The sequence below is a fragment of the Hemicordylus capensis genome, chromosome 5, assembly GCF_027244095.1.
Source record: "Hemicordylus capensis ecotype Gifberg chromosome 5, rHemCap1.1.pri, whole genome shotgun sequence".
Classification (NCBI taxonomy): domain Eukaryota; kingdom Metazoa; phylum Chordata; class Lepidosauria; order Squamata; family Cordylidae; genus Hemicordylus; species Hemicordylus capensis.
Genome location: NC_069661.1, coordinates 56,139,563 through 56,211,651, shown reverse-complemented (window position 1 = coordinate 56,211,651; position 72,089 = coordinate 56,139,563). Strand labels below are relative to the sequence as shown.

Here is a 72,089-nt window from a genome sequence, read left to right as displayed (position 1 = left end):
GAGACCCGGTTTAGGGCGCTGAGCGGGCAGGGAGCCCTGGGTGGCCAGATTGGCTGCCCACACGATGGCTGGCTCCAAGATGAAGCCGGAGGGGGCTGGGGAGCTCGGGGGTCGCGGGGCCCCCGGAAGCCCCAGTATGCCCAGCACAAGTAAGCAGGGCATACTGGGGAGACCCCCGAGCCGGGAGGCTGTTTTTAAGCCTCCCAGCCGGGGGTCTACTCACGAGTAGCAGTGCCGCAGAGCCGCGCTGCAGCTACTTACAAGCAGATAGCCCAGGTTTGCGGAGCACTCGCTCCACAAACCCGGGCTAAGGGGCGGGCTACAGGAGTGGGTTGGCCGCTCTAGAACCACCGGGCTTGGCTGCAAGCCCGGTGGTTCTTACGGTCACAAAAATCGGGCTAGGATTTTCCTAGCCCGATTTTTGTGATCGTAAGAATAGCCCCTTACTATTTCTAGTCAGTTACTAGTCCAAAATAACTAGAACCAAGCTTTAAAACATACGCAAAATATCCATGATATCAGCAATGTATGTCAGTTAATTAACTTTTGCATATTTTCAAAGTTTTATTCAACATATTTAGATTAAAAGCTGAATACTTGATTGTTGCTCCTATTCAGAATATTCTTGAAATATATCTTGCATCATTTGAGTCACAGTCCTCCATGTGGATTAAAACAAAAACAACCAGTTACTTCGTTTTGTCAGTGTACCAAGTACAAAGCAACTGTACATGCATAATTAATATTTCATATGCATGATGGCACTCACTCACCACTGGGGCAAAAAACAACAATTTAAACAAAATTGATTACATAAGAAGTTAACAGAGCAATGATCCCAAGACAGAAGATTATATTGCATCTAGGACTGTTTGATCAAACTTCAGAAATTATGGTGTTTTCTTTCAAGTTTGGATGACATTAAAGTTGGCCAGAAAATGCATTTCCTTTTCCTTAGTTCATTTGGAAAGAAGAATCATCATGGAAAGATGTAGCGGGGTGGGAAAGAAAAGAGTTTGGAATTTCCAGTCAAGGATACAACTGAAACTTTTAAACATTATTATTATTCTAGAGAGCAACTCTTGGAAATGTGAAATCATTTGATTGTAATAGATGCTGGAACAGTATTACATTTTATTCCAATTTCATCTGTATATCTTTGCATCTTTTAAGAACCTTTATATTTACCATTTATCTGCAATGATAAATATTGCAAAAAGGCAAAAGAGAACAAAGTTCTTCATGCTATTTTTAGATACATATTGTTCCTTACAGTTAAGTAAGAAAAAGTATCTAAGGTTGTCCTTCTTTGAAGGGCACCGTCTTCTAAGAGTCAGCGCTTCAAATATTAAATTTTATAGCATTCAATAGAACCTAATTGATGGAAATGCCTTAGCAATAGCAGACTTTATAAATAATAATCAAAATCATAATCTCAATACTGCAAATTAAAAAAAAACACGGAGATTAATCCATCCCTGTCATCCAGGTTTGCACAAATAATAGCCATGAATGTGAAATATTTCTATGTAAGAACTTAGGATCAGGCCGCAAAACAATTAGCTTTCTTTTAAAAGGACAGTCAGCCTTTTTGGAACATGTGGAGGAAGGAACAAGAATGGCAGGGAATGCAGCATTTGATTTGCTGCAGGCATCTCAAATCATTTCCTCTTTGAAGCTAGAGGGCTACTAGGCCTTCACCACAATTTGAAAATATCCCTGCCTTATGAAGGGACAGGGCTGTAGTTCACGGGCAGAGCATCTGCTTTGCATGCAGATGGCCCCAAGTTCAATTTCCAGAATCTCCAGGTAGGGCTGGGAGAGACTCTTTTATGAAACCTTGGAAAGCCATTGCCAGTCAGGGTAGACAATGCTATTAGTACTACTACTACTTCTATACCACTTTCCAACAAAAGTTTATTTATTTATTTATTTACATTAATATCTCGCTCTACCTCCGTGGAGTTCAGAGCTTATTTTTATCCTCACAACAACCTTGTGAGGTAGGTTAGGCTGAGAGATACATGACTGGCCCAAAGTCACCCAGTGAGTTTCATGGTTGAATGGGGATTCGAACTTGGGTCTTCCTGGTCCTAGTCCAACACTCTAACCACTATGCAATGGACATAGATAAATAAATAAATAATAAAGAAAGAAAGAAGATGGTTCCCTGTCTTAAAAGGGCTCACAATCTAAAGAGAAACATAAGGTAGACACCAGAAACAGCCACTGGAAGGCTATAATAGGACCCATTGTTCTTCCCCTGCTTAATAGAAGAGATTGACCACTTTAAAAGCTGCCTCTTTGCTTAGTTAGCAGGGGCATCTACTGGGCAAATGTACCTATGGTCTGACTCAGTGAAAGGCTGCTTCCTATGTTTCTAGGTCTTACGCAAGCTGGAATCACTGCACTTGCATACAATGTCCTTCAGAACATACTTGATAATCCCACCCCTGCCATGACATGTATAAAAAAACCCTATCCTTTGATGCAGAATGCTGGGGAACTCCCAACATTTCACATCACAGAGAGAATGTCTCCAAAAGTAAAGCATTTGCTTGCAAAGCAGGGATGGGGTTGTGTGTGTGTGTGTGTGTGTATGCATGTGTGCGCACATGTCATGACAAGGGTGAGGCTTGCAATCTTCAGTTTTGTCCAATTTTGTATGAGTGGAATAGGTAAGTTTATGGTCTACCATTTAATTCTATCTATTGCTAAAAATCTGACCACCAGATGCTCTAAGCCATGTGGAATATGTCTTTCCAGTGTTGATCTATTTATTACTCCCTTCAGTGTGTGGATTTTCCCCCGAACAGTGATATAATGCATTAGTAATTTCATCTAGTCAACTTTTCTAAATCTTTCATGTGAAATTAGATCAAAGGTATATTGCTGAATTCATAGAGATCAACTATATCCATTCCTTTGTAACCTAAGGATTTAACTACTGCAATATGCAGCTTGAGGCTGTACTTAAAAAAAATTTGGAAGCTTCACCTGATGTGAAAATCAATGACATCTCCCATCCCCCACTGTGTATGTTGAGAAAGATGCATGCTTATATCCCTTCATTGAATAAGCCACAACGCTAGTTACTTTAGCTTAGGTTGGTCTGGCATGATTTGCTTTTAAATGCTATTATAATTAGTAAATATGCTAATATATATATATATATATATATATATATATATATATAGTATATATGCTATATAAATGCTATAATATAATTAGTAAATAATTTTACTAAGGCAACAGAGGCATAATAATTAGTAAATAATTTTACTAATTATTATGCCTCTGTTTCCTTTTTTGTCTGCAAATTTCAGCTCTCACATGAACCTGAAGCTTGAACCTGCAAAACTGCTCATTATAGACAATGATAAGCAGTTACTTCACAATAGGAGACAGTTGATAAGTAATAAAACTATGAGATGTTAATCACTGAGATTAATCACAGTCAGGTGGGCAGGGTGGCAGCCAGGAGGGAAGGGGAAACCTGGTTAAACTCACCTTCCCCACCAATGAGTGCTGTGTTATTGTTGGGAGTCGGAGTACACTCCTAAATGATCCATGCTGCATGTTGCTATGTGGAGCTCCGAAGGCCGGAACAATGTATCCTGGCCTCCAGATATCCCACAATGCACTGCGTGACATGCATGATGAATTGGGGGATTCCTCCAGGAGACGGGTGCTCTAGGCATAAACATAGGCCCAGCAAACACACAATTCTGGAGCCCGGGTTAAGGGCTTGACACACTTGAGCCCTTAACCCTGGCTAAGAGCCGGGTTTGAAAGTGGGCCTAGGTGGTGCTGCCACACCAGGATCAGGCCCGATCCTGGTGGTTCTCATGTACAGCCTAATCCAGGCTGGATTAAGCTGTGCATAAGAATAGCCTCAGTATCTGGCTCTTTCACTCCCAATATTTTAGAGACAGCTGAAAACAATCCTTTTCACTCAGGCCTTTGGTGTGGGTAGTTGACTGAATTCCTTTTAGTTGGTTTTGTAGCTATCACTTGGTTTTTAGTTGTATTTTTAAATGATTGCTTTAATTAGTCTGTTTATTAATTTGTTGTTCACTGCCCTGAGTCCCAAAATGAAAGGCAGTATAAATGTAAATAATAAAATATCAATCAATCAATTAATTAATTAATTAATTACATTTATGTACCGCTCATCCTCTGAAGAGCTCAGAGAGGTGTACATGGTTATTTTTATCCTCACAACAACCCTGTGAGGTTAGTTAGTTTGAGAGATACATGACTGGCCCACAGTCACCCAGTGAGTTTCATGGTTGAATGGGGATTTGAACCTGGGTCTTCCTGATCCTAGTCCAACACTCTAACCCAGGGCTGCACAACTCAAATGCCCTGATGGGCCGGAACCATCCACAACTTGATGTGCAGGGGCCGAGGTCAAATTTTTAGCACATTATGACATTAAAATTAAATATTATTAGTTACTTGTTGATCTCTTCCCCTTGTCAATGGACCCATGGTTTCAACCAAAGACAGTGGCCAGAGAACAGGTCCTGTCCCTGCTCAATCAGTGGGGCCCCTGGAGTGCATGCCAGTCCCAAACAAATGCCAAGTCCTCTCCTCTCCCTAAATTGTTGTTGCTTTCTTGCTGTAATGCTTGGCATGCTTACATGGGAGTAAGCCTCACTGGGCACACCATGGAGCATATTTCTGAGAAAGCATGCACAGGATGGTGCTATAAGGTAGTTTCTTTGCTGGTCAAATGACCGTAACAATAAGGTAGTTTCCAGCTCCTGTGCTGCTGCAGGATACCTGGGGGCCAGTAAAATAGTCCCTGCGGGCCGAATCCGGCCCCCGGGCCTTATGTTGTGCAGGCCTGCTCTAACCACTATGCTATGCTGGCATAATATATCACTTAAACGTATTGGCCACAATCCATCACAGATTAAGGCATGCTGGTGCAGCACCCAGTCTGACATCTAGATTAATAGTCCATCGTGCAAGGGGGCAGGGGTGATTTTTCAGCTATCTCCCCTTCCCTCAACCACCTAATGGTGCAGTGGGGAAGTAACTTACTTAAAGAGCAAGAGGTTGCTGGTTTGAATCCCCGCTGGTATGTCTCTCAGACTATGGGAAACACCTATATCGGGCAGCAGTGATATAGGAAGATGCTGAAAGGCATCATCTCATACTGCACGGGAGTTGGCAATGGTAAACCCCTCCTGTATTCTACCAAAGACAACCACATGGCTCTGTGGTCACCAGGAGTCCACACCGGCACAACTTTACCTTTACTTTACCCCTTCCTTCTGAAGTCCATCTTGCTTCCCCAAAAGATGTTCCTGAGAGCTGCACAATCCTCAGGGACATAGTTTCATGATGGCACAGTGGGCTTCAGAGGGAAGGGGAGAATAAGCCAAAATAATCTCAACTCCTTTTTGCAACGGTGCAGCATTAGTCTGGATGTTAGGCACTACTTTAGCAGTGAAGAGCTAGTCCAGATGTCAGCCATTGTCTTTAGTGTATAAAAACTGTGGTGAGCCATGCTCACCCATGAAAAATACCCCAAAGCTACAATTCTAGTAATACTTTTATTAGGGCAAACCAAAATAACACACACAAGTTTGTTTAAGAGTTTGTGTCATTTTGGCTGGTCCTAATAAAGATATTACTAGAATTGTGCCTTTGGGGATTTAAGAGCATTCAGCTGTGATCTTTGCATGACTGCTGTTGCCTCAGTGAACATTTCAGGGCTGTTTAGCAAGTTATTCTTGACAATAACGACAAAACATGAGAACCTGATATACCATAACGCAGTTCACACAATAAATATGCAAACACTGAATCAACATCCTTCCCATTTCAACTTTTCCTTCTCTAGTTCCTCAGAGGGATTGTGGAGGGTAGAGAGGGGAAAGAGTTACATTTAGTAGAATCAAATTTCTGCCAAGAAGCACGGTAAAGAATTCATTTCCTGCCACATTATTTATGTGTCCTGTTCTCTGTCTGTCTTTCTCTCTCACTCTCTCTTCCTCTCACTTTCTCTCTCACCCAACCCCCACTTTTCTCATTCAAACAGACGTGTATCTACTGTGTTCACCCCAGCTTCCTGCCTTATGTTTACTTTCTATTTTCATATCCATGGGAATGGAATTTGTTCTACAGCAATCAGGCCTATATCCCTCCTGCTGCTGATACTTCTGGGGTTGCTACCACCTTTGACTCAAACTGTTGCTACAGCAATTTAATGAAAAGATGCATCAAAGAAGTTTGACTCTCACTTCTTATTTGTGTGTTTATGTCCGTACATAATTATAGACTCTAGCAGAAAAAAAGTATTTTAAATATCCTTTACTTATGGTTTACTGTCAAAACCAGAGGACTGTAACACTCTCGATAAAATGCTCTGCACATTGTGCAAAGTGGTGGAAAGAAATGAAAATGGCAATGGCTGATATGTGCAACAATTGACACCATTGTCATTTAAGTTTGTGCAACATTAGTTGCTGCCACTGCAGATAAAAATACCTTGGTGTAATCATTTTCTTTGTCTGGTAGTAAATGTTAATTTCTTTGGCACAGACCAAAACATAGGTCTACTTGGAATGATAACTTGTGGGGCACAATTCAGCTTGTTTACCTGGAAGTGCATCTCATTGTTTAAGATAGAAATTGAGTCTACATGGAATTGCTGCTTTAATCTTACTGAAATTGACTTAAATTAGGGTGGAGTCAGACTTAAGGATCTTGCACATGATTAGAAGGGGGTGGTTTGGGACTGGAAGAGTTCTTATCCCATGCTGAACAGACAAGCAGAGCCTCCGTTGGTCTCTGCAAACCCAGTGCACAGATGAGCACAGCAGTGGCGAATTTTGATCAGGGAAGTTTGCCAAAATTTGGGAGAACTTACCCACAATGCACTGTGCTAACAGGACAAGGGAAAGCCTCATTACATTACAACCGCCCTCTGATTAGCCACAAGGGAAAATGTTGTGGGGCAAGCCCCATTCAAGATATTTTTTAGCAAATGATTATACAGTGGGCTGTGCAGAGTATCACATTCATAGATCACAGTCCCTCCAGCCACAGCACTCTCTAACAAACATGGCAGTCGGCTGCTGGGACCTGCAAACACAGTGGAGAGTGGACGCATGGTCAACAACCCAGGGTACCGGGGGCCCTGCTCTGCACTAACCGGGGTTAAGGTTGAGGGTTAGAAGCAGGGTTACCCAGATTTGGACTACCAGGGCTTGGAGTTTTTGCCCTGGTTCACACAAAAGCAGATAACCCGGGTTTAGATGCTCATGTGGCTTTCTGTGTGGAGCCTCAGTTGAAGCTGAGTTCCTTGTATATAAATAGTGGTAGTAGTAGATCCTTGTGATTTTCCTCAGTTCTGGGAACATGTATGACCCCCTTCAGCCCCACATGTGTGCCTCCTTCCTTTCTAGGTTAGGATATCCAATCCTCACTTCAACCCTTGGGTTCAGATCTCAAGTTCTCTTAAGCAAACAGGTTAAGATAAGCCAAAAGATTGGTGAGTTCATATGACATGATATGCATTGAAATATCCTAGCCTAGAAAGGAAGTAGACATTCATGTCAGGATGATGGGAAGGTGAAGAACATGTTTCCAGAGATGAGGGAGGTCATGTGGACCTTGGCTTCACACAACGCATAATCAATTGTGGAATTCTCTGCCACGAGATGTGGTGACAGCCAACAACCTGGATGGCTTTAAGAGGGGTTTGGACAACTTCATGGAGGAGAGGTCTATCATCGGCTACTAATCGGAGGGCTACAGGCCACCTCCAGCCTCAAAGGCAGAATGCCTCTGAGTACCAGTTGTGGGGGAGTAACAGCAGGAGAGAGGGCATGCCCTCAACTCCTGCCTGTGGCTTCCAGCGGCATCTGGTTGGCCACTGTGCGAAAGAGGATGCCGGACTAGATGGGCCTTGGGCCTGATCCAGCAGGGCTGTTCTTATGTTCTTATGGCTTTAACTGAGGTTCCGTGCTAAGTCTGAACTTGCCCTTAATCATGATTAAGTTGCATTCCATTGCTTATAGTGGGTCGTAGTCAACAGGGTCCAATCTATTTCAGGCTCAAATTCAATACCAGAATATTATGTTGAACTCTATTCAGTAGACTTTAGACCTTTCTCTTTCCAGTTTGTTTATTTTCATATTGATTGTTATATATTATAAACATTAATACAATTTGTTGTATTAAAAATAGGTACCAATATGTCATTGTGGAAGTCTTCTGTGGTCCTTTCAGCCCCTCAGAGATATAGAACTTCAAGTCTCTTTTAAAATATAACTCTTTAGGTAACTGCGATATCTGTTTGATTAATCTGTGAAGCACAATGTGAGGAGGGGAGATAAGGAGGCACCCCTTTCTCTGCTCATTATGAGGTCTGCCTTTTCTACTGTCTTTGAAGCTTCTTTGGCTGCTTTATAACTTTGATCATTTCAGCTCATTACAACATCCACCTCAAGTTACACTTCAAAGAGACTGAGTCCTGCAAACTGCTCTGTTGTTGGATTGGAAGAACAGAAGAAATGTCAATTGCTACCGTAAGAACACCTATGTTGCTTCAGCAATCTAATAAATAACATCTGCTAAATGGAAAATACATCCCATAATTTATAACAGTAATACATTAAATAGAAAAATATTTGCAAGATTTTTTTAAAACAAAAGTTTGTGATCACAGGGATGAAAAGACCTCCACCATAACCTGTTGGATTGCTACCTATTTTTAAACAATAATTTATTTTAACACATTATTATGTTATAATAATGCTTTTATTTTTTGTCTTTGATTTCTATTCATAGTTAATGGCATTTTGCTGCATGTATCTAACTGTTGAATTATTATGTTAGGATCCTTCCTTCCTTCCTTCCTTTTTCTTGGCATACACTTTTGACTCCAAAATGACAGGAATATTCCTCCCCTCCCCTAGCATATTTTCCAGTTTTTAGACTGTTCTATGACTGACAAGTCATAGCTGTAGTCTACACATTCATAGATAGCCTGATTAAAAAGCTATGTGCAGACATTCAGTCTGTAGACCAATATACATGGTGGAGATAGTCAGGATGCTGTCCACTGGCCCATGGCTTCTTGCCATATCTGACACCTATATGTTCAGTATTAGCCCGATCTATATGCAGGATCTGCAAGAATCAGTTTGTGTCTGCAATTCCTATGGATGTTATATGTACATTGTGTTGGTGTGCAAACAGAATCTCAACAGCATGGAGGTCAGGCACAGCAAGAGGGTGGGACCAGACCATCCTGACTCCCATAACTACACATACAGGCTTCTACAGATGACATATCTGTACAGGACTTGAAGTTGCTAAGCTGAATTTCTCTTATAGTTCATTGTTTAGTTTCCATGTTTAAAGCTTTCTGAAATTCTTGTTAAAAAAAATAAGAACCTTTAGCAAGCCTTTAGTATTCCTGTTTCATCAATGAAGTGAGAGGTAATATTTGATTGATTGATTAAGTGCCATCACGTTGGAGTCAACTCTTAGCGATGACACAGATAGATTCTTTCCGGGATGATCTGTCTTCAACTTGGCCTTTAAGGTCTCTCAGTGGTGCATTCATTGCTGTCGTAATTGAGTCCATCCACCGTGCTGAGGGCCTTTCTCTTCTTCTCTTTCCTTCAACTCTCTCCAGCATTATGGACTTCTCAAGGGACCTTCTCAAGGCATAATGTGTCCAAAGTATGATAGTTTGAGCCTGGTCATTTGTGCCTTGAGTGAAAATTCTGGATTGATTTGTTTTATGATCCATTTGTTTGTTTTCCTGGCGGTATCCTCAAAATCTCTGGTATCTCCAGCACCAAAGTTCAAAAGTGCCTATACTTTTTCTATCTTGCTACTTCAAAGTTCAGCTTTCGCATCCATAGAGTGTCATGAGGAAAACCACTTCCGAACTATTCTAATCTTTGTAGGTGTAGACACATGACGGCATCTAAATATCCTTTCCAAGGCCTTCATTGCAACCCTACCAAGAGCAAGTCTGCAGCATATTTCTTGACTGCTGGATCCTTTACTGTTGATGGTAGATCCTATCAACAATAGTATCAATGGCAGAAGCTATCCACCACTGTTAATTCATAAAAGAGTCTTCTTTTTTCCCTTTTGCTGTGCAAAATCCAAGGGCAGTTTTCTGAAGATCAATTATAAAGATGAGAGATGCCACCAAAATCTGCCTGAATCTAGCTCAAAAATGAACTGCTAAAAGGAATGCAACCAAAACACCATTGACTCTGAGAAATCTGTTTTCTCACAGTGTCAAATGGGCCATAATGAGGTTCATGGCATGTGTGCTTGAGGCAGGTTTGAGGCAGTTTTGTGTACTCATGATCTCACACAGGCACAGTATGCATAATGCTCCAGACATCTGGAGTTGAATTTTCACATACTCATTCCAAATTCTGAACTGTCACTCTCTGAGGTCATTCACACAATCAAAATTTGTGTTCCACCTGGGTTTGGGAGCCGTGTGTGCTCCCAATATTCGACTGTGTGGAAGCAAGGTAAGAGGAAATGTTGGGTAGCTTACCTCCTACCTTGCTTCTACTCTATCACTTCTACCCAGCTTTTCCTCCTACCTTGCTTCCACACAACTGAATATTGGGAGCACACACAGCTCCCAAACCCAGGTAGAACACAGTTTTTGTTTGTGTGAATGTCGTCTGTGTCTGTCTGTTAATTTGTCATCTGTAGAGTGTGCTGATGACCTTACTCCATACCACACACACAAAATGACCATCTAAATTATGAACATACCCAAGGAACAACAAAAAGGTTACAAATTTTGGCTGTTGTCCAAAGAAGGCATGACACAGTCCCTTTCACAGGGGTAGTCAACCTTGGCTTTTCCAGCTGTTGTGACCTGAGATGTTGGGAATTGTAGTTCTGCAACATAAGAACAGCCCTGCTGGATCAGGCACAAGGCTCATCTAGCCCAGCATCCTGTTTCACACAGTGGCCCACCAAATGCCTCTGGGGAGCCCACAGGCAAGAGGTATGTGCATGCCCTCGCTCCTGCTGTTGCTCCCCTGCAACAGTTGGAGGGCCAAGGTTGCCTACCCCTGCACTATCATATAACCTATCACAAAAATAAAAGAACAGCCCTTCTGGATCAGCTCCAAGGCCTATCTAGTCCAGCATCCTGTTTCACACAGTGGCCCACCAGATATCTCTGAGAAGCCCACAGGCAAGAGGTGAGGACATGCTCTCCTGTGGTTGCTCCCTTGCAACTGGTATTTAGAGGCATCCTGCCTCTGAGACTGGAGGTGACTTATAGCTGCCAGACTAGCAGCCATCAACAGTCTTGTCCTCCATGAATTTGTCCAAGCTCCTTTTAAAGCTATCCAGGCTGATGACTATCACCACACCATGTGGCAGAAAACTCCATAAGTTAATTGTGTGCTGTGTGAAAAAATGCTTTCTTCTCTTAGTCCTAAACTTCCTGGCAATCAGTTTTATGGCATGACTCCTGGTTCTAGTGTTGTGAGAAAGGGAGAAAAATTCATCTCTACCCAAGGGGTGGATACTTCATATAAATGGGACTAGCATGCATCTTGGGTGTCTGCGTATGGTCCCTATATAGTACATTCAATTCATGTTGTCATTCTGTATATAACAAACACTGAAGGGGGATCAGGGTCATGCCTGCTGGCCCTGACCTCACCCTCCTTGCATTAAAGGTGTAATTTGCACAGGAGCCTTTGAATATACTCAAATGCACATAATTGCCCAGTGCAAGATCCCTGCATGCATTGTGTATGTAGGATCCTGATTGTTGTGAGCCTTCATAGAGTCAGGCTCCTGTGAAAAAATAGCTGGAATGTATGAAAATTGGGGACAGGTCCACAAATGACACCCATTTCCCCCGTCACATGTTCATGTCTACATTGAATGAATGTATTGCAGAGCTATACATTATGCTCTATACAAAAGATGGAAATCTTATGATGCCTAAAGCATAGATGCATTAACTAGCCCTAACTAAAACTTTAGAATTACATGTTTCTTCTCTAACGATGAGCACCCAGAAGTTATAAGAATACAGCCATAATTTCTGATTAGGAAAAGCAATCGCTGACTATAACGTGTCAGTATTTCTTCTGGATATTTCACCAAGATATTCTGTGAACTTGAAATCAATGTCTATAGTTAGAAAATATGGTGCCTAAGCTGTTAGAATTGTGTTGGATTACTCTACCATGCACATTGGTGGTACAACACCAGTGCATTAATCAGCAATACCCTGATATGATAGAGTCAAAGACATGAGGCTGGGACCTCTAAAATAACTCTCAGGGAGAAGTGAAATCTCAGGGCTGCAAAGTTACTTCATTAACTTCAACTCTGCTGAAACCCATCATGCATTTACAACATTCATATGCTTTCAGCTAGAATAAAGTATGGATCCCCAGGGTCATGTTGCTCAAAGAAAATAAATACGATGAACTATGTAAAGTCAATGTTATGGATCAAGCTTAATTACTATTGAAAGAAGCAGGGAAGTACATTTCTAACAGCATTTCATTTGGGACAGAAGAACCCTTGAAGTGGAGCAGCTCTTCCCTCATCCCCATATTAGAAGTGTGGTTACTTACTTCAGACCAGTGGAAAAACAAAGCGTTATCCTATATTTATGTATTTATAGCTAGATTTCTATACTGCCTTTCATAAATGTATCCCAAGTTGGTTTATAAAGTTAGAATACAACAGTAAAATCCACAAAATCACATTTAAACAACCAATGATACAAACTATAAAATATAGAGCCAGAACAGCAAAAGACCAGAAAAACCAGCACCCTCTAAGGGGCAAAGGCTTGAACAAACAGCAAGATCTTTACTTGCTTCTTAAAGGCAGTGTGGGGCAAAGGAAGCTCCCTTTAAGAAGCAAGTAAGCCATTTTTAGGAGGGCGGTATATCAATCAATCAATCAATCAATCAATCAGTCAAATAAATTAATAAGTCACTTTGCTCAAAGAAAATAAACACAACAGCATGTAAAGTCAATGTTAAGGACCTAACTTAATTACTGTCACAAGGAGCAGGGAAGTAGATGCCATTCTTGCTGCCATACTCGTATAGGTATTGCTCTTTTGAGCAAAATCATTTGCTTCTTAAAGTCAGGGAATGGACATCCAGCTGGAAAGCTGAGCAGAGCCTCTCCAATGACATTGTCAGAACTATTCAGCAGCATTCGATGAAGACTTGTATGGAGGAAAGTGAAGAAGTCTTTATGAAGGAGAACCCTTAATAGTGAGACTTCACCAGCAGCTGAAAAACCATCTAGGAGAATGCCATCAGCACAAGGTCAAAGGAAATGATCTTTTGCTGTCTGGAATGGAAGAAACCTGGAACAAATAAGACCCATTAGCAGCAGGAACAATGAACACCTCCACAAACTCTTTAAAAGCATATTTTGTGAATAAGGTTGCAGCAGACTTGATTGAAAGGATGACATGTATTTTACTGTGCTGAGGGACTGTCCTGTTTAACTGAGTTTTACTATCTGGTGTTGATGTATGCTGTTGAATGGCAGCCAGGCTGAAGACTATGACAGTGGCTATTGAATGCTGCTGAGAACAAGAAGAGACAGAAATCAGAGGTAGGAAAAGTGTCCTTGCTAAAGGAACAGACATGGACAAACTGATTCTAGCTGTTTGTGTGAGTGAAAACTGACAATCTAGCACGGCTGCCACTGCAGATACTGCTAATATATGTGTGTTTCTTTTGATATGGAGAGGAGAGCTGGTCTTGTGGTAGCAAGCATGACTTGTCCCCTTAGCTAAGCAGGGTCTGCCCTGGTTGCATATGAATGGGAGACTTGATGTGTGAGCACTGCAAGATATTCCCCTCAGGGGATGGAGTTGCTCTGGGAAGAGCAGAAGGTTTCAAGTTCCCTCCCTGGCTTCTCCAAGATAGGGCTGAGAGAGATTCCTGACTGCAACTTTGCAGAAGCCGCTGCCAGTCTGTGAAGACAATACTGAGCAAGATAGACCAATGGTCTAACACAGTATATGGCAGTTTCCTATGTTCCTATGATACTCTCCTTGTTCATCTCAAGATTTTGGTGGTTGTGTTTTTAAAGCTTTTAAAAATGATGCCAAAGTTACAGCGAAACTGCCCATATTACTGTTGTTTTCATCTATCTCTCTCCCCCACCCCACACAACACAACCCAGCCCTCGAATATCTGATATGATCAGACATGACAAGAGTGGTCATTTCCTGCTATAGTGATGTGTAATTCTCTATGTAGAATAATACCATGGCCCAGAACTCTGAATCAGAAGAGTCAGAGGAGGAGGAGGAGGACTTGGTTGGGAGAGCAGGCTCAGAAGTACAGAAGGAGGACTTGGCTGTGAGAACAGACTCTAGAGCTGAGGGGAGGCAGCAGCAGACAGGGGAATCTGAACAGCTGTCAGAGATGAGAGCTGAGGAGACTGATCAGGAGGGAGCTGGAATTTCACCTGTGCTAAGAAGACGTCTCAAGAGAAAGGCTCAGTGGGAGACACACAGGCGCAAGATCTCACAGGAGAGGAAATAGAAATGCTGAGTCAGGAAAGCCTGATTGGCTGCCAGTTATCTTGAGCCCTATATCAAGTGGACGCTGTTCCTGAGACGGTACTGTCAGCAAAGTTGCCTTCTACAGACAGTGTTGCTTGTACTTAGAATTGTTCACCCTTTCTTGTTTGTGCCTGTCCTTGTTCTGTTCAGTCCTTACTCCTTTGTTTCAGTTATTGCTCAGATATCATAGAGGGGGTTCCTAGTTTAGTTTCAAGGGACTTTATTTTGCTTATACTACTTAATCTTTGACAGTCATTCTTTGCTTTCATCTGTGCAGCTAAGCTGCTACTCTTATCTACAGAATTTCAATCTTGACTCACAGAAGTGGATCTGGAGGGATTGTAAATCCTGTCGGGTCAGCCGTGCCAACAGATTTACAACAAATAAGGGCATGTTCTCCCATTCATTCTGTATTTGTAGAGTTGACATGGCAGTGAATTTGCATATGTTGGTAATCAAGAGGCATAGACTGCCACTCCTACTAGGAGTCAACAACACTCAATTATGATGAAACCAAATATTTATATACTACTTTTCAACAAAAGTTCCAAAAGCGGTTTTGATTGATTGATTGATTAAGTGCTGCCAAGTTGATGTTGACTCTAAGTGACCACATAGATAGATTCTCTCCAGGATTATCTGTCTTTAATTTGGCCTTTCAGGTCTCTCAGTGGTGAATTCATTGCTGTCGTAATCGAGTCCATTCACCTTGCTGCTGGTCATCCTTCTTCTCTTGCCTTCAACTTTCCCCAGCATTATAGACTTCTCAGGGGAGCTGGGTCTTCGCATAATGTGTCCAAAGTATGATAGTTTGAGCCTGATCATTTGTGCCTTGAGTGAAAATTCTGGATTGATTTGTTCTATGATCCATTTGTTTGTTTTTCTGGCTGTCCACAGTATCCTCAAAAGTATTCTCCAGCACCAAAGTTCAAAAGCGTCAATGCTTTTTCTATTTTGCTTCTTCAAGGTCCAGCTTTCGCATCTATAGTGTCATGGAAAAAACCATTGTCTGAACGATTCTAATCTTTGTCGGTGTAGACACGTGACGCCATCTAAATATCCTTTCCAAGGCCTTCATTGCAACCCTACCAAGTGATAGTCTATGGCGTATTTCTTGACTGCTGGATCCTTTACTGTTGATAGTTGATCCTAAAATGCAGAAGCTATCTACCATTTCAATGTCTCCCTTGTCAATTCTGTGGCTGGTTGCTGTACCCATGATCATTATTTTAGTCTTCTTTTCATTTAATTGTAGTCCCATTTTTTCACTGTGCTCCTTGAACTTCATTACTAGAGCGTGCAGATCATCCACATTCTCAACTATCAGAGTGGTGTCATCAGCGTAGCACAGGATATTAATGTTTCTTCCTTCAACTTTAAAATCACGCTCATCTTCTTCCACTCCAGCTTCTTTCAGTATACAGGTGAAACTCAGAAAATTAGAATATCGTGCAAAAGTCCATTAATTTCAGTAATGCAAATTAAAAGGTGAAACTGATATATGAGACAGATGCATTACATGCAAAGTGAGATAAGTCAAGCCTTAATTTGTTATAATTGTGATGATCATGGCGTACAGCTCATGAAAACCCCAAATCCACAATCTCAGAAAATTAGAATATTACATGGAACCAAGAAGACAAGGATTGAAGAATAGAACAATATTGGACCTCTGAAAAGTATAAGCATGCATATGTATTCAGTACTTGGTTTGGGCCCCTTTTGCAGCAATTACTGCCTCAATGCAGCGTGGCATGGATGCTATCAGCCTGTGGCACTGATGAGGTATTATGGAAGACCAGGATGCTTCATTAGCGGCCTTCAGCAATTCTGCATTGTTTGGTCTCATGTCTCTCATCCTTTTCTTGGCAATGCCCCATAGATTCTCTATGGGGTCAGGTCAGGCGAGTTTGCTGGCCAATCAAGCACAGTACAGTGTATACTTTTCAGAGGTCCGATATTGTTCTATTCTTCAATCCTTGTCTTCTTGGTTCCATGTAATATTCTAATTTTCTGAGATTGTGGATTTGGGGTTTTCATGAGCTGTACGCCATGATCATCACAATTATAACAAATTAAGGCTTGACTTATCTCGCTTTGCATGTAATGCGTCTGTCTCATATCACTTTCACCTTTTAATTTGCATTACTGAAATTAATGGACTTTTGCACGATATTCTAATTTTCCGAGTTTCACCTGTATGTTCAGCATATACATTGAATAAAGAAGGAGAAAGTATACAGCCTTGTCTTTCTCCTTTGCCAATCTGGAACCAGTCTGTTTCACCATGTTCTATCTGGACTGTGGCTTCCTGCCCTGTGTATAGGTTTCTCATGAGAACAATGAGGTGTTCTAGGACACCGATTTTCCTAAGGATATTCCACAACTTGAAATGGTCCACACAACCAAACGCTTTTCTGTTGTCAATAAAGCACATATTGACTTCTTTTTGGTATTCTTTCTCAATTATCCAGCGTGCATCAGCGATGATGTCTCTTGTTCCTCGGCCTTTTCTGAAACCGGCTTGAACATCTGGCATTTCCCTTTCCACGTAGGGCTCTAATCTGAATTGGATTATCCTGAGCATTATTTTGCTAGTATGTGAAATTAAGGATATTGTGCGATGGTTTGCACAATCTGTTAAGTCTTCTTTCTTTGGTATGGGTATATAGGCTGGCCTCTTCCAATCTGTTGACCACTGTGTGTTTCTCCAAATTTGCTGGCATAGTTTGGTTAGAGCCTTGACTGATACTTCTTCTGTTGCCTGCCATATTTCTGTAGCTATTTCATCAATTCCTGTAGCCTTCCGACTTGGTAATGATCGGAGTGCTGATCTAACTTCATCTTCCCATACTAGAGGTTCTTGCAAGTAGGGAATATCTTCTAGAGTATCTTGGACGCTGACGTCCCTGCTGTACAGATTTTCAGTATACTCCTTCCATCTCTGTTTGATCTTCTCAGAATCAGTTACTATTTGTCCTTTGGCATCCCTTAACATACCAATTCAAGGTTGGAACCTCCCTCTGAGATCTTTTGGAAAACTTGCCTTGTTTTTCCATGTCTCTTTCCATCCTCAAGGTCTTTACAGATATCATTGTAGTACTGCTCCTTGTCTCTTCTAACAGCTTTCGGAATTTCCCTATTAAGTTCCTTTCTGAGGTCTTTATTATTATTTATTTGTTCAATTTTTATACCACCCTTCCAAAATGGCTCAGGGCGGTTTACAATCAAAAACAGAAACTTTATCTTTCTTGACATTGGCTTCTCTCCTTTTCTGGGCAATTTCCACTATCTGTTCTGACATACATTTTGCTTTCTTGGTCTTTGGTAGTCTCTTTTCACATTCATCTTTAACAACTTCTTTGATTTCATTCCACAGTTCCTCTGGTTCCCTATCAATGAGGTTCAGAACTTCAAAGCATTTCCTAATGTTCTCCTTGAAAATGGTGGGTACATTCTCAAGATCATATCATGGAAGCTGGATAGCTTTGATTTTCTGCTTTAGCTTGACTTGGAACTTGCACATGAGCAGTTCCTGATCAGTTCCACAATCTGCCCCCAACCAAGTCTTGGCTGTTATAACTGAGCTCTTCCACCTTCTTGCACCAATAATGTAATCAATTTGATTAATGTGTATTGCATCTGGTGATGTCCATGTGTATAGGCGCTGCTTTGGTTGTTAGAAGAATGTGTTAGCAATGAAGAGATTGGCTTGGCAGAAACTAATAAGTCATACTCCTGCTTCCTTTCTGTTTCCTAGGCCATATAGGCCGACTGTGTTTTCCTCCTTACCTTTTCCAACTTTGGCTTTCCAGTCTCCAACCACCAGCATCACAAAGTGGTTTACATAGATGTAAATAGATAAATAAAATGGCTCCCTGTCTTCAAAGGGCTCACAATTGACTGCAAGTCAACACTAGAAGTGCAGCCCTCAGAGAATATTTCCGGGGCACTTCTGGAGGCAGAACAGAACATCAGAATTCACTTCCCCTGCTGCTGTCCCTCCCTGGGGACACAGCAGTAGTGCGGAAGCTCTTCACAGCACATACACATGTTTCTGATGCATCCATGCTGCATTAGTCAGGATGTCAGTCAGAAGTACTAAGAATTCTTCAATTTTACAGAACTACCAAAATGTGAAATTGGGCCAAGCTGCAAAGTAGAGAACTCCTGGAAAATAGCAGGTAGAATAGGTGAGTAGAAACTTTTCAGATAGCACATGACAAGTACATTTTGGGATAACTTACCATAATATATTCTGGAAAGACCATGGAAGTTCTATATCTTAAATGAGCTGTCATAAGCAGAGTGCTGATAATGCTTATCTGACTTCATGTTGCTCACACAGAGTCAGATAACCTTCATGGCACTATTATATGGAAAGATAAACGGTAAACAAAATTAAAAGCTTTTGAGAAAGCCACACAAGTCTGAATTGTTTACATGCCAGAGTAGTCAACCATATACAATTAAAATAAAATTTTAAGTTTGTATTTCACACAGCCAAATTCCCCAAATTACATCACATGTTATAGTGTGAGAGCTTTTAACAGTTTGAAAATTTCAATTATTTCCATTCAGGTTAGCTACTCTAAGAGTAGCCATTTATCCAGACGTTATCCTAATCTTTTGAGATGTTATCTTAGCTTTATTCCTTCTTATTTAAAATAGTTTCCTTCTGCCATCAGCCACAGAGCTCTCTACTAAATATATATTTCTGAATCTATTTCATACATATTTTCCTTTAACAACTTGAACAAGTATTAGTTTGTGTGCAGTAATCTCAGTTATCACACATATTTAATTTTTGATGAACACCAAGCAATGAATAACTTCCTTGGATCCTCCCCCCCCCTTTTTTTAAAAGAAAAAAGAAATGAAAGGGATATTCATTTACAAGTTTAGTTCCTCCTTTGATGCTTATCCCCATGCCCAAGAAATCTATCAAAATGTCGTCATGCTATTCTCTTTACAATTTATTATAAAATGCTAGGAATTAAAATGGCTCATGAATTTTTCTAACTTTAATAGTCTATCTGCTGTAGCATGGCCATAAAATTAACATTTCACCTCTACACTGTCTTGGACCTTCAAATTTCATTATTAATAGCAAAGAAAATAATTAATTCAGGCCCACAACCACTTTTCACTTATCTATTCTCAACATTCTATACCAGCCTCATATGGAGCCCACTACCACTGTTGGCAGGAGATTGTTTCTTGGGTATTGATCTGCGTTGTTCAGATACCCTTGGATCAAATTAGAACTTCATGGATAAATGGGAGAAGGCTTTAAAAAGTGAAATCAATACGTTCGTATGGTTATAGCTGGGCATGAATTTTGTATAGAGCAGCAAATAAAATGGTGCCCTCATAGGATCTTTCCTTTAAAAAGAGATATTCATCTGCAAGCATAGCAAATGTAGAAGTCGTCTGAACAAGCATGTTCATTCATATATAATTCAATGCAAAACTGCAAATATATACCTATCTCAGGTGGTGGTGGTGGTGGTGGTGGTCTTGTACTAAATCAGACTATTTGGTCCATCTAGCCCAGTAATGTTAGACTTGCCAAGATTTCATGCAGACATCTTTCCAGCCATTCAACTTGAGATCTTTTCATTGGAGAAGCCAGGGACTGGAACTGGGATGTATGTGTGCCTGCAAAACACGTTTAAAGGTCTACTGCTGACCTACAGCCCCTAGGGGTGTGCACAGAACTGGTAATGGGCTGCATGAGGGATAACAAACTGAAAATGAATCAAAATAAGATGGAGGTATTGACTGTGGGGGTGGGGGTCAGAACTCGAGAGATGGTTTATTGTTGCCTGTTCTGGATGGGATTACACTCCCCTAGAAAGAACAAGTACGTAGCTTGGAAGTGCTCCCGGATGCAATACGCTCTCTAGTGTTTCAGGCTGAGGCAACGACTAGAGGTGCTTTTTGTCAGCTACACCCATTTCTTTAGGAAAATTATCTTAAAATAGTGGAACAGATGCTGGTAACTTCCAGGCTTGACTACTGTAATGCACTCTATGTGGGGCTGCCTTAATATGTAGTCTGGAAACTACCTTTGTTGCAGAATGTGGCAGTCAAACTCACCTCCAGAATAACCCAAAGAGACCATAACACCAATCTGAAAAGAACTGCATAGGCTGTTGATATATTTCCGAGTGAAACACAAAGTGCTGATTATTACCTATAAAGCCATTAACGGCTTGTATCTAGGATTTTAAAATAGTATTTCCTCTGTCATGAAGCCTCCCACCTATTAAGATTGTCTGGGGAGGTCCAGTTACACCAGCTCTTGGGTGGCTACTCAGGATGAGAACTACTCAGTGCTCTGGAATGCACTCCTTGCTAAAATCTGCATTCCTCCATCTCTGGCTGTTTTTTTAAAAGACTCTTAAGACACACCTGTTTTCTCTGGATTTTAATTAATTTTAATTAGTTTCATATTATAAAATTGTTTGAATCATTTTATCCTGTGTCTGTATTTGTTGTGTTTTGACTTATGTACACAGCACATGTTAGATGGTATAGAAATATGATTGATTGATAAAAAGTAAAAGGTAAAGTTGTGCTGTCAAGTTGGTGTCGACTCCTGGTGATCACAGAGCCATGTGGTTTTCTTTGGTAGAATAAACAAATACACACATAAATAAATAGTCTTTGCAACGATCAAAAGGTGGGATACAAAATTTAGCTGTGAGGAGTCCCGAGTAGGCTGCCACCATCCACTTTTTAAAATGAGCAGATTCACCCTTTAAAGGAATATACTGGGAGAGTAAAGTGGAAAACCCCTCCCTACAATCTCTTGAGCAGTCTTAGGCATTCAGGAGTGTGTGACTAGGGCAGGACCCAATAAGGAATGATACTCTTTTAAAAAATGGATAAGGAAAACTATAGAGACATCAACAATTGCTGCCTCCATTCAAGTAAAACCAGGAACTACAAAAACCATGCATTCACTTAAACAAAAAAATTCCCTGATGCATCTAGCTAAACTGGTCCCTATCCTTCCTACAATTACCCACGCCTTTGTCACGTCACAGCTGGATTACTGTAACACACTCTACATGTGGCTGCCCTTGAATATTTGAAAACTGCAGCTAGTGAAAAATGCGGCAGCTAGGGTTTTGTCCAGAGCTGCCTGCTGGGATCACATCACACCCATTTTGAAAGAGCTGCACTGGCTGTGAATTTGTTTCTGAGTCCAATTCAAGGTGCTGGTTTTGACCTTTAAAGCCCTTAACGGTTTGGGCCCTGAATACCTAAGGGACCGCCTGCTCCCAAGGGTTACTGTCCACTTGATGAGGTCATCTGTGGTGGGTGGGACTCTGCTCCAGGTGCCAACAATGCGGGAGGCTTGGTTGTTGTGCACGTGGGACAGGGCCTTCTCTCTTGTTGCCCCCAGACTCTGGAATCCTGTCCCGGTGGCCATCCGCTCCTCAGGCTACATCACTGTTTTTAGAAACAGTATAAAATCTTGGCTCTTTACCCAGGCTTTTATATGATTGTCTCTACTGCTGCTGCTTTGTAATTTTTATGGTCATATTGTGCTTTTTTAAAAAACAAAAAATTAAATCAGATCTGCATTTTTATATTCTAGCTTAATTTTTTAATTGTGTAATTTTTATTGTCTTGTTAACTTTTGTGTGAATCGCTTTGAGATTGTTTTAATGAAAGGTGCATAGAAATTCTACAATAAATAATTACTTACTTACTTACAGGTAAGGAACTCCCATTTGATTCCCAGCCCAAGGCTCTAAGACTCCCTTTCTCCCCACAGTAGCTGCTGATCAGAGGCGTTACTCGGAGGCCTCCAGGGAAGAACTGAACTCCAACAAATCCCTCTCCTACTTAACTATAGGCTGTTATCCAGGAAATCCTACCCCTCACCCTGGATTGGGCCACAGGGATTTGATTCTCCCAGGCTTTCTGTCTTATTTGCAGAGGCCCATGCTCCAAGCAGTTACTCTAATTGAGGCCTAGTCCTCCCTTAAGCCTCACTATCACTACAGTCTTATTCACCTAAAATGTTTGCAGTTAACATGAAAACTCCATGCTCTTTTCTCCCTAACATATTCATGGCATCAACAACTAAACTTTCTGAGACAAAGAACCTGAAAATTAGGAAAGTGGTTTAAATACTGCGAAGTGTTAAGATCATCTGTTTTACATGGTTTAAAATGTGATAAACTATGCATTTTGAATGGAATTGGTTTTTCATAAATGTACACTGTCTGCCCTATTCCATGAGTTCAGAGCAAGTAACAGTTACTTTTGTCTTGGGTGGCTCACAGTGAGATGTAATAGGGATGTGCAGAATGTTTCAAGTTTGGAAAGGCCTTCCTTGAAGCAGGTCATTTGGAATACATAAGAACAGCCCAGCTGGATCAGGCCCAAGGCCCATCTAGTCCAGCATCCTGTTTGACACAGTGGCCCACCAGATGCCTCTGGAAGCCTACAGGCATGAGTTGAGGGCATGCCCTCCCTCCTGCTGTCACTCCCCTGCAACTGGTACTCAGAGGCATCCTGTCTTTGAGGCTGGAGATGACCTATAGCCCTCTGACTAGTAGCTGTTGATAGATCTCTCCTCCACGACATTATCCAAACCCCTCTTAAAGCCATCCAGGTTGTTGGCTCTCACCACATCTTGTGGCAGAGAATTCCACAAGTTGATTATGCGTTGTGTGAAAAAGTACCTCGGTTTGTTGGTCCTAAATTTCCTGGCCATCCATTTCATGGAATGACCCCTGGTTCTAGTGTTATGTGAGAGGGAGAAGAATTTCTCAGTTAGCAATCCACACATGTACTTGTCCCCTTAGTCCATGATTTCAAAGTTTCCTTAGGAGTCTTTGTTGAGGAATTTTGTTGAAACTTTTGGAAAGTCCAGGTATACTACCATCCTTTTAGAAGCCTTTTGTGCACGCAACGTGCACACGCACAAAAGGCTTCTAAAAGCCTTTTGCAGCAAAGCGTCAGAAGGGGTGGCAGGAAGGTGTCCTCCTGCCGCCACCCCAATTACTGAAGAAAGTACGGGCGCGCGCATAACCTTTTGCACTAAGCAGGGGAAGGTAAGGAAGGAAGCGGGGGAAGGTGCATTCACTGCACCAATTACTAAAGAAATTGCATGCAGGCACAAAAGGCTTCTAAAAGCCTTTTGCACTGCAGTCAAGCGCTGGGAGAAGGGGCGGCTGGGAGGTATCCTACCGCCCCAATTACTAAAGAAAATATGGCGCCGGACAGGGGAAAGTGGCGGGAGGAGTAAGTAAAACCCCCCGCCTTTAAAGGAACCCCCCCACCCCAATCCACCCGAATCCGAACCGCCCATGTCCGGACCGGTCCAGAGGCCTTTAGAATGGCCTCCAGACTGGTCCGGGCACATCACTATTATCCACACACTTGTGGACACTCTCAAAGAACTCCAAAAGGTTGGTGAGGCAAGATTTTCCTTTGCAGAAGGCATGCTAGTTCTCTCCCAGCAGGGCCTTTTCCTTTATGTGCTTTAAAATTTCATCTTTGAGGATGCTTTCCATCAGTTTGCCTGGAACGGACATTAAGCTACCCGGTCTGTAATTTCCAGATCGCCTCTGGATCCCTTTTTGAAAACGTGTTACATTTGCTACTTTCCAGGCCTCCAGTACAGAGCCTGATTGAACAGATAAGTTACAGGTGAAACTTGGAAAATTAGAATATCGTGCAAAAGTCCATTAATTTCAGTAATGCAAATTAAAAGGTGAAACTGATATATGAGACAGACGCATTACATGCAAAGCGAGATAAGTCAAGCCTTAATTTGTTATAATTGTGATGATCATGGCGTACAGCTCATGAAAACCCCAAATCCACAATCTCAGAAAATTAGAATATTACATGGAACCAAGAAGACAAGGATTGAAGAATAGAACAATATCGGACCTCTGAAAAGTATAAGCATGCATATGTATTCAGTACTTGGTTTGGGCCCCTTTTGCAGCAATTACTGCCTCAATGCAGCGTGGCATGGATGCTATCAGCCTGTGGCACTGATGAGGTATTATGGAAGACCAGGATGCTTCATTAGCGGCCTTCAGCAATTCTGCATTGTTTGGTCTCATGTCTCTCATCCTTCTCTTGGCAATGCCCCATAGATTCTCTATGGGGTCAGGTCAGGCGAGTTTGCTGGCCAATCAAGCACAGTACAGTGTATACTTTTCAGAGGTCCGATATTGTTCTATTCTTCAATCCTTGTCTTCTTGGTTCCATGTAATATTCTAATTTTCTGAGATTGTGGATTTGGGGTTTTCATGAGCTGTACGCCATGATCATCACAATTATAACAAATTAAGGCTTGACTTATCTCGCTTTGCATGTAATGCATCTGTCTCATATATCAGTTTCACCTTTTAATTTGCATTACTGAACTTAATGGACTTTTGCACGATATTCTAATTTTCCGAGTTTCACCTGTATATATTTTAGCAAGCAGGTTGGCAATTTCACATTTGAGTTCTTTGAGGACTTTTGGATGGATGCCATCCGGCCCTGGCAAGTTGCTAGTTTTCAGTTTTTTCAGACAGTGTAGAACATCATCTCTTGTCACTTCGATCTGACTCAGTTCTTTAGCCTTCATCCCCGAAAAGCCTGGTTCAGGAAAAGGTATATGCTCAGTATCCTCTGTTGTGAAGGTGGACACAAAGAACTCATTCACATCATTCACTCATTCACATCACATCGTTGGCCTGTGGGGTCCCGCAGGGATCGGTCTTGTCCCCCATGCTGTTTAACATCTACATGAAGCCGCTGGGAGAGGTCATCCGGAGATTTGGACTGAGTTGTCAGCAATATGCGGATGACACTCAGCTCTATCTCTCCTTGTCATCTGATCCTAGGGAGGCGGTGGATGTCCTGAATCAGGGGTTGGAGGCCGTGATGGGTTGGATGTGGGCTAACAAACTGAAACTGAATCCGGATAAGACGGAGGTACTGTTGGTCAGTAGGAGAGCCAATCGGGATGAGGAGATTTTACCGGTTCTGGATGGGGTTGCACTCCCCTTGAAGGAGCAAGTACGCATCTTGGGGGTACTACTGGACCCGGCTCTGCTTTTGGAGGCTCAGGTGGAGGCGGTGGCCAGGGGTGCCTTTGCACGGCTTCGGCTGGCGGTGGCCAGGCGGTGGCCAGGGGTGCCTTTGCACGGCTTCGGCTTCGGCTGGTGCGCCAGCTGCGTCCCTTTCTCGAGAAGGCAGATCTGGCCACGGTTACCCACGCCTTAGTCACGTCGCGGCTGGATTACTGTAACGCGCTCTACGTGGGGCTGCCCTTGAAGAATATCCGGAAACTGCAGCTAGTGCAAAACGCGGCAGCGAGGGTTTTATCCAGAGCTGCCCGTTGGGAACATTTCACTCCCATTTTGAAAGAGCTGCACTGGCTGCCGGTTCGTTTCCGGGTCCAATTCAAGGTGCTGGTTTTGACCTTTAAAGCCCTAAACGGTTTGGGCCCAGGGTATTTGAGGGACCGCCTGCTCCCAAGGGTTGCTGCCCGCTGGACGAGGACATCTGAGGGGGCCCTGCTCCGGGTGCCGACAATGAGGGAGGCCCGGTTGTCGTGCACTCGGGACAGGGCCTTCTCTGTTGCTGCCCCCAAACTCTGGAATGCTCTCCCAGTGGCCATTCGTTCCTCGGACTCCATCACGGCTTTTAGAAAGCTTTTAAAGACTTGGCTTTTTACCCAGGCTTTTACATGATTGTTTTCTACTGCGGCTTCTCTGTGTTTCTATTTGTTGTATTTGTTGTGTTGTTTTTATGCCTGTTTTTATATGTTTTTGTACTTTTAATATGATGTTTTTATTGTGTTTTTATTGTATGTTTTTAACTTTTGTAAACCGCCTTGGGGTTATCTTTTTAATGAAAGGCGGTATATAAATGCAAAAATAAATAAATAAAATAAATAAATTCAGTGCTTTAGAAACAGGGGAGAAATGCCATTGCTGCTTCTGCTCACCCTGGAGGACCAATAAGTAAAGTATAGGTGGGGGAAGGAGTTGTTTAAGGATGTGGGAACTGGCATGGAGGTGTTATGCGAGGCTGGGGTTGTTTCCCTGCTACCAGAGCTTTAGAGGGAGAAAGACACTAGAGGCCTGATATAATTTTGACATTAATGTATATCACTTTTAGTAAGGTAAGGGCTGCACAAAGGTAACATATTCAACACTGGCAGCAGTGACAAATAATAATGGCAAAAATAATATGAGCAGCAACAAAGATAAAAATTCACATTTTAATAACAAAACATAATGATGTATCTCATTCACTCACAAACGTACTCTTATTTTAGAGTTCACCAGACTCTAAGAATCAGTTGGTACTTGGGCTTGGTTAGGAGAGAGAAGTGTGGTGCATGCATGTTCTGGTTCCAGATGGAGGTTTCTTTGCTTTGGCTGTCCCTAAGGGTCCCCTTTATAGTCCAAGGAGGCATCTTGCTGCCATAATCTTCTCCTGATTCACCCCACTTCTGGATGCTGGGATGAAAGGACCTGCTTGCTTGGCATGCTGGAAAGTCCCTAAGGTTTCATCTTGGTCTGGTTGGTCCCACAAAGTCAGGCTTTGGCTGCCCGCCATCTCAGTAGTCTCTTAGTGCACATATTTTTCCTTGAGACGAGTTCCCTTGCTTCTTTGGGATGCAGATCTGTGTTTTCTGCCTGTCTCTGTCTTCAATCAGTAACCTGCTATTTTTCTGACTATGTCATGCTTAATCTTTACACACACACACACACACACACACACACACACACACACACACACACTATTGATCAATAGCAAAAGTAAACATTAGACTAGTATGGCATCTATGTTGAATTGTGTCATGTTTGAGCAAATAGTTGATATGGCATCTGGATTTCAACAAAACTCTTACCGCTGATTTTTGAGTCCTAAAGCAAATCATTTCCATGACTATTATTGGGGTACAGGTTTTCTAACCCCCTCTTAACACACAAGAGAGGGCGTTTTCGAGGAAGGCAATTTTTTGAACTTTGGATTTCCTCAGGAGATTAGCTCCCTGGTTATCAGGGGGAAGAAATCAGATAATGTCTGAGCAATTCCAGTTCTAAAGGAGGCTGCTCCCCATCATTATTCATCTGGCCAGGTCTCTATGGTACCAAAACAAAAGCAAGGGTGATCACGGAAATACAACCAAGCAAAACAGAGGGGGGATAAAACCCAACTATGACTAAGGCAAATGTATATGAAAATAATATATAGCAAACCAACAATGGAGATATGTATTAATAAACAATAAACCACTAGTAAGGAAGTGTCTTTGATGATCATTGTACATGTTATAATTTATGTTCTATTTTGAATTGTTATATTTGGTTTAATTATCAATTGTTTATCAGTGTTAGAATTTTGAGATTTCCTTACTAGTGGTTTATTGTTTATTAATACATATCTCCACTGTTGGTTTGCTATATATTATTTTCATATACATTTGCCTTAGTCACGGTTGGGTTTTATCCCCCCTCTGTTTTGCCAGGTCTCAGTGGTAGCAACATGGTGGTATATGGGAAACAGAAACTACTGGAGTATTGAAAGATAGCCGACTGCACTGTAATTATCAGGGCTTCTGGTCTAGCTGCATAAAAATAACAAAACAATTTGTTGATTTTGTTACCAACTCAGTTCTTTTTCTAACCTGACCAAGACGTTTCTGAGGAAACCAGAGGACATCGCTAACAAACATTACAGCCCCCAAGACATGTTTATTTGCCACACTGAATCTGGAAGGAAATAATCTTTCCATGCTGCATCTAGTAATTTTGTAAGCTCTTATGGCTTAATGCACCATCACAACAAGGTCTAAGTTTACTTCACTTTGATACGCTATGCAAAATCACCTAAAGAATTTCTGTCTCCAGAAGACAGGGCCAAAATCAATCCACATTCATTCTGCATCAACTAGCTTCTGTTGTATATAGGTTCTCCCCCCCCACCCCCCGTAGCCTGCAAAATAACCTGTTATTAGTTCCAAAGGCATAACTGCCAAAGAAAGACCAAAATATTGGACAATTGTGTACTATACCTGCCAATTATGTATATATTTGTCTCAGTATTATCAGGCATAGCAACTAGAACAATAAACAGGATAATGGGTATCAAACATTTTTAAAAAGTTCAACTTTGAAAACATTGAAAAAAGATTCAATATCAAGACGAGGGGAATGTTTTTGTAATTTCTTTTTCACTTTTTTAAAAAATAAAAGCAAAACAAGTATTTCCAAATTGAGAAATTATGTGGTATTTTGTATTTCTGCAAATCTTGATGAGGACTACTTGAATTTGATGCATTGAATTGCAAATTAACAGAGCTTGTTTGAATTCCAGCTCTCTAAAGCTGCTCATCTTGCTTTGAAACCAAAACACTGAAGGGCTCCTACTTAGTGGTTAAATCTCATCTAGGCTAGACAGCTAAATACACACATAAGTTACTATCCTTAAGCAAGTTGTCCCTTTCCTGTTGACACTACAGGAAATCCAAACAGAACCTCCATGTTCCAAAGCAGTGGCAGCAAGCCACCAGCCTAAGCAACAGAGAAGCTCACTGCTTCTGAACCCTTTTAAACCCTCCCAGTGTGGTTTGCGAAGGCAGGTAGACTATGAAGGATTGTGTACTCCCACTGCTACTCCTCCCACTGAGAATAATGGGAGTAACCGTTCATAGCCACAGAACACCTTCACAGGCCTCATTGGCAGAGGTTCAAGGGGTTTGGATGTAGTGAGTTTGCCAGTCACTTAGACTGGCAGTTCACTCCACAGCATGTGAGCCAGTATATTTATGATTACAGATGATGAGGTTAAACAACAAGGGATGGTAAGATATCTTCAGAAGTGTCAGAAACAGATGTTCTTCTCAGATGGACTGTTAGGGTCAGACAAATGTGTCTGCCACCTCAATCTGCACAAAAATTTAAGAACATATGTAGAGAAGGACTGCAGCCTAGTAGAAGAGCATCTCCTTTTCATGGAGAAGGTCCCAGGTTCAGTCCCTAGTAACCAGGGTTCCCCCCCACCCCATGTGGAAATGTGTTATAAGAATATCTTTGCAGTGCAAATATCCATGTCATTGCAAAACTTGTATTATGTTAGATGATAAAAAGGATGCATGATGAGAAAAGTAAAGTGATTAATCCAGGGTCCTCTAGAATCTCGACTTTGATCAAGCATACTTATTTCTCCACTCTCTGGCAAAAAAAAATGTTTCCCACAGACTCCACTACTACTCCCCAGAGAGTCTTCACCAATGAACATAACTGAGGCTATCTTTGGATGGCTTTAGTGTAAAATCTTGGGTACATAGGAACATAGGAAGCTGCCATATACTGAGTCAGACCATTAGTCTATGTAGCTCAGTATTGTCTTCACAGACTGGCAGCGGCTTCTCCAAGGTTGCAGGCAGGAGTCTCTCTCAGCCCTATCTTGGAGAAGCCAGGGAGGGAACTTGGAATCTTCTGCTCTTCCCAGAGCAGCTCCATCCCTTGAGAGGAATATCTTACAGTGCTCACACTTCTAGTCTCCCAGTCATTTGTAACCAGGGTGGTCCCTGCTTAGCTAAGGGGACAAGTCATGCTTGCTACCACAAGACCAGCTGTGACAAACCTGTGGTTAATCTGTGAGCCCGGGAATCATCCTGCAGACAGTTGTTGAACCAGAGTCTGGCTTGTGGGCAGAGGGGTCCCTCCCTCTTCCTGGTATGCCAAGGCTGCATCCCAGCAAGCTCCGTAGTGCTTGTGTTGCCAGACTGCAGGCCAAGTGTCAGGTTGTCAGTAGAGCAGCCACCATTGGCCACGATCTTCAAGGGGGCATGCCCAGTGTGATCTATCGGTGGCCCTCAACAGGGAAAGGCTCCTCACACCACATGAACCACTGCCCTTGCAGCCATACAGTTTTGCACAACTACAGTTGGTTTGGGGGGTGCAGGGGCAATAGTTCCCTGTTACTCCTGGAAGGGGCCGTGATGACTTCACATGAGGAAACATGTATATGAAGGCAGGCAAAGGATCCTGGGGTTTGGTCCACTGTGACATAGGATGATCTTGAAATGGTAGACCCAGGCCAAGCAGTCCAGGAAGATCCACCACACTCCTGCCTCCATGTTGCCTTGCCAGCCAGGGGTTAGCCCTCTCATGAGAGGGCCAGTCCTCTGGGGAGGACCAGAGGCTCCATGGGATTCAAGTCTCTGTTTGACTGCACTCTCATGAGGTAGGCCATCCAACTCTAGGAGGTCCCACTGATGAGACCCCCTGGTATATCTGGTTGATAATAGAAGTCATACTCTGTACTTTCCCATCTCAATGCAACCCTTCCAGACTCCCAAGGAGTTTGGGACACTTCATGTGTCCAGGTGGTCTTGGATGGGCAGAGTAGGGGAACACCAGGGATACATCATACTCCACATTCAAATGGCCTGGGCTGGGACTGGCATTATGGCATATGTAAATCAGCCACTGCAGGACATCCTGGGGCATAGCACCCATAGATTAGAGCAGTGATTCTCAAACTTGGGTCCTCAGGTGTTATTGGACTTCAACTCCCATAATCCCCAACCAAAGGCCACTGAGGCTGGGGATTATGGGAGTTGAAGTCCAATAACACCTGAGGACCCAAGTTTGAGAATCACTGGATTAGAGCAAGCCCTGGCAAGTTAGGTGGCCATGTGGGACAAAAAACCAAACTCATAGGTATGTGTTGCAGGGAGAAAAGACTACCAGAGGGAGCGCTTAGACTCCTGCTTCATGGCAGTTACCAGGACCAGGAAAGGTGTTTCTGGGGTACCCTTCCCTAGGGGTTGCAGAGATCTAGCAACTGGGCTGGGTGACAACAGCCCTCTGGCCCACATATGTGTCTCTATGGCCTGTCATTCTCATGAGAGTGAGACTGTGCCTGTCTTGTCATCCCATCCTTTTTGTGCAGAATGACAAAGTGGCGACTATGAGATGCAGTGGAAAGCAGGAGTTCCCCAGTATGGTTCTCTCCCTTTAAATGCATTGAAGCTTGGGACACAGTGACCCGGAGTCCCTGTTTCCAGGCAACAGCAGGAGGAGTGCAGAGACTGTGTGGGGTGGGGCAACTGATTGGAGAGATGGCTAGAAAGAAGTGTGGCAGGCATAGAGCTGACACATTTCTGAGATAGTCTGAGCTGCCCTCTCTATGGTTTCTGGAACAGCCACAGGACAAAACCCAGGTTACATAGGTGGAAGAATTCAACAAAATGCCACCTTCAAATCTGAGGTTCCCACAGTGGAACTCACTACAAACCAAAGGTTCAGATTACTGGTTGGGGTCAAAAACCTCAGGCTGGTTGGGTGACAAAACCCCAGCTTCATGGATCTGGATGAACACAAAATCAAACCTCTGGCATGGTTGCCTCCGGTTTGGCGTTATGTTCGAAGGTGGCCTTACTCTTGACTTACACTTCTGCAGTAGTGTTTGTCAAAATCCTTCCACTCTATGTAGACTTTTAAATGTCATGGAATGTGACTCCATGTCTGTGCACATATACACATCAAAGTATGTGTGTACAGACAAGGAACATGCATTGGTGTGAGCTATAGTGGGGTATACTATGTGCGTAAATTACACTCACATGCCATTGTGAAGTTCTGAATTTTCCTTTTAAAAAGCTCTGCTGGTACTGTATCTCTAAGTCAGACTGGAAAATAATATTCTAAAATTCCCAAGGGCCGCTGCCGGTCAGTGTAGACAATATTGAGCTTGATGGACCAACAGTCTATAGGCAGCTTCCCATATAAACTATGTAAGACAGTCCCCACATATACAGCTTTATGTACACAGGCTGTCATTCTATTGATTGGTTAAAGGCCTGCTTCTATGATGCTGTTCTCTCTGCCATGAGTGTTAACACTAGTAGCATATCTGAAAGGGACCAGAGTGCTAGGAGAGATATTACTGGATTTAAAAACTTAGATGGGCATACTATTTCATCTAATCAGAATGCAATATTCAAAGCAGTAATTCATAGGAAGATGACACTATCTTTCTTTATAACATCGTGGTAGCATTACTCCAAAGACAGATTTTAACATTACTTTTTTCAGTTCTAGCCATTAATCCTACGTGAGAAAAAATGGTTTTGTAATGTCTGGAGGTAGCAAAAAATGTGTTTTCTGCTAAATGTGCATTGATCTGAAAGCCAATGATGTTGTTAAGTGGCACTGTTAGTCAATCTTAGAAACTGCAAGGAGGCATATTCTATTAAAGTACATTGGGCCTAGTCATTAAGAGTTCTAGAGGTCAAAATCATCACCTTTAAATGTGCGTGGAAAACAATAAGAAGCTAATGTGGTTGCCAGAGCATATGATAATATGTGCCTGGTAATAAGCCTGAATCAAGAGATGACCTGTGGAATTCTTCTGAAAGCAGCCCCACATAGAGGCCTAGACTCAGTGGCTGACATTCTGCGCAGTGGCCAGCCCTCATGGACATATTCCTGTACACAGAAAGGTCTTTTGTAGTGTGGGGAGAGAAGCAAAAATCACTTTCCTCCTCCCATTTTGCCCACACTGCACTGTGAACCAAGCACCATGCACAGCTAGTTTTGTGGCTCCTTGCAAGGACAGAGCTCTTGCTCTATCCTTGTAAGGCTATGCAGAATGTCAGCCAATGCTATGAAGGCATGCATAATTATTTGTTGCAATCTTTTCGGTGAAAAAACAATGTGAAACTTGAGTTGGCTGAAAACGAGCAACTGAGCTTGATGTCATAGGTGTACTGATGATATCACATCCTGCTCCACATAATCTCACCCAGAACATATATTATGGATAGAAATAAGCCCTGATGAAGACACGCATGGAAGATCAAAGGCGATAATAACAAATCATCGAATCTCTCCCGCTGGGATCTTCATGCCAAGGAAATTTGTAAGCACTTACAGTGGGGCCAGTGTCAGAACGATGAACCCTTCGACAGCTGTTGAGGAATCCAGTGCCCCATGGCAGCACACTGTATGTAGGTGCCTAATCAAGCCAGTAAATGGCAGCTTCCATCTGCCCTTCTCCACTTACCATGGCAGGAAACATGTGTTGGGCGTCCCTGCTGGCTCCTGAGGGGGTGATTCACTTACCAGGCTGTGGCAGAAGAGGTGAATGTGCTGCATTCCAGACCCCTTGGAAGCCAGCAGAGCCCACCTCCAGTTTGCAGTGAGGGTGAGGAAACCAGCAGCAGGCCAGCTGTTACAGGCTGGGCCAGCATGGCCTGAGTGGCCATCACCTGTATGTAATGAAAGGGCAGCCCTCCCCCTTTGCTACAGTGTTGCGTAATGGTGCCAGAAGTGGCGGCAGGGCCAAGTAAGACATCCATCTTAAAGGCTGTCTGGAGGACCATCGGGGAGGCAGAGAGACCCAGGGAGGAGGAGCCGGGGAAGATGCGGAGGAATGCCCTGAATGCAGAGCTTTATTTAAAAGGCAGCTGGACCAGGAATAAGAAGGTCAGGTGAGCTGTAAAGCCTTAAGGCTCCAGGGGAAGAGCAGGGACAAGTGGAGGAGGATGAAGGTGGCTTTTAAACCCCTCCCCACCCCTCTGAGGCCTGAATGCCCTAAACGGAGGGCAAGTACGTGAGGATGAAGAACCACCCTGCCACAACTTGAATTGTTTTTCATTCTCAGAAGCCTAGGGCAGCAACAATATTCTAGGGGATGATTTCATCCTGCCACATTTTTTGCCCACAATGCCTGGTAGCATTGTGATACTGGGTGAAGCACTGCAGGGAGAGCAAAAACCTTAGCAGTCAACTAGAACATTGCTGCTGCTGCTGCTGCTGCTGGACCATTGAGAATGAAACAACTCAACATTCACTTACCTAGGCAGCCAGCAACTTGCCTTATCTTAACCTGAATAAGATCTTCTCAAACCTGGAGCTGGCTTTGACTTACAAACAATTTTATGAATGCTCACCAGCTGTGCAGCCAACGCTTAATGATTAAGGGCTGCTCAAAGATTCAGTAGTATCTATAGGATGTTATTTCCCATATCAGCCTCTGGATGTGAAGGTTTCAAAAAGTCTTCAGGTGCAGATTACAGTAGAATTCCTCCCAATGAATGTTATTTAAACTTAGAATGTCTAACACGATGCCTAGACTGAGGCTGTTCAGCTTTGTTAAGTAGAAATTGTAGATCCCCTACTATCTAAAGAAAATAAAGGCTTACATTTAATAACAAACTCTAAATAACTCATGTCCAAATGGAACTGTGTCCATTACGCTATAATTACAGTGTATATCATGCAGTAAAAGCATATTATTAGAATGCTTTTACATCAAATGTCATTCCTTTTCCCATTAGGGGTTCGTGGTTATTCTTTATGATCTACACCTCTTTGTTTCTAATTGTTTTCCAATGTGCATTTTATTCTACATTTTTAAAGAGGGAGATTGTATTTTTGACAATATTAGGTAACATTCAGGCCACTGCTGAATGTGAAAGTGACAGGAAGCTGAGAAGACCTAGACTTCAGTTGTCCCAAGTCTCCTCACCAGATAGATGTCCTATTTGAGACTATCCTGAACTCTATCTGCTAAATACCACCTGCTAAGCCACTGCTCCCTCCAAGGCTCCCAAGCTCCGCCCTACAGCTTAGTAGCCAAAATTTCTTTATGCCAATCAGTTTTTCTCCAATAGCACAGTTAACTAAACTCAAACCACAATGAAAGTGAAGATCCTCCCATTTAAGGCTAATCAAAGTGGAAGTCAAAACCCCTCACAGCCCCCATAAAAGGCGAACCAGCTAAGCCTGAGATGAGAAGTAATTGGGAGGGAGGGAGGGTGGGTGCATCTGAGACCCCACTCTAATTTCAGCAGCCTAACAAAAAAGAAATGGCCACCATATGTAGACAGTATATGAATGAGGCATTCTCACCTCTCATAATGAGTTGCAAGTGGACTTGCTCACAACCCTGAAGCTAAACCCACAACTTCATCTCCAAGCTGTGCATCTCCTATTGTCCTCACCACAAGACATCCCATACCAATAAATTCTGAGGAGAAAGCCCCATTGTCTCCATGCCCTGCTTGTGAGCATCCTAGAAGTATCTGGTTGGCCACTGTGGGAAACAGGATGAAGGAGTTGACGGACCTTTGGCCTGAAATAGGAAGTCTCCTCTTGTTTTCTTAACTGTTTTTAGAGCTTGCCTCAGAACAGAAGAAATATTTATACCTCATAAAAATGCTGATTTATAAAGCAGCAAAACTGTCTCTGCCAGTCTTATAGCACTCAATTTATACACTCCATAAGTGCTTCTACCATGCTCATCGATTGACATGTGTTGAGATTGTGCATGCCAATGCTCCATAGCCCTTAGGAATGCTGATGCAGGCATTCAAATGATTCACATGTTTTGATGGATGCACATGGTAGAGACATTAAAAGTTAGTCTGCCCCCACAAGGACTGCTGACATGGGGAACCGCATTTCAGCAACAACCACAGTCAGGAAGTAACATTCAAATTGGCCCTCACTTGAGGAAACACTCAAGGAATCCAAGTTGAATTAATTGCATTCAAACTACTGAAGAGAGCCTTTCAGGTTTCATACTTTAGTTTTAACCTTTTCATAGGAGTCCTATGGTGGTTTGTGTGCCTCCTTTGAGTAAAGAATAATGTGCACTGGAAAAGCAACTCAGTATATGAGATTCCACTCGTGAGGGTTATTCATGCTAAGCTTGTTTATTGCACATGAAATTGCTTTCTGTTCTGCTCTATTCCCAACTGCAAATAAATCTTTCAAATCTCAGAACAATTGAATGCTTTTAAACAACTACACTAACAACAGTGATGTAGTCTCAGAGCACTTTCAGTCTTACTGTCTCCCAGTTTGTTAACAAATGCCAGAAATAGATAGGGAGTTTTTACGATGGTGAGCTATCCCACTAAGAGTGTTGCTATAAGCTGCCTTTCTTCAAAATGACATTCACTTGTTCCCTATGGTCTAAATGCTGTGTGTGTGTGTGTGTGTGTGTGTGTGTGTGTGTGTGTGTGTGTGTGCAAGGAAATAACTATATATGCTCCCAAGCCAAAGACCATCTATTACTTTCCATTGCAGAATTCGGTCCAACTTCACAGCTTAATTTTGTGGCTTGAACACATTGCTAATAAGAGCTTTCCCACACATTAAAGGAAGGAAAGATTGTGCCATCGAGTCTGTCTCAACTCCTGGTGATCACAGAGCTAGGGATGTGCACGGAATCAGCTGGCCCAGTTCGGTTCGAGACTGGACCAGCCTCGAACCCAACTGGGGCAATTCTGTCTGGCACCCCCTTCGACCCCCCCCCCGGTTCGGTTTGGTCTGGGGTGAGGGCTTGAGACTTGAGAGCTTAAATTTGTAAATAAAATAAAAAAAATTTTAAACCTTTATTTATTCCCCTCGGTGGAGTTCCTGGAGGCAGCGGGGTGTGTGTGTGTCTGCGGAGGTTCCCTCTCCCCCTGCCGGCCTTCCTCGTGGTCCTGCGTGCCCGGTTTGGCCGGTTTTCCGCCTTCACCCAGAGGCCATTATGGAGGCCATGTACGCAGGTGCGTAGCCCCCATAATGGCCACCGGGCCACCAGGTGAAGGCAGAAAACTAGCCAAAGAGCACCCAAATTGGTGAGCAGGGCCATGAGGAAGGCCAGCGGGGGGAGGGGGAACCTCCTCAGACCCCCCCACCCTGCCACCTCCAGGAACTCCCCTGTGGGGAGTAAAAGGGGTGTTCAGTCCGGGGTCGGACCAAACAGGGGGTGGTTCAGTTCGACCTCAAATGGTCAAACTGAACCGGTTCGATGCTGAACACATTCAACATCGAACCTGTTTGCACACCCCTACACAGAGTAATGTGGTTTTCTTGGTCGAATACAGGAGGGGTTTGTTTTTTGTTTGTTTATTTGTTTAACACATTTGTATACCACCCAAAATGCAAGTCTCTGGGCAATGTACAACAAAACAATAAAAACAACAGATAAAGAGATTAAAACTATTAAAAACACGATTAAAACAATATCTAATTAAAAGCCTGGGTGAACAGATGCATCTTGACTGCCTTTTAAAAGTTGTAAGAGATGGGGAGGCTTTTATTTCATCAGGAAGTGTGTTCCAAAGCCTCAGGGCAGCAGAGAAGGCCCATCCCATGTGGGCTGGTGGCAACTGTAGACAAACCTCTCCAGATGATCTCAATGGGCTGTGTGGTTTCTAGCAAAGAAGGGGTTCTCTTACCATTGCCTCCTCCCGTGCAGTATGAGATGATGCCTTTCAGCACCTTCCTATATCATTGCTGCTTGGTATAAGTGTTTCCCATAGTCTGGGAAACATACCAGCCGGGATTCGAACTGGCAGCCTCTTACTCCCTAGGCAAGTTGCTTCCCTGCTGCGCCATTAGGTGGGTGCATTACATGCCCCATAAAGGTGGCACGTCTTATACTGGCCCAACATCCTGACTAACAAAACATGTGTGCAGCAAAGAAAGCACATGTGCATCTGCTGCACTGAAGCATAAATCAGTGTTGGCACTCACGTGTGTGCATGTGTAGGGGTAATTTTTGCAGATTTCCCCTTCCCTTTAGGCAGCTTCAGATATTGTAAATACGCCCTGTGATCCAATCTTGCAATCATAGGAGTGCCCGGCATCATGGGCAGGGCTCTGCCATGCCCTTTCAGACAAGCCCTGCTATTAGCATGAAGGGCACATGGGTGAGTGATGTGGTTGGGGGGGCAGGACTTCCCCTCCCTTTGCTCTACTGTACACAGCTACAGAAGGGCAACTTTTTAACATCTGAAGAGGGCATCTGAAGCTCTCAGTGGCCACTAAAATGTGTGCCTCAGGTCTAACCAAAATATCATAGGGAACTTTGTCAAATGCTTCACTGAAGTTAAGAAAATGTCCATTCACAGCATTTCCTTAATGCATTCTAGCAACCCAATTAAAACAAGAGATAAGATTAGTATCACGGGGTTTACTAACAAATGCATGCTGGCTTCTACTAACCATTAACATTATCAATATGCTTACAGATTTATCTGTTAATATAATCTAGTCTAGTATTACTCCTGGTAACAAAGTCAAACTGACTGGTCTGTAGTTTCCCAGAACATCCTTTCTAGCCTATTTTCCTCAAGGAAAGTAAGCTTATGAGATCACCCAGCTTTGTGAGTGTGTGTGTCTGTGTGCATGTGTCCGCCTATCAACTTTGCAATACCTGGACCAATTTGGTGCAGTTGTATGTACACATAGGGACACCTCAACAGGGTGGTTTGTGATGATATAATCCACAATTCAAGATAGTGGATGTGTGAATGGTTGAGGGGCAAGTGGGCTAACTTGTGAATATGGTAATTATCAATTAAGGTTATAGTGAAAGGAAAGTAGGCAGATTAGTTCCCACTAGAACGTGTTGTTGAAGACTACAACATTAGCCTATCTCTGGTCTTGTAGCACATAGTCCATTTTACAGTCCTCTTACTAGACCATTTTTTCAGTTTAAAAGACTTCAAATCCCAAGAGCATCCATTGCATTCCCAGGACTCCACGGTGGGGGGAAGCCAAGCTGTGGGATATGACTTCTTTTTCCCTCATAGCTGGTAGGAAAAGTAGCAAAAACCCACATGTTTCCTGCCTCTTGCCTTGTCTAGGTTAGTAGTTTTAGAAGTTGTGTGGGGGAGGCTGAAGCAAACCTAGGGGTGATGAAGAAGGTGGGTTGGTTTGCTTTGCTTCAGTCCAGCTTCACTGCAGATCAAAGCAGGCAACAACCAAACAGTCTCCCATAGGCCTACCTCTTACCATCTCACCCAAGCAAGCAACCAGTTTACTGTTGCTGCAGTTGTATGTCAACACCACCATAGTGTCTTTGATGCCTATCTTATGGATGGATGGATGGATGGATGGATTAAGTGCCATCGTCGACTCTTAGCAACCACATAGATAGATCCTCTCCAGGGTGATCTCTCTTCAACCTGGCCTTTAAAGTCTCTCAGTGGTGCATTAATTGCTGTCATAATTGAGTCCATCCACCTTGCTGCTGGTTGTCTTCTTCTTCTCTTTCCTTCAGCTTTTCCCAGCATTATGGACTTCTCAAGGGAGCTGGTTTTTCGCATAATCTGTCCGAAGTATCATAGTTTGAGCCTGGTCATTTGTGCCTCGAGTGAAAATTCTGGATCCTTACTTCTTGTTTATATCCTAGCCTCTGCCTCTGGTGATAGAGTAGCCTTTGCTTCTTCTCTCTTACTTATTGCTTGAAAATTGCCTAAGGCTCTGTGACATAGTGGTGTTCATAAGATGATTTCACGCATGCATTTCAACCCTCTGGTGATGAGATCACAGTGCGGCAAGAAGCCCAAGCTCCAGTGAGGTCAAGGTTATGGTGTTGTCCAGTGTTTTCAGCAGAGCCTGTTAGGAGACTATGCAGATAAGCTGCTACCACTCGAGACTTCAGGTTTAGCTGGACCTCTGGAAGTAGAGCATTTGAAAGCTGACATCTGTCAGCTGAGGATGCCTTCTGTGGGTTTCCCCCCTTCAATCTAGAAAGAACCACCAAGAGACAGGTTTGACTGACCGCAGAGATGGTGATGGGAAATAAAGAAAGTTGTAGTCCCTAATGGTATTGAGCCATTAATTTAGACATGATTGTGCTTTTTTTCCTTTCAAGCATTGGTCTTTTTCTGTTAGTTTAATACCAAGTGAAAATGTCTCTTTATCGGAGATAATCTCAGGCATTCAAGCTTGTTTTCATCTCTGTAACTTCTTGTGGCTGGAAAACAGATTTGTAACAATACATGGATGCATTGAATTAGAAAAGACATATTTAGAGCACTGGCCTTTTTTTTTTTTTTTTTGGGTAATCCTAAAGTACACTCTCCACCGAGCTAAGTCAAATACATTGCAAGAGCTTTGTATACATTTGGTAAGTCTTTCTGACCCACTCGTTTTCTCTCTCTTGCTCCTTTCAAATTCTCTTCCTGCCTCTTCTGTGATTGCAACCAGGAAACTTCCTTACCAGCCTGCAGGCTCTGAGGAGGGGTTGGCAGGCAGCTGTTCTTAACATTGCAATTTCACAGCCTGTTGTTAGAAAGGGGCACCACAGCTTCTAAGCAAATTTCCTGCTCTGAAAACTCTCTAAGCCTATCAGCCGAATGATACATACAGCTTTCGTTAGTCTGTGGCTGGGAAATTCAAGATCAGCCCAAAGGTAGCAGAAAAGTACTACTACCAAATAGGTTTACAGCCAATCTATCTTTCGGATTTCCTAAATTATGATATTCTAAACAAAATTCAGTGTGTTCAGACTGTAAGTAGACTTATTATTTATTTATTTATTTATTTATTTGATTTATATACCGCCCTTCCAAAATGGCTCAGGGCGGTTTACAGCAGGATAAAAACAATTAAAACCAGTTAACAATTAAAATCAGAACAATAAAAACAGAATAAAACCAATTAAGCATGCAAACAGCTAAAACCAGGGCAACCATTTAAAACAATTTAAAACAGTTTACAGTAGTTTAAAAACCCTGGAAGGCCAGGCCAAACAGATAGGTTTTAAGGGCTCTCCTGAAGGACAGTAATGAACTCAAATTACAGATTTCTGCTGGGACTGCATTCCACAGCCCAGGAGCAGTTACAGAGAAGGCCCGCCTCTGAGTTGCCACCAGAGGAACCGGTGGTAACTGGAGATGGACCTCCTCAGATGACCTTAACGTGCGCTGAGGATCATACAGAAGAAGGGGCTCTCTAAGATAACTTGGACCTAAGCTGTTCAGGACTTTAAAGGTAATAAACAGCACTTTTTATTTTGCCCAGAAACATATTGGCAGCCAGTGTAACTGTTTCAGGACAGACATAATATGGTCTCTCCAGGTTGCCCCAGAGACCAATCTGGCTGCCACATTTTGAACTAACTGAAGTTTCCGAACTACATTCAGAGGCAGCCCCACATAGAGCGCATTGCAATAGTCAAGCCGGGAGGTTACCAGCTGATGCACAACTGTTTTGAGGTCATCCTCTTCAAGGAATGGGTGCAGCTGTCGAAACTGCTGAAGCTGATAGAAGCTTCTGGCCATGGCCTCCACCTGAGATACCAGAGTAAGGCCTGGGTCCAGGAGTACTCCCAAGCTGTGCACCTGCTCCTTCTGGGGGAGTGTAGCCCCATCCAGCACAGGAAGATCTAACTCACCCCTCAGATTCTGAGCCCCCCCAATGAGCACCTCCGTCTTGCTTGGATTCAGCTTCAATTTGTTCTCCCTCATCCAGCCCATTACTGCTTGTAGGAAGGCATTTAGAGAATAAGTGCCATTCCTGAAGATGAAAAGGCGAAATAGATTTGGGTGTCATCAGCATACTGATAACACCCAGCACCAAATCTCCTGATGACCTCACACAGTGGTTTCATGTAGATATTGAAAAGCATTGGTGACAGAATGGAGCCCTGGGGGATTCCATATAACAGCTCCTGTTTTGAGGAGCAACTGTCACCAAGCTCCACCATCTGGAATCTACCTGAGAGATAGGCATGGAACCACTGCAAAGCAGTGTTCCCTATCCCCAACTCTCCCAGGCGATCCAGAAGGATACCATGGTTGATGGTATCGAACACCACTGAGAGATGCAGAAGAACCAGCAGAGTCACACTCCCGCTGTCGGTTCCCCGGTAAAGGTCATCCATCAGGCTGACCAAGACTGTCTCAACCCCATAGCCAGCTCTAAGACCAGTTTGAAATGGGTCTAGATAATCAGTTTCCTCCAAAACTCCCTGGAGCTGGTCGGCCACCACCCTTTCAATCACCTTGCCCAACAAAGGGAGGTTGGAGATTGGCCTGTAACTATCCATCGCTAAGGGGTCCAGGGAAGGCTTCTTAAGGAGCGGTCTGACTATTGCCTCCTTCACACAAGGAGGCACCCTACCCTCCCTCAGCGATGCATTTATGATATTAAATAGGCCACCTCCAACAATCTCCCTGCTAGATAGAAGCAGCCATGTTGGGCAATGATCCAGAGAACAGGTGGTAGGCCGCACCGCCCCAAGCAGCTTGTCCACATCTTCAGGAGTCACAGATTGAAACTGATCCAACCTAACACTGCAAGAGGAATTGCTGGACATCTCCTTCATAGACCTTGCAGAAACAGTGGAGTCCAAGTCAGCCCGAATACAGGAGATCTTGTTCACAAAGAACCCATTAAGAGCATCACAGCAGAATGACTCCAGGGACTGATTTGAAGTAGAAGGAGCATAAACTAAACTCCTCACAACCCGGGATAGCTCTGCTGAGCGCGAACCTGCAGACGCAATGCGTGCAGACCAAAATCTCTTTTTTGCTGCATGCACCGCCATCGCATAAGTCTTCAGATGGGTCACATGCTGCATCCTGTCAGATTCAAACTGAGTTCTCCTCAACTTGTGCTCCTACCCAAACGCTTCAACCCCTGCAACTCCTCAGTATACCAAGGGGGCCATTTTTGAAGCAGGTCAGAAGGGACGCTTGGGAGCAATCTTGTCTACTGCCCTGATGAGTTCTCCGTTCCAGTTTCCCACCAGAGCATCGACAGAATCACCGGCTGCACCAACATCAAAATCCTCAAAGGCCTTTTGAAATTCTCCTGGGTCCAGAAGCTTTTTTGGATGGACCATCCAAATAGGTCCACCATCCCTGCAGCAGTGGATTGCGGCTGTGAAACCAACCTTAACCAGGTAGTGGTCCATCCATGACAATGGGGAAACCACCGGATCCCCCACTCACAGAACACCCCCTGATCCGAACAAAAGACCAAATCGAGTGTGTGGCCGGCAACATGAGTTGGTTCAGAAACTAATTGGGATAGGCCCATAGTTGTCATGGCCACTATGAACTCCAGACAGGCCAGCCCCAAAGTGGATATTGAAGTCCCCCAGAACCAAAAGTCTAGGAGACTCCAACTCCAACTCCGCGACCAGCTCTGTCAGCTCAGTTAGGGAGTAAGTTGGGCGGCAGGGTGGACGGTACGCAAACAGAATCCCCAGTCTATCCCTAGTTCCCAGCCTCAAAAATATGCACTCAATATAAGTTAACTGTCTCACAGGGGCCCTTGTAAGGGAAACGGTATTCCTATGGACAACAGCCACTCCACCCCGCCTAGCCACGCCCCCTAGCCTGCTCCATGACAGAGTAACCTGGTGGGAGAAGCTGAGCCCACACTGGACCACTTGCCTCCCCCAACCAGGTCTCAGTTATACATGCCAGATCAGCTCCCTCATCCACGATCAAGTCGTGGACAATTTCAGTCTTATTCTGAACTGACCTGGCATTGCAGAGGAGCAAGGCCAGACTCTGTGGGTCACTGGAGCTGCTCCCCGAGGCCTGAGAGGTGACAAAGCAGTTGGAAGTGGAAACAGTTACTACATTACTGATTTCCCTTACCCTGTAATGGCCAGCTGCTCTGCCAGCACCAATTCTTCTATTCCCCACCACTACAGTAATAGCTGCCCCAGAACTGCTGGGTGTATCCCCAGAACTATCCCACTTAAGAGAGCCCAAACACATATCTGCAAAAGGCCTGGCACAACCCAACCTCCCAGCCCACAGCCCCACCCTTGAAGGCCCAGCCCCTAACCCTTTGCACCTGCACGAGGGATCTTGAGCCAAGCAGCCTGGCCATCATCCTCGTTATCTCCCGAAGTGGCTCCTTCGAAGGGGCAACCCCCTTTGGTGTTGCCCCTCTGGTGGTGGTCCAGCTGCCACAGGCAGAGTTCCTATAAAGCCCAAAGCTGAGCAGGTGACCCGAGGAACTACTGAGTTGCCCAGGAGCTGGTGCCAATCCTGCACACACTCCCCACAGATGTTACCCAGAGGCAGCAGCCCCACAGGGGAAGCAGGAGCAGTCAGGCAACAGCAGAAGGCGCCCACAACACCCACCTGGTCTCTCACCCCAGGCAGCACTGGGTGGGAAGTGGATGGACTCTCCTTCTCCTCTGCTGGACTTCATCCTGAAACAGCCCTATTAATCTTACACACAGAGAGCAACCCTGAGTTGACCCAGCAGGATGGTGGCTTAGGTGAGACATGAGAGCCTTATTCATACATTAGGAACATAGGAGCATAGGAAGCTGCCTTCTACTAAGCCAGACCATTGGTCCATCTAGCTCAGTACTGTCTACATAGACTGGCAGCGGCTTCTCCAAGGTTGCAGGCAGGAGTCTCTCTCAGCCCTATCTGGAGATGCCAGGGAGGGAACTTTGAACCTTCTGCATGCAAGCATGCAGATGCTCTTCCCAGAGCGGCCCCATCCCTTAAGGGGAATACCTTAAAGTGCTTACATGTAGTCTTCCATTCAAATGCAAACCAAGGTGGACCTTGCTTATCAGAGGGAAAATCCGTGCTTGCTACTACCTCAAGACCAGCTTTCCTCCCATAAACCATTATGTCTATGTCTCCTTTATGTCCATTATGTCTCCTCCCATTATGTTGTGCCTATGGTCAGATGTCCCTACACTCGTACATGTGCTTGTGTGTAACTCTAAGGTAAAGTTGTGCTGTCGAGTTGACTCCTGGCGACCAGAGAGCCACATGGTTTTCTTTGGGAGAATACAGGAGGAGTTTACCATTGCCATCTCCTGTACAGTATGAGATGATGCCTTTCAGCATCTTCCTATATCACTGCTGCCCAATCTAGGTGTTTCCCATAGTCTGAGAAAATTACCAGTGGGGATTTGAACTGGCAACCTCTGACTTGCTAGTCAAGTCATTTCCCTGCAGTGCCATTAGGTGGCTCAAGAATGACTGTGCCTGTGTTTATTGTAAAAGTAAACCTGGGTACAGGTCCCTACAGATATGTACAGTATACTGCTGTACCTGAATTCAACATATCATATACATAACTGCATCCAGATCTGAATTGTAGAATTGGAAAAGGTGCAGAAGAGGGCAACCAATAATACCATTTATTTATTTTTTTATTTATTTATTTTTGCATTTATATACCGCCTTTCGTTAAAAAGATAACCACAATGTTCTTATGTACCTGTGCACAGAAGCCTCTTTCAGATGCTTACATAATGGTTACAGCGCCAAAAGCAGGTAGCAAGACCCACCCCGGCACTTCCACTCACCTGTAGCACAGCATTACAGCAATTTATTTCATTTCATTTCATTTCATTTCATTTATCATTAAATGTTTATACAGCCCTTCATTAAAACAATCCAAAGGCGGTTCACAAAACCCTTAAAGCAATATATGACTGTAAAAGTTACACAATAAAAATATTAAAATGGAATATAAAAATACAAATCTAATTAAAAGTTTTAAAAACATACACAATATGACAATAAAATACAGAGCAGCAGCAACAAAACAACATTCATATAACAGCCTGGGTAAAAAGCCAAGCTTTTACTTGCTTTCTAAAAACTGTAAAGGAGACTTAGAAGTGGATGCCTGCTGGGGCAATAACTGAGAAGGCAATGTCACACCACATAGCATGTAAGCCAATGTTTATAAAACACTTCGAAAAGGGTGCTATGTATTATTATTATTTATATACCACTGTTCAGCAAAAAGTTCTCAAAGCGGTTTACATAGACAAAGAAATGAAATGTAAAAGTATTGTCTATGTCCAGCTGTCTGGGTCCCCCATGGTAAGCCTGAGAACCAAACTAGGCAAGATATTACATGTAGCAACTTCTAGTTTTGGAATTAGTTTAAAAGTAAATATGGAGGTTGTGTAGGGGCAGATCTGTATTGGAACCATAGTACAGAGGTACAGGGTGCTCAAATTTCCCCACGAAAACAATCATGTGACATATCTGGGAGGGAGGGATGTTCTGAAAGATTCGCAGCATGAAAATGGCATCAAAATGTAGGATTAAACATTTCCTACTTCTGTACTGCAGCCCTAGCCTGAGCTGGGTAGTGATACTATTTTTGCTTTAAAACCGCACTCTAGGGCAAGGGTTCTGAACCTTTTATAACAAGTTGCAATCTTCAGCTCAGGTACACACACACACAGAGCACACGCATGTGTGTGCACAAATTGGAGTGGATTGGCGTGGACAGGCTACTCTGCTTACTGGTTTGCATCTAGACTAAGTTACTCATGAGTATTCCCACAGAAATTAAAGGGACAAGTTTACTTGGCTTCTTAATTTCAATGGGAGTACTTGGTGCTAATTTTCTGAAGCCTGTCAGTCAGGCTGAGGGGCGGGGGGGGGGTATGCTGAACTTCAGCACATAACCAACCAATCAGGAAAGGAAGAGGTCACCCTCTACCTTCCCCTTCTGCAGCAGCTGCATTGCTGAGGACACACTGGCTTCAAGCTGGCAATCCTCAGATGGGGAACAAATAGTGCAGCTGCAGTGCTGGAAGGCAGGAGAGCTCTGAGTACCCCATGGGACCCCTTCAAGTACCTGAGTGTGATTCAAACACAGGGCCATTTAGGTATAATGGGGCCCCATCGGCATACAAAATGGGGTAGGTGTATTTTCTTTAACAGTAAAGAGAAAACATAGGAGACAGGCACTGACGATTTCTTATTCATGCCTGCAGTCAGTTGCTTGAGGCACTTTCCCCACTTTCTGGCACCAGAAGGAGACAGATAAGAAGTGATGAAAAGTGCTGGGAGCAATGGACTGAGGGAAGGTAAGACATGGGAAGGAAGCGGGTTTGATGGTCTTTGCTTATATGACCCCTCATCCTCTGCTTCTTATTGAATTAGGAACACATATGGGTGTTCCTTGCTGGTGGGAGCTGGTGGGAGCCAGCGTGGTGTTGTGGCTAGAGTGCCAGACTAGGACTGGGGAGACCCGAGTTCAAATCCCCATTCAGCCATGAAACTAGATGGGTGACTCTGCAGTCACTCTCTCTCAGCCTAACCTACTTCACAGGTAGGAAACCTAAGTATGTAGTACACCGCTCTGGGCTCTTTGGAGGAAGAGCGGGATATAAAATGTAAAAATAAAAATAAATAAATAAATATGATAATAAACACATCTGCCACTGTCATGTCTCTTTTGGCCTTCACCAATAGGGAGATATGACTCAGAACCCTCTCAGTGTAACATCCCTCCCACAGCTGTCTGGCTCAGCCAAAGAAAGCACAGCCCTTTGGGAGGTTTCCATTTGCAAGAGTGAAAGTATGGGAAGTGGGGGTACCTCTCTCAGATACATAAAACATCTAGAAATCTCTCCATATAAGCAAGTTAAATAGCTTAGAGCCCCATTAACAATGCAGCACAACAAAAGCAGTTCAGATCACAGTTACTCACAAGTTTGTTGAAAAGAATTAACACTCAATGCAGCTACTTCAAATGCAGGCTGTGTCTGAAAAAGATTTCAAGACCAACTTATTGCTCCTTTATGTTGTGTTCTTTTGATTGTCTTGCAAGCACTTTTGCTAAGGAAGTTAAATAAAGGCTTCCAAATCTGCTAGAAGTTCTACATCACCATATGTTTTTCTCCAAGGAAATTATTGCTTTTAAATCTGCCATTCATCTCATCCACACAGGAACAATGTGGATTTTCAGGTCAAAAAGATACTGTGTTTTATTTTTCTTCTTCTTCTTCTTCTCCTTCTTCTTCTTCTTCTTCTTCTTCTTCTTCTTCTTCTCCTTCTTCTTCTTCTTCTTCTTCTTCTTCTTCTTCTTCTTCTTCTTCTTCTTCTTCTTCTTCTAGTAATCAACAAAGTGATGAAGAAAAGTTTAGTTTATGGAAAGTACAGTAAGTAAATGTATACATAACTTGAATGTAAATCAGAGTAAGTAGCTAATCGTATCTACCTTAGGGTTATGGAAAAGAATTCTTCACAATATTCATAGCCTATCACACACCTGTGATAATACATCTGAGGTTCTGCCAAGTAACGTTCTATAATCACTTGAGAATAGATCTGCTCCCTGAAACTGAGTCATTCCATACAAAGTGAAAACTAACTATTCTATAGAAAGACGCAGAATTAGAATTCATCCCTTAATAATAGATAGATTGTAGGTGAATATTTCATCTGATCTTCTATTAGCATATTGTCCACATAGCCAACCAGAGTGCGGAAAGATGGAAAATTTCACTATGATGGCTATTTCCCACTGAAGTACAGTAATATTAGACCTCCCCCACCACCCACCTTGTGAGGCTTTGTGGTTACCATTCATTGAATCATAGAATGTTAGAACTGGAAAACACCTTGGAAAGGAGACCTTCTAGTCCAACTCTGTGGTCAGTGTAGGAAACTGCTATAGCAGGCTGGACAGATGGCTGCCTAGCCACTGTTTGAAAACCTTATTGGAGGACCTTACTGGAGAATCTAATACAGTATAAGCCCTTCTACTAATTCTCTCTCTCTTCACCTCTGTCTCTTGACCCTTTTATAAGCACTGGGGAAAAATAGGTGAAAATAGGTGTAACATTCATGCTTACAGAGTTGAAGGATACACTGGAACAAGGGGTGGCACTCATGCAATAGGGATGTGCATAAAACCGGTTCTCCCGGTTCGGTTCGGGTCCGGACCGGGTCCGGACCGGACCGGGGTGGTTCGGTTTTGGTTTTGCCAGACCACCCCCCCGGTCCGGTTCGGTTTCGAACCGGTTCGGATCCGAACCGAACCGGTTCGGATCACAAAAAGTGGCTGGTTTTGAAGGGGACATTGTGTTCTACCTGCCACCCAAATTTCAAGTCGATTGGACCTTCCTCTGATTTTTTACAAATTTTTTTCAAAAAATAAATTTTTGCCCATAACTCACAATGTGGAGCCCTTAGGGGCAAAAAAGCTGGGGTGGGTGGTAGCCACCCATGGGTGTCCTCCACCCCAAAAATCCCAAGGCAATTGGTGGCTCCTAGTATTATTGGTGAATTTCTGAAGAAAATTTTTTTCCCATTGGCTAGAGTGGGGGTTCGGGGCTGCCCCAGACCCACCTCTGTGGGGTGGCAGCACCCCCAAAGTGGGTCCAGGGCCATGGCAAAAATGCCCTCAGTCCCTCCCAGCAATCCCCGTAGAGATAGGAGTGATGGTTCTGTTGTTTTTCTGAGGTATTCTGAGTGTAGATTCTATGATAGCTTATGAGATTTCCAATGAGACACCATGAATCCACTCTCATTTGCTATCACAGAATCCACACTCACTCAGAACACCTCAGAAAAACAACAGAACCATCACTCCTATCTCTACGGGGATTGCTGGGAGGGACTGAGGGCATTTTTGCCATGGCCCCGGACCCACTTTGGCGGTGCTGCCACCCCACAGAGGCGGGTCTGGGGCAGCCCCGAACCCCCATTCTAGCCAATGGAAAAAAAAATTTTCTTCAGAAATTCACCAATAATACTAGGAGCAACCCAACAATTGCCACCCCATCTTTTTGGCCCCTCTCTCTGGGCGCCCTAACACGTAACACCTAGTCAGTCCATCTTAATGCCTACCTACTACCACCACTCCTATCCAAGCAAGTAAGAGGAGGACACTCAGAGAGACAACACCCACTCTCTGATCTAACAAAAAGGCCACTGCTGTGCTGCCTGCCAGCACAGCAGCAGCAGCGGAGCAGCACACTAAGCACAAGAGCAGCACACACAGAGAAGAAGCAGGAGGCGGAGCAGCAGAGCAGCAGACCTGCCGCTCTGCATGATGGGTGACGTGATGCCCAAAGGAACCACCGCCTCACTCAGTGCCTGCCACTGACTAGGCCCGACAGACAGAAGCCAGCCAACCTGCTCTGCTCTGCTCTGATGCTCCCCATGGATGATGCACACACACCCTACATCTGCATCCCAATGACCAGACCAGACCAGACCAAGTGCGCAGAGTCAGCACAGGCCAGCAGCCACCAGCCCAGCAACAACAACAGCTACTACTGCTACCACCACAACCAGTGTTGCCGCTACAATAACATTCCCAGTCCAGTCACGCGCGCCACAGCCTGAGCCTAGCACACAGCCAACAGCTGCTGCCAGCCAGTGCCTGGCAAGCCCAGCCAACATGAGGAGGAGAGAGCTAACAAGTAGACGGCGCACGCACATCACCAACCCATCACGACGGCGCAACTGCAAGGGGAGAGGGCACAATTACAGGCAGGAGGAGGAGGAGGAGGAGGAGGAGGCGGGCGAGGCAATCCTAGCACAGATTTGAAAGTTTAAAATCCACCAGGACATCTTCTAGAATCTAGACTTCTGTTTTTTCTACCACCAGCTGTAGTGTCTAGTTAGTCAGTGTGCTGTGCAGCTGAGCTGAGCTGAGCTGAGCTGCATGTGAGGAAGGGTGATTGTAGCTAGTTCTTTAGTTTCAGCAGACTGAGCATTGAGCATGGGCAGTGGCCTTGGGAAGCGACACAATTACACGACACTCACCTGCTGCTGCTGGTTCTAGAAGTTGCCTCTTCTTGTCTTCACCTCTTCGTGTGTGTGTGTGTGTGTGTGTGTGCAGTGAGTGCATGCCTTTTGCCTTGCTGGAAAGAAATGCTTCTCTGGTCCACCACCACATATCTGCTCAAGGACACAGAGGCCCAAGGCAGAGGTGGTGGCACCAGTGTGAGTGCATGTGTGCTGGTGGTGTTTGCCACCACAGGTGTTTTGTGTGTGTATGTGTGCGCTGCTAGCTAGGAGGGGGGAGGGAGGCAGGGAGGGAGGCTGGGAGGCAGGGGGGAGGAAAGGGGAGGGGGAGAGGGATGTAGAGGGGATTGAAGGGGGGAGGGTCCGGCTCAGAGTTGGTCAGCCACATATTTGTGCACACACGTGCTCACGTGTGTGCTTCGGTGGGAGAGACCAGACTCTCATCATCTGCCAGACCGGGGTTGGGGGCAGGTGAGGCGGTGGTGGGCTGGAAGGGAGGGAGGATGGAAGGTGGTGAAGAGGAAGGGGAGAGGATGAGAGGGGAAGGATGGAGGGAGGCATGGGGGGGAGGAAAAAAAACATGTAGACAGACACACACCACACTACACACAGAAAGCATCCACACACAGAGACAGTGCTAGGCATCCATTCACACAGACAGACAGACAGACAGACACACAACAGGAAGAGACAGACTGAGCCTGCACCACACACACACACACAGACCCAATTCCCCCCCTGCACAGTTATCAATCAATATGTTGTGTTGGCAGCCAGTTCATTGCTATTCTGATGGTTTTGGGTTTTTTGCCATCAGCCAACATCAACAGTGACCACAATCAAGATGAACATAAGATGATAATAATTCATTCGTTTCATTTCAAAAAATCACCCAATCATCTTCTCCATGTAAACCAAGCCCCCCACACATGATTTCTGGTGACATTTTCAATAAAATCAATTCATTTGGCATTCATCATTTTGTTCTCCCTTTGTCACCTTTTTTTCTTTCTTTTGCATAATTTTGAGGCTTGATTTTGACATGGGGTTTTTAAAGAAAAAATTATTTACATGTTTATTTACATACAGTATTTACATATCTACACTGCATTTTTGAACGTATACCCGCCGCTGCCGCTAAGTCTAGTACTCCGTGGGCTGTGCTACTTTGGGGGGGTGTGCCGTGCCCACGCCAGGTCCCCAAATGCTGACAGGTGGATAGATAAAGGGCCTGTGCTGGTCAGCATTGGGTTTCTTTTTAGGTGGGCGTGGGCATTGTAAACATCTGGCCAGTCGCAGCACTACAACTACTACTACAACTGCATCTCTGTGTGGGCACACTACACGCTGCGACTGGCTGGCACGGCTCAGCATCTGTCACGTCAGCTCAGCTAGAGGTGGAAGGGGGGAGGGTAGGGATAAGCACAGAGTTCGAGCCAGGCAGGTGACCAACCATGGGGCAACCCACGGTAATCACTCGCCCGTCTCAAACTGCAGCTTGGGGTAGCCCAACAGGGGGAGGTTCACCTTAAGGAAGACCAGCTGCTCCACCAGACCAGGGTCCAAGCGGGAGCAAGAGGGTGTCACCACGTCCCCGGCACGTGAAAACACCCGCTCGCTCTGGACACTGGTTGGGGGGCAGGAGAGGAGGCGCACAGCCACCACCGCCAGGTCCGGCCAGACTTGGCGGCGGCTCGCCCAGAACTGTGCGCAGTCCACGCCGTCTCCCTCCACAGGCTCCTCCAAGTACTGCGCAACGCATTGCTCAGCACTGGAGGGGGGCCTGGCAGGTCGAGCCTCCCGCATACCAGGCATGGCGCCATAGCAGAACCGCTGAAACCACTGGGCGGATCTCGAGTCGGTAGCAAATGGCTGCTGCGATGGCGCTGCCTGGGATGCCGCGCTGCTGGACTGGGAAGAGGGAGGGGAAGGGGAAGCTGACGCCGGCTGGCCGCCCATGCTGCTGCTGGGTGCGGGTTGGGCCGCGAGGGCTGCCCCCGCACCACTACCAACACCCTGGTCTCTGCGGGCCCTAGCGGCCTCCTCCTCCCTAACCTTCTCGACCAGGATGCCCTTCCACCTGGGCAAGTCGTCGGCACTCACGGCATTGCCCTTGAGGGCTGGGTGACAGAGACAAGCGAGGACATACTCCTCCCTGTCTCCCAGCACATCAACGAGCCGCTTGTCAACCCCAGACCTCAGCCTCCCAGCCAGAGCACGACCCTCTGGCGTGGTCAGAGAGATATGGAGTCCACCCATCAGCTTCTCGAGACCAACAGCTGTGGGCAGCGCCTGGCTCAAGGGAGTGGTGTCGCCACACAAGCCCTTCGTGGCAAGCTGGAAGGGCTCGAGTGCCGACACCGCCTCGGACATCTGCTTCCACTCTGCGTTCGAGAAGTCGCAGACATCCAAGGACTCGTCCCTCGCCAGGGCGACAAGGGCTCTCTCCTGCTCCAACAGGCGCTGGAACAGGAGGAAGGTGGAGTTCCACCGCGTCTCCACATCCGTAGGGATGAGATGGCGAGGAAGGCCAAGGTCATCCTGCTTCTGGCGAAGCAGTCTCCTGGACTTCTCGCTGCGGTGGAAGTGGGCGGCCAGCTTGCGGGACTTATCCACAAGCGTAGCCGTGGCAGCAACAGCACCTGCGATGGGGCGGGCCCCCTTCTCCTGGGACGCCCTCAGCTCCTTAAGGCCAAGGGCGTCCCTGACGGTCAGATGGAGCGTGTGTGCCATACACCGTATGTTCACACAGTCCATGACTGTCTCGACAGCGGCGGTAACGTTGGCTCCATTGTCGGTGACAATGAAGCCGCGGGAGAGGTGTGGACACCCGCCAATCCACTCCTCTATCTGGCGGTCGAGTACGGCCGCCACCTCCTCCGCGGTGTGCCTCGTGTCCATCGTCTCCACGTGCAGGACGGCCCACCTGTGCCGTAGTGCATCGGGAGCCACGCCGGACCCGGAAGCATCGCCCGCGGAGGTCCCCTCACTCTCCGGTCCCCACCAGTGGGCAGTGAGGGCCAGGAAAGAAGCGTGCATCCCACTGACACTGGTCCAGAGGTCAGTCGTGAAATGCACGCTTGTCCCGGCCGGAGCTGCACGCAGCTCGGCCGACACGAGCTCCCTGCACCGGCGGTACAGGGAGGGGACCACGTTCCGGCTGAACGTCGTCCTTGAGGGGATGACGTATTCGGGAGCCAGGTATTGGAGAATACGGCGGAAGCCGTTGTTCTCGGCCACCTGAAACGGCTGGTCATCGGTGGAAATCATCTCCCCTATGAGGCGGGTGAGGTGATGATGGTCCACGCAAACAATACGCTGGCTGCCCGAGGACTGCGTCCACCGCTGGACGGGCAGTGTAGCCTGCCTGCTGGCTGGCACACTGCCGCTGCCCGCCCTAGTGGCAGATGCACAAGGCGCACTAGCGCTGCCAGCCTGTCCCCTGAGACCTGGGTGGTGACGCTCTAGGTGTCTCCACATAGGCGTCGTACCCAGGTGCGCAGGGTCCCTTCCACGGCTGACAAGCATCCTGCAGTGGACACAGCGGGCGTGGAATGGGGCATCTTGAGGGACCTCAAAATGCACCCATGCACCACTGCCCTTGGCCTCCTGCGCCCTGGGCGCCGTCCTAGGCCGTTTCTCGCAGGGTGGCTGCAGTCCTAGGGGGGGGCGGCCGCCGCTGCCTGCCCACTGCTGCCACCCAACCCGCCCCTTCCGCCCTCCACAGCGGAGGAAGGGCCCGGCTCAACTGGCATCGGAGAGGCAGGCCTCTCCTCCACCACCTCGCCAGACCGCTCCCCACCAGAGTGTCGGGCTTCACGAGGGGGGGCCCCACTGAGCGGCGAAAGGATAGGGGGAAGGGGCCCCAGAGGGAGGGAGAACCTGGCTGCATCGCTGCCAGCTGCACGGTCCTCACCGCCCTCTACCTGCTCTTCCAACTCCACAGTCTCCTCCACCTCAACAACTGGCGGTAGCTCAGCAGCACCTGGTGCCGCCGGCGAGGAGGGACCCGCCACAGCCCTAACAGTGCCTCTGCCTCTGCCGCGATTGGCGGCAGCAGGCGTGGGGAACTGAATCCTGCGCACCAAAGATGGGGCCGGAGCAAAGAATTCTCCAATGGGGAGAACTGGGGTGTCCTCAGGCTCCCCGCGTCCTCTCCCTCCCCGTGCCGCAGGCGCACCCTGCACCTGGCCTCTCCCACCTCTGCCTGCCAGCCTTGAGCGAGCCCTGCCCGCCACACGGCGCTCAGACATGCTGCTAGGTCAGAAGGAGGGAGACTTTAGGAGGAAGGCCAGACAGGGTCAAAAAAATAATTTGGAGGGGCTTAGGGGCCAAAAAAAAGGCAGCTGATTTGGAGGCGGCGGGGGGGAAGTTTGTTTTCAAAAAAGGAAGCCAATTGGGGGGAAAGGAAGACTTTTTGATATGGGGGGGAAGCCAATCGAAGTGAGGGGGAGGGTGTCCTTTTTGAATTTGGGAGTCAACCACCAAGCCAATTGGGGAGATGGGTCTGGGAGGGTTTTTTTTTAGAAAAATAGGGGGTTAAAGGGTGGAACCCCGGTGTGGGAGGGTGGCACGGGCAGTTGGGTGGAGTAGTTGTGGTGTGGGTGGCAAGTTTTTAGCTTTTTTGGGGGGGGAGAGTGGATGGGGGGAGGGCACAGCACCTACCGGGGGTGGGGGAGGGATGCAGTCAACGCTTGGGAACCTGCAGATCAAAGGAGGAAACCCTTATTTAGTGAACTGGAACACAAAGTGTGGGTTCTGGGGGGTGGTTCTCAAGTAATGCTCCTGTGGGGGGAGCATCAAACTCAATGCAGCCTATTTAGTGACTCTAAATTGCACACAACCAAAACCAGAACCCAGTCACACCAACACAGAGGTTGAACCCACCCACTCTGTGACTCTGCCTGCCCAATGCCATGGCAAGCAAGCAGCAGCAAACACTTGATGGCAGCCTCATGGATTGAACATCATGATCATCATCATACGTGTGTATTGGCCCAGCATGTAGTGGCAGCATCAGAGCCCAGCCAGGACCCCACTCAGACTGCCCCAGAGGCAAGGAAGCACTCTGGCATGGCATGGGCCCAGCATGTAGTGGCAGCATCAGAGCCCAGCCAGGACCCCACTCAGACTGCCCCAGAGGCAAGGAAGCACTCTGGCATGGCATGGGCCCAGCATGTAGTGGCAGCATCGCATCAGAACCCTGGACCCCACTCAGACTGCCCCAGAGGCAAGGAAGCACTCTGGAAGGCACCTGTTCAAAAACCACCTGCAAGACGCATGCAATGCAACGCAACACACAGCAGCAATTTCTTTACTGGGCATGGGCATGAAGACACAAGTTTTACAACAGTACATCTCCTCTCCAAGGTTCCCTCCCTCCTCCCCACACCCAAATGCATTTCAGAATAGGGGTGTCCCTATTTAAAACCGCCAGCTAGGGAGAGAAAGGGGCAACAAAAGGTGCACAATCGCACACGCACTAACCCCTCTTCTTCCGGTCCTTCTCCTGCCACTCACTGCTGGTCACGGATTCGCCGCCGCCAGCCAGCCACCCTGGGCTGAGACACAGCAGGGCGGCCGCACGAGGCACACAGGCAACCGGGGTAGTTCAACAACGATGGAGGGGCAGAAGTGAGGAGACAACACTATTTGTGTCGCTCAACTCACCCCCAAGCAGAGACAAAATCAACCAAAAACTATAAAAAGAAAAAAAAAACCGATGGCAGCCGCCAGGTGGGTAGGCTACTGTGTGCGGCTGCAGCTGTGGGAGAGGAGGTGGAAAGTGAAGGGGAGCAGAGAGAGAAAAGACTAAGAGAGAGAGAAAAGAGAGGGGGGGCAGGGACAAAGAGAAAGAGAGGAGAGAGAGAGAAAAGAAAGAGAGAGAGAGGAGAAAGAGAGATGATAGAGAGAAAGAGGAGAGAGGAGAAGCGCAGCGCAGCAGGGAGGGGGGATTCAGGTGTGGGGGGAGGACACAGCAGTAGCAGCGGTCCAAAGAGGTGGGGGGAGCAGAGAGGGTGTGTGTGGTTGGGGGCTAGTGTGTGGCAGGGGGCCTGGGGTAAGTGGAGAGAGTCGGGGGCAAGGAGGAAAAGAGGTGGGGTGGGGGGAGCAGAGAGGGTGTGTGTGGTTGGGGGCTAGTGTGTGGCAGGGGGCCTGGGGTAAGTGGAGAGAGTCGGGGGCAAGGAGAAAAAGAGGTGGGGTGGGGGGAGCAGAGAGGGTGTGTGTGGTTGGGGGCTAGTGTGTGGCAGGGGGCCTGGGGTAAGTGGAGAGAGTCGGGGGCAAGGAGAAAAAGAGGTGGGGTGGGGGGAGCAGAGAGGGTGTGTGTGGTTGGGGCTAGTGTGTGGCAGGGGGCCTGGGGTAAGTGGAGAGAGTCGGGGGCAAGGAGGAAAAGAGGTGGGGTGGGGGGAGCAGAGAGGCTGTGTGTGGTTGGGGGCTAGTGTGTGGCAGGGGGCCTGGGGTAAGTGGAGAGAGTCGGGGGCAAGGAGAAAAAGAGGTGGGGTGGGGGGAGCAGAGAGGGTGTGTGTGGTTGGGGGCTAGTGTGTGGCAGGGGGCCTGGGGTAAGTGGAGAGAGTCGGGGGCAAGGAGGAAAAGAGGTGGGGTGGGGGAGCAGAGAGGGTGTGTGTGGTTGGGGCTAGTGTGTGGCAGGGGGCCTGGGGTAAGTGGAGAGAGTCGGGGGCAAGGAGGAAAAGAGGTGGGGTGGGGGGAGCAGAGAGGCTGTGTGTGGTTGGGGGCTAGTGTGTGGCAGGGGGCCTGGGGAAGTGGAGAGAGTCGGGGGCAAGGAGAAAAAGAGGTGGGGTGGGGGGAGCAGAGAGGGTGTGTGTGGTTGGGGCTAGTGTGTGGCAGGGGGCCTGGGGTAAGTGGAGAGAGTCAGGGGCAAGGAGGAAAAGAGGTGGGGTGGGGGGAGCAGAGAGGGTGTGTGTGGTTGGGGGCTAGTGTGTGGCAGGGGGCCTGGGGTGAGTGGAGAGAGTCAGGGGCAAGGAGAAAAAGAGGTGGGGTGGGGGGAGCAGAGAGGGTGTGTGTGGTTGGGGGCTAGTGTGTGGCAGAGGGGTGTTGGGGGGAAGGGGAGGGGGAGGGGGCAACAACAAACAGCAAAGGAGAAACTGGAACAACTCGGGCAGCAGCAGCGATTAGGCTGGATGGGGTGGTTGGGGGAGGAGCTGGGCCTGGGCTAGGGTAGGGTCTGGGAGGAGGGAGGGTGGGGGGGGCAGGCAGGGGGGGGGAGGAGGAGGAGGAGGGTAGCAAAATATATAAAGCAATATATATCAAGAGAACACAAGCCAGAAGTTTAAAAAAAAAATTAAAAGAAAGACTATAACCAGCAGAAAAAAATTGGGGGTGGGGGTGTGGGGAGGGGGAACCAAACACAGACTCTGAGGGGGGCCACTAAGTGAACAGAGACAATGAAACCACAATTGCTGCAAATTAATAATAGCAAATGAATAAGTGGAACCAAGCAAAGAAAACTGGACTCGGTTTGGCAGCAGCAAACTTGGGAGAAGGCTGGATGGGGTGGGGTTGGGGTGGGGTGTGGTTGGACTTGGAGGGGCAAGTTTGGAGCAGGGAACCAAAACTGATTATATGGGACAACAAGAAACAACAACAGAATCCTCTGGGGGTGGGGGGGAGGGATTCAGGGAACCAACTCGCAGGGCAGCAGCAGTCAGCAGAAACAAACAAAATGGTACAATTTAAGCAAAACCAGCAAGCAATATATAACTGAAACCAATGGAATGCAATGTGAAAATCAAAAAGTTGGACAACAACAAGGCAGGACAAAGAGCAATAATTAATGGAAGAAGATTTAAAGCAATGAGGATGCAGTGGGTGGGAGTGGGGGAGGGGGAGGGTAGGCCCAAAGGATGAGAAGGGAAAGGGGGGGGGAGGGGGGGAGAAAAGCAGACAGACAAGGAACAGGGAAAATTGGGGGAAATTAAGAAGAAAGTAAAGTGAAGTAACACACAGTATACAGGCAAGAGAAGAGACAGACAGAGAGAGGAGACACACAGAGAGTCACAAAGGGCAGGTGGACAAAGGATTAGACAGAGCACACACAGAGAGACACAGGACACAGTCAGGACTCACAGAGACACCAGAGCAGCCAGCAAAGGGCAAGCAGGTCTCAGAGATGATCCCACAACTGCAGCCAAGAGAAGTTTCCAGAGAAGAGGCTTGGGTTTATATAGGTTTGAAATTCCCTCCTTTGGGAGCCCCCACCTTTGCACTCCCCCCACGGCCAACAGGGTGCCAGCTCTCAACAGTGCAACAGCCAAGCAGCCTACCAGACCAAAGGACTCATTCTGGCCAATCAAGGATCAATAGCGCAGCCAATACAATGCCTGGAAATAGCATCACAAAATGGATGCAAGGAGGAGCAAAAGTTTCGGGAAGGAGACACAAAATGGAGGACACACTTGGAACTTTAAAGAGACACTCCAGAGACTCAATTTCGTTCCCGAACCGGTTCGGGAAACCCGAGCCGGTTCGGTACCGAACCGGCTCGAATTCGGTCCGGCTCGGTCCCCGGGAGGGCCCGATTCGGTCCGGGATCGAGCCGCCGGATCCGGACCGGTTCGGACGAACCGGTCCGGATCCGAACCGAACCGCACATCCCTATCATGCAATATACAAGCACTGTCCCATGCCTCATGTTAGCACAGGGCTCATATCAATTAATAAAAACGACATCTTCTGTGTGACCTTTGTAACATTAAAATGTAATCTGTGTTTGTTCAGTTTTGTCTGGATTGATTTTGTGAGTGCAGAACCTGCTCTATAGTCACATTTTCGCCTTTTAAATTGGTTATTGATCACAATTAAGATACTCAAGTCAAGAGACTTGCTTGGATAATTCATGGATCTAAGAGAAATTACAGTGCTCCCAGTCCACCCTGTGCCAAGTGCTCTTTTCATCCATAGATCTGGCTTTGCTTATGCTGCTCATAGACTAGAGCAGGACCAGACAGGCTCTTCGTGGGCTACCAGATCTTTTCCTGCACAACACTGCTCATGATTCATTTCTTAAGAATAATGTTTGCATAAATTGAAGACTTAAGATTTTATAGGCAGACCAGTCTCTTCACTGGCTGCTGTTCTCATGGTTATAAAAATGCCATCTCGGAAAGCCATTGAAGCAAAATTGTCTAATTGGAAAGATATATTCACTCTGACAGGCGGCCTGGCAATACAGAATGTCATAGAGTGGAACAGTAATGATAATCCAGTTTAATCTATTTCCTTTTTAGGCTTGGCTTCTTCTGAAATGGTAACATCAAAGACAGGCTGAAGACAGATAATAGAAACACTGTATTATAAGGACATGAAGTTAGAAGGGTCCCATGAGTGATATAGTCCAAGCCAAAGTGCCGATTAAAATATATACTACAAAAGCAGACCAAAAATATTCAGAAGAAATTAAATCCCTATTGTACGGACAGTTTATGTACACAATAATGCACAAAAAATGATTTTTTTGTATACAAAGGCAACTTATCCACAACTGTCCTATTTGCATAAAGTATTTAGAATGCAAATATCGAAGTTTTACAACATTTTGACAAGCAGGAAAGCAAAGGAATCAAGAGACCTGTGTCACTGAATGCACAGTAAGGGCACAGAGATATGAGAAAAGCACGGGAAAAGCACAGAACATTATGGGGCACTGTAATCTAGGCTGGGGACAGAAGTCTTGCCTCTTGAGCTACTGTCCAAGCTCCCTTTCATTCTGCCTTGAGAAGATAACTACTAGCCAGTATCCAACACAGAAGCAGATGTACTGTTCAGTTCAATTTGATTTCTGCATTAGCCATAGGACATTACAGAAATCCCATGCACTACATAAAACAACAGGAGGCATATACTTTTTCATCATTTCAATGGGCAAAAAGGAAATTTCTGTTTCCTAAGCCAATTAGATTTCATCACAGCAATCATAGTAAGGTATCCTATAAATGCATGATCTTGAGGGCTAGAAATGTGTTTAAAACATTAAAGACAACATTCTGTGCAGGGCAACTTTGTGGTTGCCAAGCTACCAGGGCTGCTGCACATGTAAACATTGCAAAACTCCTTGTATCAACATGTGGGCACCTGCTTTGTGCTACTTCAGTGGAATGCTGAGATTGCACAGCTTGGAATATTGGCCTTTGAAATTTTGAGCACGCCAAATTCTGTTGTATTTTAAATGATTGGCAGCAATGCACAGATACACAGATTATGTATTGTTCTGCATAAATCTACAGATTCCCCAACAGAATATAGTATATATCTTCAAGGACACAGATACAACAGTATATTATTCCATTACTTGCAAATATTGGGTTGGAGTCCTACTTCGTATGAACAGAAGGAAATTAAGAGAACTCTTTCTTGTACCCTCCTCATCACATCAGCCCCTGTCCCCAAAGCCACTGCTGAGGAACAGGAGGTTTTGGGAACACACAGGTTGTTGGAGATGCACCTCCTGATGTCAACGCCACAACCCTATTATCATGGATGGATGGATTAAGCGCCATCAAGTCAGTGTCGATTCTTAGCGACCACATAGATAAATACTTTCCAGGATGTTCTGTCTTCAACTTGGCCTTTAAGGTCTCTCAGTGGTGCATTCATTGCTGTCGTAATTGAGTCCATCCACCTTGCTGCTGATTGCTGTCTTCTTCTCCTTCCTTCAACTTTCCCCAGCATTATGGACTTCTCAAGGGAGCTGGGTCTTCGCATAATATGTCCAAAGTATCATAGTTTGAGCCTGGTCATTTGTGCCTCAAGTGAAAATTCTGGATTGATTTGTTCTGTGATCGATTTTTTTGTTTTCCTGGCTGTCCATGGTATCCTCAAAAGTCTTCTCCAGCACCAAAGTTCAAAAGTGCCAATACTTTCTCTGTCTTGCTGCTTCAAAGTTCAGCTTTCGCATTCATAGAGTGTCACGGGGAAAACCACTTCCGAACTATTCTAATCTTTGTAGATATTATCATTAGTAACTCTGTTATCTATTCCCTCTCTGATTGTGCTTTCTCTAGTCCCCCTTTGTTAGACTGATGGTCTCAGGTTTCATTCTCTCATCTGAGAGTCAGACTTCTTCTTCCTCCTTCCCTTCTTGAGGTGGTGACCAGATAGGCATGTAAGCCTTTCCTGGTGTATTTTCTAAATAAACTACTTTACTTAGAACCAAAAAACATATGACAAAAAATGTACCCATGGTTTCCCTCCCCAAACTATGGAATGAATCTATGGTTATCAGTAGGTTCCACCACCATAAACTCCATTTCTGCGGCACCAGCATTACATCTGAATGCTGTCACCACAGTTTCAGTCCTTTGAAACTGGAGTTGAGGGAGGAAGCTTCTCCTTCGCTCCTGCTCCTATTGGCTCTGTAGCCTGTCATTCATGAAAGAAGAAAGCCCACACAGCCAGTTTCCCCTCCTTTCTGCAGTCAGTGAGACTGCAGAGAATTAGCTCTTCATTTCATCTACATGCAGGTGGGACAGCAGGGGGATGTGGGATGCAGAACCATGGGTTCATTGGACCCACAGTTGCACGTTATGTCCAAAGGGGGTGCATGTCTCCAGATATTATTAATTAGCATTCCTCACTTGCGGACTTCCACAATGGGTGGGGTAGATAAATGATCTCCCCTCTAAGTCTCTCTAACACAGAATGGGCTGCAGAGCAGTGTAGGCAGAAGAAGGCGATAACTGCAAAAAACTGAGCAGAGCTCAATTTGTGGAAGGTACTTCCACCCAAATTTCTGCAACTCCCTTTGCCCTCAGTAGTCATGAAACCCCCATCCCACCCCATATAAGTCTAGTATGGAGTCTTTCACTGGAAGGATTTTTACTGAGGAGGTGTCTTTCAGAGGGCTCAGAGGGCTGCTGTAGGGAGAAGTAGGGGGAGAGCTGGGATATACTACTACTACTAATAATAATAATAATAAACTTTTTTTGTTAGCTGCCCCATAACAAATTGTTCCCTGGGCAGCTCATAACACAACAATAAAACATGAAATTAAAACCCCCCACATAAAATCATAAACAGACCAAAAGGTGTGTGGGGGGGAGAATACAAAATACAATACAAAGCAATTTTAAAAATATTTTAAAATAAATTAAAAATCAAATTTAAAGATCAAAATTTAAAAGGCCTGAGTGTACAGAAAGGTCTTTACCTGGCATCTAAAAGAACAAGGTGATGAAACTCACTGGAGAGGTTATTCCATAAATGGGGTACAAGCACCAAAAGGTCCTCTCTCTAGTAGCCACTCACTTCACCTCATTTGATGGAGCACTTGGAGCACGCCTCCAAAGAAGATCTTAAGGTCCAGGTAGGGACATATGTGGCAAGGCACTCTCTCATGTAACCAGGTCCCAAGCCACATAGGGCTTTTAAAGGTTAAAACCAGCACTTTGAATTGGGTCCGGAAAGGGAGCCAATGCAGCTGACGAAGCACTCTCATTATCTGCTCAAAACGTCCAGTCCCAGTTAATCATCTTGCAGCCCTATTTTGTAACAAGCTGCAGTTTCTGGACCATTTTCAAAGGCAGCCCAATGTACAATGCATTGCAGTAATCTAAGTGAGAGGTTACCAGAGCATGAGTAACTGTAGCCAAGCTGTCTCTGTCCAGGTAAGGTCGCAGCTCGCCTATCAGCCAAAGCTGATAAAAGGCGCTGCAAGCCACAGAGGCTCCTTGAGCCTCTAGTTGCAGTGTTGAATCAAATAGCACCCCAAAACTGTGAACCTGGTCGTTCAGGGACATTTCATTGCATTAGCATTCTTCTGCTCAAACAAGGTCTGGGTCCAGCCTAATGCCTGCAGAGGATAATTGGAATGTAAGAAATGTCATCAAGCACAAAGAGGCTAGACATTCTACTATTATTGAAAGCTGTTATTCTGTCTCCGGCAAACCCAGTAACTCATGAGCAAATAATGTCAAGTTGCATGTACTCTGGTTGAACTGGATTCACTCAGGTCAAGTTTGTGGCTTCTTTTCCACAATAAAGCAAGCAAGGAATCATTGTTAGAAAATTCATAAATAGAAAGTTCAAGCACATATGATCTCTGATCTGGTTGGGCTCTGCTCAGAGCCAGCCTTTTATCTGCCTGCCTTTCTGATATGTCAGTCTTCAGTGGGATTCCAGTGGGATCACAGGAAGTGTTGGCTTTTTCTCATGAGAACTATATACAGAACGAAGTTGGTCCACGCTGGAACTTCGCAGAACAGCTGCTGGAAAATGCAGACCCAGAACATTCCTAATGCTATTGTGCAGCTGTCTTGGGATAACTCACAAAATATTCTCAGCTCTTGACTGAGTTGTAATGCACAGACCCAACTTGCGTGCTAAATACAGGGAAGGTAAAATGAATAAATGTTGGTCGACATGTTGCACAATGTAACAATGGTGTTTCTGACCTGTCGGGTGTTGCAGAGGTGGGCAGTTGTACAATTCCTTAAAACATCTCATGGGCATCTCTGAAGTGCTGATTGCATTGGAAATGATGGATGTTGTACAATGCAAATACCTACATACAGTTTTAAGGAGTTTCACAACTGCCAACCTCTGCAACACCACCAGGGCTGGCTTTCATATGCAAAGTAGCTCCAGCATGTCAAAAATGCCAACTTGCCTTGTTATGCCAACCATTATAAATAAAGTTGTACCAAATAGCAACGTTTAAAAACCCCATCTAACTTGGCAAAGAGGCACCTTTTAACGTGGTGATTCACTTTATTTAGCAGGGGGAGAGTAACTGGCCCTGTCCACCCCCAGCACAGCATCCCTCCAGTGACTGTTGCTGGTGTCTATCTTATGTTTCTTTTTAGAATGTGAGGCCTTTGGACCGCCCTGAGCCATTTTTGGAAAGGCAGTATGGAAATAGAATGCATAAATAAATAAATAAATAAATAAATAAATAAATAAGACACAAACAACTGCTGAAGTTTCTCTAGAATAAGTCTTAGCACTGATTTTGTACAAAGCATTTTGTTTACTTCTTTAATATTCTCGAATGGAGTTCATTAAGATGATCTGGCTCTCCTGACTGGAATACTTTAAAAGCTTTAAGTTTTGTTTCATGCTCAAATACAAAGGCTTTCACATCTCCCCACATTCATTTCAATATCTTTTTATCCTAAATAACTGAGGCAAAGTACTTACTAAGTTTTATTGCTATATATGTCATCATTACGCTTTTATTCCCTTCTTAGTAAAGCTATACCAGCTTCTTTTTTGAATTCTTTTCATTCCATACTGTATTTAGTTCTGTCAAAACTATTTAATGTTTGGGTCCTCTAACCACTATAATGGACTGTTGCGCTAGATAAATGCTCTTTGTACTGGCTCATGACAAGGGACGGCAGTTTTTCATCTATTAGAGTGATGGCAAAATGGCAATTTTGCCTCATGCAGCACAGACAGTTGGTAGCAGGCATGTTTGAACCATTTAAGTTGGCCACAGGTATGCCAAAGTTCTTTTTCTAATGATGTGACTACTAGTTTGACCACTCCACTTATGATTGGGTGGAATTCGCCAGGTATCTAGTGGGGCTGCATAGGTATGTTTTGGTTCCAATTCCTAAACTTGAAAAAAACGAAGTTGGGATTTTTTGTCTATTCTCCTCTTGTCAGATATATTTTTTTTAAAAAAATGCCTGCATTTGGACCAACACACATGCAGGATAAATTGTAAGGCTAAAAGGTGTCAAAAATCGTAACAGCTTTCCTCTCCTCAGCTACCCACTGTGGCTCCGAGAAGACTTGTGGGTGGAAAATGGAAGTTGCAGAAGCATCAAATAAGGTAAGGCAGACAAGCTGATTCTGAACCCCTATAAGGCCCCCCCTTTGCCACATTTATTTATTTATATGAGCCTTATTCTTTATCCTGCAAGTGTGTCAGTCAAATCTAGTCAATTAAAAAACCTGTGTAGCGATAATCTGATGCAGCTTATTGGGAAAGTGGAATAATCACCACCAGACACCCGGAGAAGTACTGTTACTACTGAGCATCTGGAAAGATCAGAAAAATCATATCTTACCCAAACCAACCCCCACTGAATGGGATGAGCCAAGACCTACTGGCTAAGGGCTAATGACACATAAGATGTAGTTACGGGTTATGGACTGTGAAGAGCAAATATCAGGCCTGAAGCTGTCCTATCTCCTGCAAGGCAAGTTGGGATAAGTTGAAGTTTAAGGAAAGGCAGCGGCAAGGCAAAGACAAAACAAAATCCGTCCATATGTCCAATGGACAAGTTGACTCAACACTGGTACTTAAAGGCAGACCGAGCCGTTAGTACCTCTGAGCTCAGATCATTCCTCCTGGGCTCTGCCTTTCTACCTGGAGAGAGGAAGTCTTAAAGTCACAACCTTCCGGAGTTGACACTCTTCCTCTGCTGTACCAGCTCCTACCAAGCTTGTTGTAGATACTGGTGTGCAGATACTGGGGAGGGGGCATTTAATGGGCTTGGATACTTGGGGTGCTGCTCAGGGAACCCAGGCCCTGAGGGGGATTCCTCTGAGTATCCCAGCGCCTCTTAGGTTCCAGTATGGTTCCAGTGCCATGTTTTAGGGCTAAAGCTAATGATAGTCCTGCCGTCCCAGTGTCCAACTCAGAGAAGATACTGTGAGCAGAGACTGTTGTAGGCCAAGCCATGACAAAAAACAGTGTGGGATATTTATCCAAAGCAGTTTTTAGGAACTCTTGTTCTTAGCCCTCACCTTGGTAGCAAATATGCTAATGAGGTTGAGTCGACCTTAGCTAGTTTAGTTGCATATCAAACTATTCTATGTCCATAAAGTTGTGGTCCATATTTAGACTCATTTACTTTGGATTGAGGCCAGCCACTTTTCGTGCTTCTAGCTTCCATGTTTGATGGAAGAATGCATATATCTTCCCAGCAGAGAGATGCATAAACTGAGCCCCAGATGTGGGAATATTCAGGCATCTCTCTGTGGGGAAGATAGACAAATTTTCCCTTTGGATATCTCTGGAAATGTGAACCTGTATGTCTCAGTCACTAATGTATCTCTGCTGTTATCATTTTGAGGGAAAATATCTGAAGCCACCCTGAGTGAAAGACTCATTCTGAAGTTTTTGTTTTGACCTTGCTTGGATAGTCTGTACACTGTAGATTTAGACAAACATCAAACCCCCCCCCCTTGAACTGGCAAGTATTGTTCCTTGTCATACTGGAAAAGCCTTATCTAGATGATATAGTTGTAGCTCAAACTACTATTCCACTGGTTCATAATATTTTATAGGTAATTTCATTTGACTCTATGATAACAGAATTTCCTTGAAATGAATATCAGTCATGAACAATCACCACAAACTGGGTGGAAGTACTTCTCAAATGTGATACATAAACATGAAGAGGTGAAATATTAATTTTTCTAGAAGACACAGAGCATGGAAGTTTATGTCTTACCAAACTAATGAAAGTTATTTTTCTTTAGAATATCATTGCAATAGAGGTATAAAGGGACAAGTTGGCCCTCTTCAGTGATGCAGAATGTCATGAAATTTCTTCACATCTGCTAGCTAAAAGGACAAGTAGACATAAATCTTTTACATAATAAAAAGAAGGAAATGTAGCGCATATATCTCTGTACATATATTACTGGGAGTGAAAATGTAGATATTTGTTCTATTTTCAGTGCTATAAATTTTTCAGAAACTACATTTTTTAGAAACGATAAATTTTTCAGAAACTGTATTCTGTCACTTAAATTCATTTTTTCAACTAGTTTTTTTCTTTTTACATGCATCTAACACATTGGTTAGATGCATAAGCAATGCTCCCTCAACAGTGCATACATTTCTTTTGTATGTGTTTACCTCAGCAAAGTGGACGATTGTAAGACTCTGGGAAGTATAAAGTACTATTAATTAAACAGAATGATTTGGAAAAGCTTGGGAAATATTAACTTTAATTAAATTGACTGTATATTTGTGAAGGAATGAGGTACAATACCTTTCTCCCATGGAAAAATGTCTTGTATTATAGCTGATCTTTGTATAGGGTCAAAAGTTCAGTTGTGTTTAACTTTTGGTTTTGGCAAATCTGTCAGTTGGACTTTGGAGGGAAAATGATTTTAAGTTATGGAGGGAAATTTGTTGAGTTCTGATTGGCTGAACTAAATAACTGATGAGATGGAAGAAGTGTATATATTGGGGAGCTTTGAGAGAGATTCAGTTCAGTGGAATTGAGGAGCTGCAGTTGAGTTTTGGTGCTGAATTCAGCTGAAGACCTACTGGAGTGGAGTTGCTGAATCCAGTCAAGTCAGGCTGAGAGAGTCTGCAGAAGAATTGCTGGCAAAAGTCTGCTGGAAGGCTGGGGAAAAAACTGGAGAAAGAAACCTGGGAGAGAACTGAGCAGAGAACTGGTGGTTGCTGGAGAATGCTGGAGTTGCCCAGCCAGTAAGCCAGGACCAAGAGCTGAAATCAATGAAAGTGGGAAAGTAGCCAGGCTGGATTGAGCCCCAGACCTGTGCTATCCCCTGAATAAAGAAGTCTGCCCAGCCAGCTGGAGGAAGAAAAGAAAGACTTTGAAGGAAAACCTTGATAGCACTGAGCAGTGTTAAAAAGCCTACAGCTTGTTAGTTACCCTTACATGCTCTGTATTATTTTGTGGTTTTGTTTTTAGTAAAAACTTTCTTGTTAATATAGTAGAGCTTGTTGATTGTCTCTACCCCACATCTATAGGCCTTTCCACTCTGCTAAGGTTTGGTTTGGGTTTTTTGAATTCCTGGAAGGGCTGTTTCAGTGGACTCAGCCTTACCAAAAGCCCACTTGGTGGCAGTGGTGAAGGAGTCAGAAGAACCAGAGGGCTGTTCCCCACACTTGGTATTCTGGTGGGATAGCAGGGTCCTCCACAATATTAAATACCTAAGTAAAGATAAGAATTCCCCTCCCCTTCGCCTTGTGTAGGAGGGAGGGAGTTTGTCCACAGCCTCCTTGCACGAGGCCCTTGAAGTGGCCTGATTGGCCAGTTTAGAATAAGGGGCGTGGTTTCGGCCGTAGCGAGGCCGATCCACGCTCAAACTCCTCAGTTTGGTTTAGAGGTTCCCCTCCCTCCCTCCCTGATGCAGAGCGGGTCTAGTGACTGGTCGCTTCAGGGCCAAGTAGGAATTTTTTGCTCCTGCTGATTGGCCTGTGCTGGGTTTTTTTTGCCTACTCCGTTCTGTACTCAGTTGTTAGTGAGTCTAGGTTGGCCACGTGGGCAGTGACAGTGCGGGCTAAGGGGTAAGTGGTTGGTTAGAGTATGGTGAGCACCCTTGTATATTGTAAGGTGGAATGGTTAATCACTCCTTTGTAGCCTGTGCGGCACGGGGAGAAATTGATTGCCAGGAAGCCTGCTTAAGGATTTCATCAACCTTTGGGCTGTGCGGTCCGCCGTGGGTGAAGACCTTGAGCTGTCCAGATCCCCTCCTCTATGGAGGGTGGTTGGCTTTGAAGGAGACAGGTGGGATATACCCAACTGTTTCCTGAGCCAGGGTGTGTCGCCCATGTCAGGTGATGTATAGGATGATAGCATGCTATATCATGCCTAGGGGCCCGCACTGTTCTATGTTGGTGATTAATCACCTGGTTTTCAGTCCGTTCCTGCCTATTTGTTATCAATAAAGTGTGGCCCTTTTCATCCATTTAATGTCTCTGTGTCTTCTTGGGCCGGGGTCTGGGGACAAGATAAGCTTATCTGTGGTCAGAAGTTCAGGTTCAGAATTGTTGCATTGATTGGGTGACTCATAACATGCACACGGCAACTATGATAAATAAACCATGCTATCATTCTTATCTCACCTCTATATGACTGTGAGACTTGGACATACTGACACCATCTTCCATCAGCTGTAAGGCTTCCATCTTGTTGGCCAAAATCAATTTATAATATAACATAAAATGGTAAGGCAGGATTCCTAACAAAGTTAGTTTTGGAAAGGTGCCATAACTGTGGCATGAACAGCTTTCTAATTAGGGTCTAGTTCATTGAGTTTGACAAGTGGTCTGTATGAGGCCTCTTGCAATATCTACTATTGATTGATTGACTGATTGATTGTTAAATTTATATACCGCCTTTCATTAAAGCAATCCCAAGGCGGTTTACAGCAAAAAAAAAAAAAAAAAAAATTAAACACAAGATGGTAAAAAAGACACAATTAAAATATTAAGTGGAAAAAAATTAAACAAATCTGATTAAAAATTTAAAACAAACGCATAAAAGCAGTACAGACTATAAAGAGCAGCAGCAGAGAATCAAATAAATGCCTGGGCAAAAAGCCAAGATTTTACACTTTTTCTAAAAGCTGTGATGGAGACTGAGGAGCGAATAGCCACCAGGAGAGCATTCCAGAGTCTGGGGGCAGCAATAGAGAAGGCCCTGTCCCGGCTCTATATGAAGAAAGAAAACCTCTGCAAAGAATTAGCTCCAGACCTTAGTTTTCATTTAGTTAGACTTCATCTCTTTACTACTGGAGGTCAGTATACCAGAAAAAAACACAAAATGAACATTTTAACACCACTTGGAGACTACTAATTGCTGGAATAGTACTAAACTGATGTAGCAAAAGAATAAATCCAGTACGTCTATCAAGTATTGGAAAATGGCAGGAGGCAGGGAAGAGAGCATGGGAAGGGTCAATATAGACGGTGGAGTAGAAGGCTGTGAAACATTAGCATATCGGTTATAGAAATCTTGTGAAACACACAGAGGGAGAACAGCACACTTAGAAAACCAATAGTACATATTGAAAAGGGATTGATGGTGAAAGAAGTAATTCAGAGACCAGCATTTTAGAAAATAACAGTTTCACACAGCTTAGAATAATTTCAGGAAGCACCAATTGTGTGGTCATCTTTTTATAGTTGCTAGGGATATGCGAAATGTTTTCGGTACAGAATGATCTGTACCCGAATCGACCTGTTTCAGCCGATTTGTATACAAAACAAATTGCACCTCTGCAAGCCAGACAAGATTCGGCTCCAAAACAAATCACCCAAATTTCAGAGCCAAATGTTTTGTTGTTTCTGACCTCCATTTTGTGGCAATCTCCATGTAGTCTCCATTTTGTGTTTTGACGTCGTTTTGAATTTGCCACCCTTCCAAGCTTCAGATCTGTGAACAAAAGCATGGGCCGATTTGCTGACGATTCCATCCTTGTTCCAGATTAGCTCTTTTGGCTCTTGACACGGCTGACTGACCCCACATTGGCCAGGGGAAGGGTCGAAGAAGGAGCAAGGGTGTGGAGGTAATTCAAGGAGGGATTTTCAGTTAGATTTAAAGAGGCAGCAGCCACCATTTTGCCTTTCTGCCTCGTGAGAGAAGAGAGAGAGAGAGAGCTTTGCTTTGCCTATTGCCTTCTGCCTTGCCAGCCTGAGCCCAGCCTGTCTTGCCACCCATGCTGCCTGCCCCTGCTGTGGGCCAGCCTGAAATGGATTCTCTGCTGCCCCGTGGCCACTGGCCATTTGGCCAGCCATCCCTTTCCCCCTCGCACCAGATTTTCCAGGCTTTTGCCTCAGCCCCCAGTTCCCCACCAATCTGAAGACTGAAGGAGAAGAAGATTGAAGAAGAAAGAGTAGGCTCAGCAGAGACCAGACCACAGAAGTGGAAAACTGGACCCAATGTGGGTGAAGCCCTAGACTGAGTACCCATTTCTCCTCTCTCTCTCTCTCTCTCTCTCTCTCTCTCTCTCTCTCTCTCTCTCTCTCTCTCACACACACACACACACACACACACACACACACCCCTCTGGAATTGTGTATTCTTGGGTGTTTTTTTTCCTGTTTAAAGGGAGGTTTGGGGTTACAATTGAATTTAAAAAGTTGTGTGTTAAGTTTAAAAGAAGTTTAAACAATTCCTGTCTGTGGGAGGGATCCCCATTAGCTAGTACTATACCCCTGCTAACTTGGCAAAGAGGCACATTTTACCGTGGTGATTCTCTTTTTTCCCATGGCAAAGTTTTTTTCTGCATTTTTGAAAAACAGAAGCCTGTCCTCCAGCCCTCTGTGCCCATAATATATCAGTATTAATATTATCTGCCCAGCAGCCTACAGGCTCTGAGTGTGCAGGCAGGCACAGACTTTAGCCTCCTCCCTGCACCTATTTCGTTTACTACCCACCTACCCCCAACTGTAGCCTTTAAAGAGAGACAGCCTTCAGCACCCACCCCCAAGTCCACCAGCAGCCTATATTTGTATCTGTTCCTTAGTGC

General features: G+C 45.0%; 1 protein-coding gene across 3 annotated transcripts; it reads right to left on the bottom strand.

Annotated features, from left to right (window-relative positions):
- Positions 1–45,511: 45,511 nt before the first annotated feature.
- On the bottom strand, positions 45,512–63,276 carry LOC128327628 (transcription initiation factor TFIID subunit 3-like). Of its 3 annotated transcripts, none has more exons than XR_008308706.1 (2): positions 63,049–63,276; positions 45,512–48,240 (listed from the first exon to the last, which is right to left on the bottom strand). XR_008308706.1 is itself a non-coding variant. In XM_053256653.1 (2 exons), exons 1-2 carry the CDS (start codon positions 61,602–61,604, stop codon positions 48,061–48,063), a joined length of 345 nt encoding a protein of 114 aa, XP_053112628.1. In that variant the 5' UTR covers positions 61,605–62,158; the 3' UTR covers positions 45,512–48,060. The 3 variants fall into 3 exon arrangements, 1 of the variants encoding a protein (XP_053112628.1); XR_008308707.1 differs by lacking the exon at positions 63,049–63,276 and adding an exon at positions 61,192–61,416; XM_053256653.1 differs by lacking the exon at positions 63,049–63,276 and adding an exon at positions 61,440–62,158.
- Between the last annotated feature and the right edge of the window lie 8,813 nt (positions 63,277–72,089).

Excerpts from the sequence above, each read along its gene's own strand:
- LOC128327628 (XM_053256653.1), bottom strand. The coding sequence starts at position 61,604 with ATGCGAAGACCCAGCTCCCTTGAGAAGTCCATAATGCTGGGGAAAGTT. Across the intron at positions 48,241-61,439 it reads AAGACAGAACATCCTGGAAA|AAGAAGAAGAAGAAGAAGAA; the intron begins GTATTTATCTAT and ends GTTGATTACTAG.